Below are 72,089 nucleotides of genomic sequence, written 5' to 3'. Positions count from 1 at the left end.
CTGTTCTCATCTTTCTCCATTTGGAGGTACTCTCCTTTTTCCACACTGGACATGTTTTGATTATTTTCAAGGCTAAAGAGATAGGCCACAAAACAATGTGGCATATGAGGGTGGGTCAGAACCAGGGACCTCAAATGTACCCATTTTGCTCTCTGTCACTGAGCCACCACCACTACTGTGGCAATGTGTTCTCTGGCACATTTGGGAATGTCTTACTATGAGACTAGGAGACAGCATAATGGCTATGCAAAAAATTTAAGTACCCGGGTTCCTAGGTACAGTCCCAAGCACCACCATAAGCCTGAGTTGTGCATTGCTATTGTAACAAATCAAATCAAATAAATATATTAGCTAATTCCTTAAAAAAACGCCCGACACTTGGTTATACATATTCTTCATGAGGTTGATTCTACTTGCATCCTTTGCTCTGGTGTATTGTGCAGACTGACAGTAACATTATTTAAAGCTCTCCCACTCTCCAAGGGCTAGACAGTGGCAAGAGAAATAGCTCAGGTGGTAAATCACAGGATCTACTTCCCTGAGGCTCTATGCTCCATCCCAGCAGCCATATAGATGTTATCTTGTTGTTCTGCCGCCTCTCTGTCTGCCTCTTGGGTTAATCACTCTCTCATCTCTGAGACAGGAAAGTACCTTTTAAATAAAAGGGAGAGAGAGAGAGAGAGAGAGAGAGAGAGAGAGAGAACTTTGCTTAGGAAAAGTATTATGGATTTAACAATGGATTGAAAGTATGCACTCCTGAGGTGCATTCTACTGTGTGTCCACAAGGAGGTGACAAACAGCTGATAAAGTTTGCTTTGCTGGCCTCCTGCAAATACCAGCTCCCTTGCCTGTTGTTGCTCCTTTGGCTGGGATGTGTGGAGTCAGCTGAGAGTAAGTTTTGTAAATCCCTCCCACATCTTGGATGGGGGTGGGCATCATAATGGTTATGCAGAGAGACTTTACTGCCTGAGGCACCAAAGGTTCCATGTTCACTCCCAAACACCACCAAAAGCCAAATTTGAGCAGAGACCTAGTAAAACAAGAATAAATAAAATTAAATAACTCTCCCACATCTCAATGACTACAGAGAGTGGTAGGCATAACAGCTCAGCTGGGAGAGGGCAGGGCTTGCATGCCTGAGGTTTCTCATTTCATCTCAGTCACAAAGTAGGTGATAACTTTATGTTCACTCTCCTGTCATATCACTATTATAACTCACATTCTTGCCTCTGGATTAAGTAAAGACCTCTTTTTAAAAAAAACTATTTATCGCATAGAAACAAAAACTGAGCTTGGAAGGAGAGGGAGAGAGAAACAGACACCTGCAGTGCTGCTTCACCACTTATGAAGCTTCCTCTCCATTGCAGGTGGGGAACAGGGGTTTGAACCTGAGTCCTTGTGAAAAGGCAAATAAAGAGTTGACTAGCTGGATTCCTGTATCAAACCCAGATGTGCATAACAGCCCTGGGAACCCTGGGGAGTGTCTCTACGACCCCCATCCACATGGTGAATCTCATCCTGACAGGACAGGGAGTTTCTGTGTCCTCACCCTGGGGACAGACACCTGGCTGTAGAGATGAGAATGAAGTTGTACATTGTGATTGTACAACTCCTCCGAGCTTTGCATTTTTTGCCTTTGTAAGCCTGCCAACACAGGGGTCCAGGCTCTTAAAAGAATAAGTCACCTGGCCCCCACTAGCATAACTAAGAAATGCTGACATTCCTCATATTCTCAGTGATACTTGTGTCTCTGCTGAGGGTAACTGTTCCTGCCATTACAGGACCTACTGCCTCCAACCCAGAGGTTTGTCTTTCTGTTTTAATTTTTTCAATTATATCATATTAGATAAAGAGTTTCACACTGAGAACTCAGAGCACCACTTTGGTACATGTAATACTGGGGCTCTAATACAGAGCCTCAGGCATGAGAGTCCCTCATTCTATCAACTGAGCTCTGTCTCCAGCAGCCAGATTTGACTTCTAATGATCCCTGTTCTGGAGGGGGTGATCAGCTTATTCATTCTTAGGATGTTTCCCTGAATCATGGATATATTATTTGGACTCATGTCTAACTGTTTGCCTCTCTCTCATATTTTATTATATTTCATTTCACTTTATTTTAATTAGAGAGAAATACCACATCACTGCTCAGCTTTGGCTTATGTTTGTGCCAGGGATTGAACCTGGAACCTCAGAGTCTCAGGCATTAAAGTCTGTTGTTTGACCACTATGCTGTCTCCCCAGCCTGTGTGCTGATTCTCTATCTTTCAGGTGCCTTAGGTGAATGCATTTGTAGCATTTTGACCCTGTTAAGAGAGTGTATTCACTTCAGGTCACACTGTCGTATTATGTGTAGATAGTCTATTGTTTTATATAATTATCTAGAGGGAGGAAGGAAAGGAGGGAGATTACTCAAAGAGAGACAAGAGCAAAGTCCAGCACAGGCTGATGTATTTGCTGTGGATGGCACTCTGGATCTCTGCTCTTAAGGTTCTAGTACTGAGCAGTCCTCCTAGTCCAATTTTTCTCTTTGTGGTTTCATTTTCTATTTACACTATATATCAACATGCAAAGCTTTTTTATTAAGAGGGAGAGCTGCAGTTCAGAAAATAGATAGTAAACCACCACAGCAGAGCATGGATCCAAGGCAGAGGCTTCCACTTGCAAGTCTTTTGTCCCTGTCTCCACTCCCAGGCAGCCCTAAGTCCTCCCCTCATTCTGGAAACTCAGAAGCAGAGTTGAGTGCTGGTCCCAGTTCCCTGGAAGAGTTCCTATCTTTAAACTGGTTTTCCCAGAAACCTCCCAAGCAACCCTGGGAATTTCTTACACAACATTCTCCTCTCTTTATATTTAAGAGTTCTTTTTTCCCAGAGAAGAAAGAGTGGTAACAGAGCAAAATAGAGAAGACTGAGGTCAAAAGCACCTCTTAGGTGTCTGGATGAAGAAGTAGCCTCAAGAATGAACCCACCTGCCCAATGGCACATCCACATTCCAGGGAAACAGTCTGAGACAGCTGACCATTCCTTCCAGGCTTATACCCTTAAGAGACAGACTTCTATGCAGGAGGCAGTTGAATTCCTTAGAGAATGAATCTGTTAGCATTTACGACCAACCCCCACCCCCATACACACACTGCTCAGCTTTGGCTTCTGGTGATGCTGGGGACTGAACATGGGACTTCAGAGCCCCTTGCATTGTCATCAGGTAGAGCTGCTTAAGAAACCGAAGCTATTTCAGTCCTTGTGATAATGAACAAAGAAAGATTGACCCCCAGAAGTTGAAGCCAAGAGGTTTACTGTATTGTTCATGAGAAAGGTGACACTCATTGAATGAGGGCTCTCTACTGAGAAAGGAGATGGGCCCCGAAATATCGCAGCAAGTGTGTTTTATAGTAAATTTGAAGGAGCTTGAGATTATATCAAAGACTGACAAGGGCGTATAAAATTATTAGTAGTCTGGGCTTGTGCTTACCCATAATGCATACAGAAAAACCCATGTGGGGTGGCAGGGGGACAAACTGCAATCCTATTTTATTTTTATTTATTTTTATTTTTATATTTATTCCCTTTTGTTGTCTTTGTTGTTTTATTGTTGTGGTTATTATTGATGTTGTTGTTGTTGGTTAGGACAGAGAGAAATGGAGAGACGAGGGGAAGACAGAGAGGGGTAAAGATAGACACCTGCAGACATGCTTCACCGCCTGTGAAGCAACTCCCTTGTGGGTGGGGAGCTGGGGTCTCAAACAAGCATCCTTATGCTGGTCCTTGCACTTTGAATCATGTGCGCTTAACCCGCTGCGCTACTATCCGACTCCCTTTAATTTATTATGACCACAGTGTAATGAAGCTGGAGTCACCTTTAGCCACCTCTCTGTCCTTTCTGGGCCTGTTCCAACTGCAGTAATTGACAGGTATGCTTTTCCTCCTCAGTAAGCCAGGTGACATTTAGGGCCTGATTCTTTCCAGTGTGGCAGATGTTCTTGGCAAGACCGGGAGTTCTGCCATCTTACAATTCGTTCTTAGGTCCTTCCTGAGTGGTGGTTTTCCACCTAGCTGGTTACTGGCAGCATTTTATTTCTTGTAAGATAGATTTGGAAACCCTTAACTTCCACCAAAACAATCAGTACTTCTTTAATACCTGTTAGCCTTAACTACTTAACATCATGAAAGTGTTTTTTTTTTTTTTTTTTGCATAGCCATTGTGCTATCTCAAAGGGCCCAGCTGCTAGCACACCCCAGGTTTCAGACCCCTGAAAATACAAAAATCGGAAGAACTAGGCCATTTTAGAAATGTTTCAGTTGCTCATTGAATTCTGAAAATGAAGTCATATTGTTTTTCACCATGTGTATTCCAGGTTTCAGGTATGGTCTTTGTCACCAAGTGTAACTTTATATCCCAGATGGTGGGAACACTGCCAGAGAGAGGAGACCCACATCTGTGCATTGTTAGATGCCAGCTCAGGAACTCCTGAATCTGGAGCCCCTAGAAAAGTGACAGGTTACATGATCTTTTGCTTTCTCCCTTTCTGGATGCTCTCCATTTCCAATACACTTTTTCTTTTATTATATTTATTTGGGAGGCTGGGCGGTGGCATACTTGTTTAAGTGCACATAGTACTTTATTTTTTATTTACTAACCAGAAAAATGCTTATCTCTGGCATATGCCCATGCTGGATTTTGACCCTCGGGCATGAAAGTATTCTTACATAACCATTGTGCCCTGCCCACATTCCTTATTTTCTTTCTGTCTTTTCTTTCATTTTAGTATTAGATAAGACAGAGAGAAACTGTGAGGGGGAAAGAGAGACAGAAAAGGAGACACCTGCAGCACTGGGGAGCAGGGGCTTGAACCTGGGTTCTGTGTGTACTCAACCTGGTGTACCACTGGCCTACCCCATACCTTTGTTTCAAAAGTTATTTATGCACTGAGCAAATAAGATAGAGATAAACATCTATAGAACTCAGGCACAGAAGGATCAGAGATGGCACCTGTGAAGTCCCACAGGCTCATCTTGGTCTCCATCACAAGCCACCTTCCTGCTGCAATGTACTGTTTAGTAATGTCTGATCACATTGGATGAGATGAATACTCCTCCTTAACTGCATTCTCCTAGGGGCCACATGATGGCGCACCACTTGAGCGCAGGCTACAATGCACAAGTATCTAGGTTCAAGCCTCCGGTCTCCACCTGTAGTGGGGAAATTTCACAAGTGGTGAAGCAATGCTGCAGATGCCTGTCTCTCTCCCTCTCTATATCCCCATTTTCTCTGAATTTCTGGCTGTCTCTATGCAATAAATAAATAAAGATAATTATCTTTAAGCCCCACTTCCCCAGAGCCCCACCTCACTAGGAAAAGAGACAGGCTGTCAATACCCATATTCAGCAGGGAAGCAATTACAGAAGCCAGTCCTTCCTCCTTCTGCACCCCATAATCACCCTGGGTCCATATTCCCAGAGGGATAAAGAATAGGGAAGCTATCAGGGGAGGGGTGGGTACACAGAGTTCTGGTGGTGGGAATTGTGTGGAGTTGTACCCCTCTTGTCCTATGGTTTTTGTTAGTGTTTCCTTTTTATAAATAAATTTAAAAAATGTCTTAAATGCACATTCTACTGCATGTCCACAGATGGCAACGATGAGCTCAAGGCCTTCTTTGTAGCCCTTCCCTGCAAATGCTCTCTCCCATTGAGCCCTCAGTCAATCCTTTTTCTCTGATAGAAAGCCAGCTGACAGCAACCTTTATCCCCCTAAAGGTTTCCTACATTTCAAGGGCTGGAGCAGGGCAGGTGAGATAGCTCAACTTCAGAATGTAGTGCTTTCCTGCCTGAGGTTGTAACTCCATCAGAGGTGCTGTGCCATTGCTCTGTCTTTTGCTGGTGTAACCCACTCTCCATCGTCCAGAATAATAAAATGCCTCTTATATAAAATAGGAGAGACTTAGCTGTATAGGAAGCATCCAGCTGGTATCAGAGGGAAGGTACTAAGAAACCCACTTAAAGGTAGGAAGGAGTTCTTCCAAGGGGTGACAGGCACTAGTCTAATTCTGCTTTCAAGTTTCCAAAAGGAGGAGGGGACCTGGGGTTGCCTGGGGGCAGGGAGGACAAGGCGCCAGTAATAGCCCACACAGCAGGAAAGCTGCAAGGTCATCCCTCAGAGACAGTGGTAAAGCTGCATGCCTGCAAGAGGGGGACCCCTCTCTCTGCACTGTTAGTTGCCTGCTATCCAGGGTCTCTGAATCTGTGTCCCTGGCACAGTGAGGAGTGTCATGTTCCCTTGCTTTCTCTGTTTCGGAGTACTGTCCACTTTCCACACTGGATATGGATTCTTCTTTTCTAAAAGTCCTCATGGGAGATGAGAGACAGCATACCTAGTACATCACACAAGTCACCATTTACAAGTGCCCAGATTGCTAACAGACAAGCATGAGCAATGGAGCAAAGCTGCGTTTCTCTCTCTCCCTCTCTATTGCCACATTTCCTCTCAATTTCTATTATTTTTTTTTCAAAAAAGGAAATGATGGTCACCAAGAACAGTGATTTGTAGTGCAGGCACCCAGTCCAGAGATAACCCTTATGTCAAGGGGGAAAAAAAAGATACAAATAATATAATAGGGAAGATAGCATAATGGTTATGCAACAAGAAAAAAAAATACACACCTTTCATGCCTGAGGCTCCAAAATCCCAGGCTTAATCCTCCACACCACCATAAATCCAAGTTTGAGCAGAGCTGTGGTCTCTGTGTCTCTGTTTCTCCTCCTCCCATTAAAATGAAACATATAACTATAACAAGAAGAATAAAGCTACTTATGTGGGGACTGTAGCCAGAGATACCAAGCCTGAGAAGTCAACCTCGCAACTCTTCAAATTTGGTGAGATCTTTCCTAAACACATGGGTCTACCTATATCCATGCTAGATGGCACATCATTTAACTAACAGATACCAGATTAGGCTAGGGTTTAGGCTACTGGGTAGAGGTCTACATGTATCATAAGCAAGGGGTAACTATATAACTCCAAGTCAAAGTGCTCGATGATGGTTGAGGTGCCTAAAGAGTGCATTATAAATTCTCTAATTGACTGGACTTAGACCAAATTATCTGGGTGGCCAGGCAGAAAGGCCCAAAGAAGACAGATCCCAAAATCTAATTCTGGTTGGGTTCAACAAATTATTCTCAATGTGGAAACAACAGAGAGAAAGTCTAAGATCATCAAATAAAGAAAGGACTACAAAAGTTGCATAAGTGCAAGAGAGTGGCCCACTTAACAATGACCCTTTTGGTCAGTATCACACTACCTCATCATCTGGGGCCCTAGTTAGGGAATTCCACACACAAGATGGGCCTAGACTTCTAATGGATCCCTCTCTCCACCACCACTGGTCACTTCCATCAGGAATGTCATTTTGTGGGTCCTCCCAGGACCTTGTCCTCACCATAAAACAGCAATGATAGGGATAGCCCATCCTGCCCTGCCACTCAAGAAAGACTGGTCCCGAAATAAGTGCAGCCTGCAAGGTTCCCATCTATGACCATAAGCTGTGAGCCAGTAGCGACTTAGAGGTTACACAAGTTCTGGTCCTAAATATATATAATATATGGACCCTGGGTCAGATGACTGGGGGTAGTTAATTGTATACACAGAATTTTTTTAATAATTATTTTTATTTACTTATTGGACAGAGACAGCCAGAAATACAGAAGGAAGGAGGAGGCAGAGAGGGAGAGAGACATCTGCAGCCCTGCTTCACCACTTGTGAAACTTTCCCCCTGCAAGTGGGGACCGGGGTCTCGAATCTGGGTCCTTGCGCACTATAACATGTGCGCTCAACCAGGTGTGCTACCGCCCGGCCCCCACAGAATTTTTTTTAATATTTATTTTTATTTATTTATTCCCTTTTGTTGCCCTTGTTGCTTTATTGTTGTAGTTATTATTGTTGTTGTTGTTGTTGGACAGGACAGAGAGAAATGGAGAGAGAAGGGGAAGACAGAGAGGAGGAGAGAAAGATAGACACCTGCAGACCTGCTTCACTGCCTGTGAAGCGACTCCCCTGCAGGTGGGGAGCCGGGTTTGAACCGGGATGCTTATGCTGGTCCTTGTGCTTTGTGCCACCTGCGCTTAACCCGCTGCGCTACAGCCCGATTCCCCACAGAATTTTTTTTAAGGACAGGAGCTACTCACTTCCCTAATCCAACTTACTAACCCTTTTCTCTACTCTGACACCATCCTTTCAGACAATATTCTTATCCAGCTTCAGGCTAGCTATCAAACTCAAGCAAAACTGCCATAGGTATGTGCCCCCACAAACATGCCTAAAATGGATTTCCTGGCTGTCTTCTACCTTAAGGTCCCTAATCTCATCTGCTCTAAGCCTACTTTTTGGTTCCTGGTCATTAACCAATTTGTTTCAACTTAGGTCTTGCCATCCATCATCCAAACGCTAAATTACAGGACACCATTCTGACTTCTCTGGGCAGACAACCTCACCAAGGTGTCCTGGACCCTCCCATCTTCAGAGCTCTGGCCCACTAGGGAAAGACAGAAACAGGCTGGGGGTATGGATCAATCTACCAATGCCCATGTTCAGCGGAGAAGCAGTTACAGAAGCCAAAAAATTACCTTGATCCATACTCCCATCAGGGGAGAAGTGATAGGATGAAGATAAGAGGGCTCTGAGTTCTAGCTCCATCAGCACCCAGAGAGAGAAGGAAAAGGAGAGGAACATATGGAGGGAGTAATGTTTCCATGAGTGGTGTGGAGGGGAAGAGAGGATGGGATCAGGAAAAAGAAGGGGGGATTATATATAAATGTAGACATATAGCTGTAAAGATGATGGTTGGCCCACATCTACAAACTTAGGGGAACAGTGGTGGCTTGTGGTGAGGAGACTGAAGATTCAGAACTCTGGTGGTGGGAATGGTGTGGATTTAAACCCCTGCTGACATGTAATTTTGTAAAATAAAACAAAATTTAAAGAAAGCCTTCATGTTTACATTTTCTCCATCATGTTCTCTAATCAGTACATAAAATAAAAGACCAATTAAACATACAACCTTAAGAAGCAGAAAGAGAACAAATTGTTTATTGTGAGGATTTCCAGACAGTTGAGAATTTATTTCTAATTTTTCCTGTTTCCTGGGATTCAGTCTCATACACATCCTAAGCAGTTCTGTCACATGATTCTGGATCTTAATCCACAGTTGCCTGTGCTCTCCTAACTTTGTCCATCAGCACATTCTGATCTTCTGCCAGGTCTTCCTTCAGCATCCTAACAGGAACTTCAGACTCAGTGGTCAGCACACTGTACACATCAGGGCCCACTGCACACACCTGCCTTTTTCCCTGGTGCCAGAGAGAGATGCATGATCCTTCAAGTTCCACATCAAAGCTTCAGTGATCTCATGTCCCTGTGCTGACAAGCAAGTGATACAGGAAAAATCCTCACCGCTCCAAGGTGAGCATAGGAATCTTCCAGTCACACCTTCATTTCCAGGCCCATTTCCTTTGGTGTCCTGGCTGGGTCCTCCATTGTTGGATCATAACCCAGGTGTAATCTCAACCTGGTCTCTGCACTTGGAGGCAAGGAGACACTGAAGGGAAATGCAGACCACTCCACAGTGGCAGGAGGCAGCTTGCAGACAGGCCTTGGGTGGGTTGCTTCCATCTCAGCAGTGCAGGAGACCATCTTTACTATGTCCCAATGCTCTGTGTTCATTCCTAAGGTATACCATGGCATAGGAGCATAGGGGGGATGGAGGGCCCATGGTGCCTGTCCCAGCACCCACTCTCTTTGAATAGCCTTTCCTGGACATTCATCATGGAGCTGGCTGATGACTTCATCTATTCCATCTCACTAAACAGGGACAGCTGCATCAGACCACCACCAGAATCCACAGAGGCCTGTAGGGAGAATGGGCACTGGGAGTCTCTGAGAAATATCAGAATGGGGAAGTGACGATGATGGCTCCAGGACTGCATGAAGGTTTGGTTGCAGACCTCAGAATGAGGAAATGATCATTGTAGCCTAGTAGTTCCAGGCAAAACAAGATACAACTAAGGAACAACTACAGAACCCTATTCCTCCCTGAGTTATCAACCTGACCACCCACCTTTCCCACACGTGGTAAACCTCTACTCCCCAGGTATAAAGCCTGCAGGCCACTGAGAGACGGTACCTGTAGGATTACCTCATACACACCTGATGAGGTCCTTAGGAAGCAGTTTCTAGCAAGTTACATATTGTGCAGGTTAGGGGTGGTGGAGTAATAGAGACACCATGACTTCCTATGATACAACTGCAGTGAATGGTCTGAACTCAACTCTTCCCCAGATTTGGGTCTTGGCTCCATTCCCAGAGAGTGGGGGAGACTTTGTTGTCTATTTGTGTGCAGTTATGTTGTCAGCACCACAGAGAGGCTCTGAGCATGCCTGATGCAAGGGGCCTGAATACTAGAGTCTTGAGAAAGTGACCTCACTCCACTGGTAACTGGCATCAACAGAACTGAGAGTTCTGGCAGCCCACCACCCAAATTCTAGAGACAAGAGCCAATCCAGCTCACTTCCATGGAGACTTTTGAATGAAGAAGATGGTCACTAGATGTGTCCCAACATTGGGAAGGTTTGGCTGCACAGTTCTAAGAGTGAGCAACTTTTCTGTCAGCATTGGCATTGTCTCCATTCTCAGCTCTTATATCCTGAGTTATTTGGCATGAGGTACCCTGAGGAAACACAAGAGCTGTGTGAGGTGCATGAATCCAGGTTACACTGTGATCCCTTCTAGGGCAGTCACACTCATGGTGCACGTGCATGTGTGTGTGTGTGTGTGCGTGTGCGTGTGTGTGTGTGTGTGTGTGTGTGTGCGTGCATTGTTGGGGGCAGAGAGGTGCAGTGGATATATCGGACAAGATACTGGCCCTTTCTGAGCAGGAGCAGGTTATTATCTTCTAGAACCCGGAGGCTGCCATGTTCAATCCCAGATGGAGATGCAGGATAGAAGGTGAGTTCTGGGGCCCAAGATCTTCTGCCCCATATTAAACACAACCCTTGAGTTGGCATCTCATCCCTTCCCTAACCACAGTGCTAGACCAACATTCCTGAGCCTACTCTGGGGAGCAGAATTGTGCTGATTTCCCCAAAGCAATCCTTAAGAAGGTCTCAGGTCTTCTGGATACCGGGCACTGAATGCAGAGCTCAACACGTAAATAGCTTTATTCTTCTTGTTATATTTATAGGTTTTACTTTAATGTGAGGAAGAGAAACAGAGAGAGGACAGAGACAGAGACCAAAGCTCTGCTCAGACTTTGACATATGGTGATGTAAACTCTGTGTCATCCTGCTCTTCAGCAAGCAGTCACTGTGACCAGCATTTCTGAGCATGAAGTTGCTCTCCCTTCTTCCTCCCTTTCCTGACATCTATCCTAATTATCTGTCCCCTTTGTCCTTGTCTACCTGCCCCAGTGACAGTGATCTGTAATGTGCACTAGCAGGGAAGGGATCCCGAATACACCACACTCTCCATGTGACTGATGAATTAACAACCAGCACCTGCTCTGAGCGCCGAGCTATCTTGACCCCATTGGAGGGAAAGAGAACAAGTCCACACACCAACTGCTTGTCTCAAGCCTGGAACCATATTACTTGCTATGGGTGCAATTAACCTTAAAACGAGGTTTCCCAATGTGGTGGAAAGAATAAATGTGAGAGAAGTAACCTTGGAGCTTTTCTCTCCATAACTAGGGGCTGGGGGCATCCATTGTGTGGATGGCTGACCTTCTATATTTCAGACTTGGAGGGGAGGTACTCCCTGGAAAGGGGACAGTTGTGGTGGGGCTATACAGTGGGGAGCTCAGTACTGTGTGATTGAGGCAGTGGGCTCTATGAGGAGCACTGACCTCGTGTGAGTTCCTAGGACTATGAAAGTGCCAGAGACCAAGGCAGGGAGAGGAGACGGCGGGTGCATGGGGCAGCCAGCAGTCCCTACTCATTGGTCTTTCTGAATTCCTGCACCCAAAGAGGGGTTAGAAGAAAAGTGAATCAAGACTCCCTCAAATGTGGACAGTGACTGACTGTCCCAGCTTGCTGCACTCAAGGTCTGGGTGAGGAATGGGGTAAGAAATGGGTCCAGTCCATACTTCTCCCCATTTCAAATAGTAGGTCCTGAAAAGGGGAAAAGGGAGAGAAAGTTCCTGTCCATGGATCTGATGCAAAATTTGTTTGAAAGCATTACAAAGAAACACGTGAATGGAATGCGAATTACAAATCCTCCTTTATTAAGTTCTGAGGTAGAATCTGTGCAAAGTTGAAATTCAAAAGATATAGCTCAGGGACAGATTCTCCCAAGGGCCTTGGAATGCATACAGAAGGCCTTTCCCTGCATAGGTTCTTCTTCTCTTACACCCCACATATGTCACACCTGGGCCAGCTTCTTGTGGGCCTGCTGAGACCACCAGACAGGTATGGTAACGTTACTGAAACTCCTCCCACTACATGCAGTGCAATGCACCTTTCTTGTGTTCCCTGTCATGTAATTGTGCATTGTCCTCATATCCCAATCCTTTGCATGTTCAAACTCAGCGAAAACAGTGTCTATGCTCTCCAGGATCTCATGTATCTGTGCTGTCCCTCAACATTCTCCCCCTCTAGGAGTGTGGACCCTAAATTATTTTGGGGTGCTGAAGGAGGGAGTTTCGAGCTTCTGTAACTGCTTCACGCTGGCTAGGGGCACGTCGCCTGGTCGATCCACACTCCTAGACATGCTTGTTCTGTCCCTAACCCAACCCTATCAGGGTGAGGTCCTAGAGAGGTGATTCTTTGTAACAGGCTGAAGCATTGTCTGGGATTCTGATAAAATGGAGTCAACATGATGAAACATCATCTGGAAGATGAGGGCCACAAGGTGGGAGTGGCATGGGCTAGGAGGTTAAAAAAACAAGGGCGGAAACAGAAGAAGAGTATGATCAGTATTAATGGACAAAGTGCAACAAATTCTAGGCCCACACAGACATTAAGAAGAACAATAGCCATTCAGGTATCTGGAATTGCCTGATCACCACTCATGGCTTGTACCTGTGACAACTGGGAATTCCATAAACACTATTATAAAATGCTAACTTAAGAAATATTACTAGCAAGACATTCTATTCCTTATGCCCCCCCTCCCTTTTTCTTAAAATTATATACCCACTATAAAATACAAAAGGGAGAAATAAGTTAAGCATTTGGAAAGAGAGAGGAACAAAGTGGTGTAGCAGATGCTGGTACTACTTGAGGGGCTGCTGATGCAGGCTGTGCTGGCATTAATCCCCCAGTAAGGCAAAAGGGGTCTGGATGAGAGAGGAGGTGATCTGAGCAGTATCTCCTATGTCTCTCCCTCAGCAATCATTCAAAGGACCATTAGAGTCCGCGGTACTGTGCTGTGACCTCTGGAGCTCATGACGACAGCAGTAATCACACTTGCATTCTAGGAAACAAGACCAGAGTATTTTTTTCTCTCACCAAATATCTCCTTCATGTAAATGGGTCCAGTGGAGTCCAGGGTCTGAATCCTAGTAAGTAGTGTGTTGATCACAATGAGTGCAAATCAGATCAGCTGGGTCTGGCTGGCTACTGGGGCTCCATCTTCCAATGCAACTCATGGCTTCTGCTGGCTGGAAGCCATGCATACCCTCATCTTGTATTCCTATTGAAGGTGCAACGAAAAAGGTTAGATGACCATACCAGTGAAAGACAGACCTAGCACAGCAACAGACAATGTGTCCAGATTAGGAGGAAGTGGCAACTCCCTTCTACATCTACCTTGGACCCAGGTAAAACTTAGAGTGCACTGTCCATCCAGCCAGGTGGTAACCATGACCACGTTCATTCCACACAGCTCTCCGTTCCATTCGGTGCTGGCCCAATGCCTGGTCTGCTACACCAATCAGTAGTGAATCAATCTGATGCATTTAGCACAACAATATGCTTGCAAACATAAGGTGGTAACCACCCTAACTCTCTCATTAAATTGTCTCACTTTGGAAACCATTGGGCAGACTGCTCTTAATAGTGCACAGGCTGCTGACTAAGAATGTCTGTCAAAGGAGTCATCCAAAGGTATGGATCTCAGACTAAAGCTCCCAGCTGCATGGCAGCTCTTATGAGGCTGATTTAGGGGTCCCTTTTTTCATGGGATCATGACTAGAGTTAGCATAAATGTGTCTCATAGATAGTCTGAGATACAGAGAATGGCTTCCCATGGTCTTCAGAATCCCACGAGAACAAAATACCCAGCCACTGGGACCCATCCCAACAGAGCAGATGTGAAAAGTGAGACTAATCACCAAGATCAATAGAGATCAATGCTAGAAGACATCCCCACAGTAAAGCAAAGAAGGGAATAGAGGAGCAACCCAGGATTTAAAGCACTAGTGGCAATACAGTGTCAGTACTCATATAGTCTTTGTCTTATCTTATTTAAAGAAAAAAAAAGTCCTTCCAGGGGTTCTATAGTGTATTAAGTCATATTTGTAGGACATTGAGTGGAGACTGTCCTAGCTGATGTCTCAGGAGCAGCTTGTGTGCAAATAGGAGGCAGCTTCACTCTGGAGATGTGGATCCAGTTGTCGATCCCCAGGACATTCACTGCAGTGGAGGTAGAAAGAATCACTGTGAAAGGATCTTGCCACTTGGGAGTTCAACGATATTTTTCCTTTTAAGGATGTCCTTTAGGCCAGAACTTGATCAAAGCCTGTTGGCCAAGATGAACAATTAGAGAACCAGGATCTTTCCCTTCTTGAGGTACTTTTCCCCATTTGTGCAAGAGGCACTGGAGCTCTGTTTAGTCATTGCTACTGTTTCAGGGTCTACTATCAAATCTATATTCAAGAATGCCCTACCATAAACCATCTCAAATGGGCTACAAGTCATCCTTAGGTGAGGCAAATTATGAATCCTAAGAAGAGATACAGGTAGTCAAGCAAGCCATTTACCCTGTGTCTCCTGGCGTAACTTAGCCAGATGGGGTTTTAAAGTCCTATTCTTGCTTTCTACTTTGCCTGATGACTGTCACTGCCACCCTATATGTAAATAGTATTTAATTCCTATGGCTTTGGCTACTCCCTGAGTGACCTGGGCTGTAATGATGGACAACTGTCATCTGTAACCTCCCAGGAAATCCAGAACTAAGAACAATTCCTTTTAGGGAGTCAAGCAGTGGCACAGTGGGTTAAGCTCACATGGCGCAAAGCACAAGGACCAGCGTAAGGATCCCGGTTCTAGCCCCCAGCTCCCCACCTGCAGGGGAGTCGCTTCACAAGCTGTAAAGCCGGTCTGCAAGTGTCTTTCTCTCCCCATCTCTGTCTTCCCCTCCTCTCTCCACTTCTCTCTGTCCTATCCAACAAAAACGACATCAATAACAAGTAACAATGTTAAACAAGGGCAATGATAGGGAAATAAAAATTTTTTAAAAATTCAAAAATTTTAAAAATTAAAAAAAAGAAAAATATCTTTTAATAAAACCGTGGCAACTTTAGTTGCCCTCTCTTTCCAGGCTAGGAAAGCTTGGACCTGTTCCATGCAAGTGTCTACTAATACCAATAGAACTTTGTACCCCCTCCTCAGGGAGACATATGGACAAAGTCCAGTTGACAATCTACCTCAGGATCTGCTCCCTTTCTCTGAACTGGCTTTACTAGATTAAGTTTAAGGCCTCCAGAGGTACTATAAGAAAAAGTGGGGTATGCCTGGAAAACTTGCCGGACCAAGAGAAGTTGGTCCAGGGCCTGTGAACAAGTGCTGAGAGGCCATAAGAATGACTTTTCCCCCTAATGGAATAAATCATGCATGTGTTTGATTATCTTCCACTAATTGATTAGCTTTGGGAAGAAAATATTGATCATTTACCAAGCACCATCCAGCAACTCTGGTTCCTCCATTTTCTTGAGCCCAACCATCATTTTCTGTGAAATACTGAGGCTGAGTATCTAGATTTAGGCTAGGAATTAAATCTAGTGCCAAAGGTAGAGTCCTAGTGGCTGCCTGCTTGGTCTCTGAACCTTCTCTGTGATTTCCATTACAGACCACACTTACACCATTTTGATGGTGTCCCCAGCAGTGTGTGATAGGTACTTTCTGGGGTAAGTGGACTATATGTAGTAATTTTAAAATCTCCTCATCATATTTAATCAGAATATTTCCCTGTCAGCCTTCTAAATTCTTTCCATATAGCTGTGGAGGTATGACTAGCATAAAGGAATAGTTCGGGGTCAGTATATATGTTTAGGCAACAGTCCTCTCCTGGGCTAAGTGCCCTATTTAATGCTATAAGCTCAGCCTTCTGGGTTGAGGTTCCAAGAGGACCTGAGTATAAGTTCAGTTGAGGAAACCATAGCCTTCCTTTCACCACTGACTATGTAGCTACTGCAATCTGTGAACCATATATGTTCTGGGTCTGACAGTTAAGTCTTGCCTGCTGGCATAAGTATGAGCAATTATATGTGTACACTTATGTCCTAAAATCCGAGGAGCTGGTAGTAAAGTAGCAAGGTTTAACCCATTACAAACTTTAAGAGAGAGCTATGACAGCGGAGGGGGGAGGGAAGGTGGCATAGGAAGATAGCCTAATAGTTATGCAAGTATCAGTTATCCATAAATATCTCTGAATCTATCAAACTACAGACCTAGAATGGAGGAAAAACCTCAAGCTGTTGGCCCAGTGAGATTCTGGATGTTTCTGCTGTCAGGAGTGCTGTGGCTGCCAGAGCCCTCAGGCAGCTAGCCATCTTTGCACAGTACCATCTAACTGTCTGAAAAAAACAGGCAACAGGATGCTTCTCAGAGCCTAATATCTGAACATATATTCCTACAGCTAGGCCATTCTTATCAGCAACATATAAATAAGCTGCAAATTCCCAAGGTAGGGCCACTGAGGAGAGTTTGCTTTAACTCTGTAAAAGCCTCTGACTCAGGAGGCCCCCAAGGTGGGGATTCATTGCCTGGTCATGACTCCATAACTGGGTGTCCAGAAATGGCTGAACCCTGTGAGACCAAGGAAACTATGCTGTTCGGCCTTGATTTGGGGCTTAGGAATCCCTCTAATAGTCTGTAATCTGTCTATCCCCAACTCCTTTTTCCTATAAGAGACTTTATAATGTTATTAATGGAGTCCTCTTGAGATAAATTACAAATAAGATCATCTATAAAGGCCCCCTCTAGCCAGATCTGTGTGAGATCCATTTCTAGAGTTCTGGCAAAACAATGAGGGCTATCTCTAAACCCTGGGCAACAGGTTAATTGCTGGTGCTGTCTTGTATATCATCCTCCCAATCAAAGGCAAAAATAAATCAGCTCTCTGGATCTAAAGGCACAGTAAAAAAAAAAAAAAAAAAAAAGCATTCTTTATGTGAATCACGCAGTACCAAGTGGTGTCTCCAGATATCTGAGTTAGAATGATATAAGGGTCTGCCTCCAGAGCGTGAACAAGTATCACTTCTTCCTCGGTAGCCTTAAGATCTTGAAAAAGATAAAATATTTTCTTAGACCTAGATACACTCACCTACTTCCTATTTCACTTCCCTCAATCAACTCTAAGTCTAAGCCTGTCAGATAATGTAAGCACTACAAAAGCTGGATAAGGGCAAGAGACTGTCACTACCAGGCCACTGCATCATCTGGAGCCCTAGTCAGGGAATCCTGGGTTTCCCAGACAAATATGATAGGCCTAGACCTCTAACAGATCCCTCTCTCCACCAATTGCAGAGACCCTGGGCCTTGGCTGTTGTGAAGTAAATAGGACTGTGACCTTCTTGGAAACATCACAAATAGTTACCAAAAAAAAAAAAAAAAGGAAATATGATTTCAAATGTAGTACTCTCAATGCTCAGATGCAGAATTCTACTTTCTCTTAAATGACTACAATGGGATAAGCAGAAAAACACTTCACACATCTTCAATTTATCTCTCTAAAGTCACAGCTCCCACAATGAGTCTCTAACTAGCACATGACACTCAGTGCCCTCCCCCATGGAAATGGAACCACCCTCAATTGTTGTTCCTACCTGGAGTCTCTCAGTCATGGAGGCTTTCATCATCTGAACTCTCCAAAGCCAAACCTTTGGAAACACAAACATGAATAGGATGGTTACTGGAGTGGACTCTGTCTCTACTCTAGCTAAAACCATGTTGATTCACACAGAATCACCCCAGATTCTCAGACTGTTTCTGTAATGATGGATGAGAGCCCTTCTGTAATTCATGGATCACATCTGAGAAAGGGTAAGAAATCACCCCCTCCACTTCTTATGACCCTCCTTCCCACTGGAATATGAAGGCTCTCATCTCCAAATGTGTCACCTGGAATTCCAACTCTATGGCTACCCTTGAGTTACAGGATTTCAATGAGCAGGATATGTGTTCAATGGTGCTTTCCAAGATAACACACAATGAGGATGGAAATAATTATTTGTGTTTGTTGTCAATATGTAACATTTAGCAAGTTCGGTGCCACACATAGTACACATACATATAGAGATTTTATATGTATTACACCCTGTATTACTTGAAATGTGAATGTGTAATGGGAAATGTGATGGTTAGTTTAGGTCACTTGATACTTCAATTCAGTAATTCATTAAGAGCATGAGGAAGCAATTGCTACACTAGAAAGCAGAGATGTAGTGATCAGCTAAGCCGAAGACATAAACTCCCCTTCATGACTCTCCTGTAGAGCAGACTGATAACCTGCTATGATCATGCCACACCAGGACACATGCCAAAGACTCTATTTCTAGAAAAAAAATAGAACATCAAGGTCTATGGCCAGTGAAGAGGCTAGTAGTCTACTTATGTGCAGAGAGGGGTGGTCACAGCACACATGCTCTGGACATGGTCAGGCCACTGGTCTGAGAGCAGAGGGACACTCACATATTCAGGACATCACCCTGTCAGCCTCAGCTGGGTGATAGCTAGGGTGGGCCCAGCTCTGTGTGGGACCTGACACACTGACAAACAGAGGAGGGAACACCACACAGAAGTAGTTTTAACTCAGGGGTGTGTTCATCAAACATGTACTGGGATGTGCAGGTAAGCACAGCTGGGGAGAGATGAGGAAGATACACTGCTGCCCTTGCTGTGCTCACACATAGTATCAGTGCCTAGGAGCATCCAGATTGAGAGAACACAGGGACCAGCCACCTAATGCTCAACTTCTGCTATTCTCAGGCACAGGTAAGATAGCAAAGACCTACTTAGCTCTAAAATAATCCCCAACCAGACAGATAATACTTTTTGCCCCACCTGTAAATCAGTTGTCCTGCTTAGGCAAAAATTACTCAAGTCACTGGACCATCAGAATATAGCTAAATTGGACTTCCTGGCTTCTTCCAACATGAAGACCCCAACCTACTAAACATTTTATCCTGCTTTATATTTTAATGCTTTTCAGCCACCAAGTTGCAAATGCTACCATTTCACCAACCTGACTTTCCTAGGCAGACATCCTCACCAATGTGTCCTAGAACTCCACCTTCCCAGAGCCCTGTCCCACTAAGGAAAGATAGAAATGGGCTGGGGGTATGGACTGACCTGCCAACATCCATGTCCAGTGGAGAAGCAATTACAGAAGCCAGCCTTCCCACCTTCTGTATCCCATATAAAGGTCTTTCGCACGTACTCCCAGAGGGATAAAGAATAGGAAAGGTTCCAATGGAGGGGATGGGATATGGAACTCTGGTGGTGGGAATTGCATGGAATTGTGTAACCCTCTTATCCTACAATATTGTCAGTCATTATTAAATCGCTAATTAAAAAAAATCCCACACAGTTTGTTCGACTCACTCTCCATGCCACACTCAACTCATCTGCCACAAGAATATTCTACAAGTGCCCTAACCATGTGGATAAGACATTTCATTTATGTAACTTTATTTCTGGGACAGAAAACATGGCTCAACAGGTGTAGACAAGGACTCATTCTCAGGGCACTTCTAGGAGGAGGTGCCAAAAGAAAGTAGCACTGGAATGACACAAAGGAAAATATATTTGGGAGCCTATTTTCCTGTCTACCACCCTTCTTCATTTCTGATGTCCATGTCCTGGAGGGCTATATGGAGGAAGGGAGACATGACTATAATTCCAGCCCCTCACCTCTGCATCTTTGAGGAAAGACTTGGTTAATCATAGAGTTAATGGAGATGATGATGAGTGTAAAGGAAACTCCTGTATCCATCTTTGAGGAAGATGTCCCTGCAGTGATCTCAGGAGCCATGGAAGAAAACAGCTCCTGCCTCATCTTTACTCAGAGAGGTCATAGTGTCCATCCTAAGAGCCTCAGTGCTGGGCCCAGGGCATGAGGACATTTCTGCCACCATGACCTTTACTCATTAGGACCCATGCCACCATGGACTTGCTGTCCTTGATACCTCCTTTGTGTCTCATGAATCATTCCTTTGAATGAGATATTTAATTCTACACTTCACTCAATGTCCACACATATATGTACCCCCACAATAATGATGGAATAACTTATTAAGGAAGGTAACATTGGAATTGTAGTAATAGGCTCTAGTAGTCATTGGGGCACACATACATACAATTATTCCCACTGGAGTTGGGCAGTAGTGCAGTGGGATAAGCGCAGGTGGTGCCAAGTGCAAGGACCTGCTTAAGGATCACAGTTCAACCCCCAGCTCCCCACTTTCAGGGGAATCGCTTCACAAGCTATGAAGCAGGTCTTTAGGTATCTATCTTTCTCTCTCCTTCTCTGCCTTCCCCATCTCTCTCCATTTCTCTCTGTCCTATCCAACAATGATGACATAATCAACAACAATAATAACTACAATAATAAAACAACAAGGTCAACAAAAGGGAATAATTATTTTAAAAATTAAAAACATAAAAAAACAGTTATTCTCACCACCACACATGGACCCTCAAAGTCAAGCAGGTCAGCACACTAGTAGTGACAACACTAGTAGTGAAACCACTTTCTTAAAGTTACATAGGCTTTTTTTTTTGCAAACAGAAATGATGGATGGTTGTTTTCCTCAGATCTCTAACATGATTCAAAGATCTCAGTCAGAATGAGTCTCTAGATTAATGACACTAAGTTTACCATGAAAGGTAGTGGCTGCAGGACACTTACCATCACTGGAGGATGATGATGATGCCACCTGTAACAACAAAAAGAAGACTGTGAGCCTCAACAAAAGGAATGCAGTGTGCATAAGAATTCTGTTTTCAGGTTGGTTAGGAAACCATATAGGAGATTACTGTATAATCATAGACCAAAAGCAAACTAGAATACATGTGCACTCTGGTTATGTGTGATTCAAGGCCAGTTAGATTAGCATGAAAACATTCATAACCAAAGGAGGAAAGTCTGACATGGAAAGAGGGACCCCTCCCATAGGATGTGTCACCACAATTGGTGTTTCTGTTCTGAGAGAGTTTTCTGGAATCAGCCATCACTGACATGGAATTCTCCCACAACACTCCCACCTAGATATTGTTATCTGTCATGGACAATGTGCAGTGTTGACTAGAAAGGAAATTAACAGGAGAAAAGACTTCCCCCAGTGAAAAAGGCAACTCACCTCAGTCCGTTGAGGTCCACCCTCACCAGTCTCCAAATGTATATTCATCCTTCTGACTTGTTCATCTGGTGGAAATACGAAGACACAGAGCAACTGTCAGGACATGGCTGCTGCTGCTCAGGATTATTGGGGGCTTTGATGGCTGGAGGATTCATGTGGGAGGGGTGAAAACTTGGTGTTGACACCCTCTGTACCAACTTCTCAAAAGAGCTGTGACAAGAGTAAATATCAACCTGGCTACTGACACACCCAGACAAATTCCAGTACTGTCTATCCTAGGTTTTGTGGTTTGCCTGATTAGAAGAAGATTTTATTTAGGGGGTCAGGCAGTAACGGGTAAAGCACATGTGGTAAAAAGGACCCAGAATGGTGTAGGATCCCATTTCAACCCCCTGGGTCCCCATCTGTATGGGGTTCACTTCACAGGCAGTGAGATAGGTCTGCAGGTATCTATCTTTCATCCTACCATTCAGCCTTTCCCTCCTGTCTCCATTTCTCTCTGTCCTATCCAACAATAACTACATTAAACCCAAAAACCACAACATTAAAAAGGGCTACAAAAGGGAATATTTTTTTTTAAAAAAGACTTTAGACAAAGAAGTCACTCATATGAAGAACATACTGAACTATCTTTCTGATGCTCAGCTTCCTTCCACAGCTCTCCAATTTCTACTCAGATTACTTGACCACAGGCATGACCTTCTGATTTATAATGTATGTCTTAGGGGTCTCTGCTGGCTCCAGCACTTCATGGCTGTCACATGGAGGTTGGAACTCTGATGCACAGTGACTCAAAAGCCAGCTGAATGACAAGTGAAGGCCACTAGTCCAGAACACCAACAGTGGGAGACACAATGAGGTCACATTTTTCATGAATGGGTGGTCACATCTCACCCATGCATAACATCCTCTCAAAAAAAAGTGTAGTACAAAAGTATAGCTAGAATACCCACCCGATCCAGGCTGCTGTGTGTAGTGGGTGGAAGTATGCTGGGGACAGGAGAACAGACAGGATACTAGCAATTGTGAATCTGTGAAAGTACAAAATATCCCTCTCACTCCCTCTCCATGGTCTCTATCTATATTTCTACCTACTCAGACTCTCACACTTGTAACAACTATAAATACTAAAAATAATGTCTAAGCCTAATGTAAACAAATATAAAGAATATAGAGTTAGTAAGAAATAACACATACAGACCACATTTCTCATCAAGAAATTTGCTATTTCCTTACCTCCCCAAGATCAATTCCCCATAGAGACCTGGAGCCAAGCTGGTTCTCCAGAGTGAAGACACCAAGGGTGCACTGCATGAATAAGCACCAACTTTGTCGTCAGCAAGAGAGTCAGCCCAGAATACTTACCATTTCGGGTGGAGATGAATGGAGCCTGCAATGGCAGAACAGAAAACACTGTGAGCATTAGGGCATTTTGTGTCCTGTGTGTTTGTTCCCTAGGTGGCTGTCACAAGCCAAAGGGAACAAGGGCCCAACCAAGCAAAAGCACTCCCTAGGGAAATGCATGATCTTTCTCCAGGGGATGATGTCTCACATCTACTGAAGCTGTGAGACATTACTTTAATCCAAAGAGAGAAAAGTACTTTCAAGTCATCATATTATATCCTCGAATTCCTAATACAATAAAAATAATAAACATCTATAAACCACACAGGTTTTGGCTACCAGGGTTATCACTGGTTTGTAGTGCAAGTAAAGTCATAATGATATTCCATTCCCCCAACCTTCATTTGGTGAGATAGACTGAAACTGAGAGTAAAGGGAAAAATACAGGTTGAGACAAAGAGACACCTTGTACACTGTTTCACTGTTTGTGATATTCCCCCCATGCTTGTGGGGGATATAATTTGGAGATGCCATCAGCTGGGGCCCTAGTTGGGGAGTCCTAAGCTTCCCAGATATGATGGGCCTTGACCTCGAATAAATCCCTCTCTCCATTGTTACCAGTTATCTCGATCAGGAACAATACAATAGACCTCTCTGTGGGCCCCCATAGAACCTTGCCCTCAACTTGGATCAACAATGGCAGAGAATGGTCCATCCTCTGAAGGGTGGCTAGATGATATACTCTGTCTTCCCCCTGAGGAAGTTTTGATCCTGCATTTGGTGCAGCTTGGAACATTCCTACTCATGACCACAGAATGTGAGTTTAGGTCTATAGGAATGCAGAGGTCACAAGGCTCCTAAGTTGAATATGGGCTAAATTGATGAGATTTACATAATTGGAAGCTACTGTCTCCCTGATTCAACTTTCTGGTCCTTTTTACAACCATGACATCATCTCCCCACACAATAACTTGAATCCACCTGCATATCAGAAGTCAGGCTCAGAAAAAAAAAATTTAAAAACCTAGTATAGTCATAAGTCCTTTGGAATATAACTAAAACAGGAATAATAACTATCTACCAATCAAAACCCCACCCCTTCTTCCTGCAAAATCTTCATCTGCACTATTCCAACCTTTAGGTTCATGATAAGTCAACAATTTGTTTGACTTTATATGTTAATTATTCTTTCAGCCATGGGTTCAAGATGCTAACATGGTGCCAAATGGACTTCTTTGGGCAGATGACACTAACAATATGTCCCACCCCACTAGAGAAAGAGAAAGACAGGCAAGGAGTATGTATCCACCTGCCAATGCCCATGTTCTGTGGGGAAGCAATTATAGAAGCCAGAATTCCACCTTCTGCACCCCATGAGCCTGAGTCCATACACCCAGAGGGATGAAGAAGAGGAAATCTATCAGGGGAGGGGATGTGATTCAGAGTTCTGGTTATGGGAATTGTGTGGAGTTGTACACCTTTTATCCTATTATGTTTTCAGTATTTCATTTTTATAAGTAAAAGTTTTAAAACAATAATTGAGCAAAAATTTAAGTCTATTATAAATAAATAAAAAAGTAAAAAAAATAATTCTCCATAAAAATAATTTTGGGGATGTTCTACTCAAGACCAGTCAGTCCAGCATGGTAGCACTCTAAAACAACATGGTGAAGGACCTCTACCATAGGGTGAGTCACCACAATGAGTTCCTGTACTGAGAGAGTTTTCTGGAGTCAGCCATCACTGACATTAAATTCTGCCTCAACACTTCCCACCTAGATACTATTATCTGTCATCTACAATGTGCAGTTTCAAACTCATCTGAACTTGACTGGAAAGGAAATAATTCAGGAGAAAATGAAAAAAAAAAAGCTGCTCACCATGTCAATCTGCTGAGGTCCACCTACACCACTCTCAAGACTGGGATTCAGCCTTCTGAACTGTACATCTAGTGGCAATAAGAAGACAAAGAATAACTGTCAAGACATGGATGCTGCTGGTCAGGGTTATTGGGGGCTTTGATGGCTGGAGGAAACATATGGGAGAGGATAAAACTTGGGTGTTGACACCCTCTGTACAAACTGCTCAAAAGTGGCAAGAGTAAATATCAACCTGGCTACTGATGCACTCAAACATTAAATTCCAGTTGTGCCTATCCTGGGGGTTTGTGGTTTGCCTGATAAAAAGACTTTAGACAGAGAAGCCAATTATATGGTAAACACACTGAACTATCTCCCTGATTCTCAGCTCCCTTCACCAGCTCTTAAGTGACCAAAAATGGAGAGAGGTTGACCACCTTGTCCTATGAAGTTCCTCTACTTCCTGGAATAGGATCCAGAATATTTCATGGGTTCTAGATGCATTTCACTTGATTAATGAAAAATCTGTGAACAAATGCTATTTCTGCTCAGATTACTTGACCACAGGCATGAATGACCTTCTGATTTATAATGTATGTCTTAGGGGTCTCTGATGGCTTCAGCACTTCATGGCTGTCACAGAGAACTCTGATTCACAGTGACTCAAACACCAGCTGAATGGCAATTGAAAGCCACTAGTCCAGAACACCAGCATTGGGAGACACACTGAGGTCACAGTTTTCATTCCATTAAGTGGTAAGGCCTCACCCTCTCATAAAATTCTCTCAAAAGTGTGGCTAGAATACCCACCCCCATCAAGGTGGCAGTGTTGTGGAGGCACTGCCAGTTAGTGAGGCTGCTGTATGTAGCATGTGGAAGTATGCTAGGGACAGGGGAACAGACAGGACACTAGCAATTGTGAATCCGGGAAAGTACAACATCTCCCTCTCCATGGTCTCTATCTATATCTCTGCCCATTCAGACTCTCACAATTGTAACTATAAATACTAAAAATAATGTCTATGACTCATGTAAACAAATATAAGGAATATATAGAGTTAGTAAAAATTGACACAGACTACATTTCTCATCAAGAAATCTGCTACTTCCTTACCTCCCCAAGATCAATTCCCCACAGAGACCCAGAGCCAAGCTGGTTCTCCAGAGTGAAGACACCAAGGGTGCACTGCATGAATAAGCACCAACTTTGTCCTCAGCAAGAGAGTCATCCCAGAATACTTACCATTTCGGGTGGAGAAGAATGGAGCCTGCGATGGCAGAAGAGAAAACACTGTGAGCATTAGGGCATTTTGTGTCCTGTGTGTTTGTTCCCTAGGTGGCTGTCACAAGCCAAAGGGAACAAGGGCCCAACCAAGCAAAAGCACTCCCTAGGGAAATGCATCATCTTTCTCCAGGGGATGATGTCTCACATCTACTGAAGCAGTGAGACATTACTTTAATCCAAAGAGACAAAAATACTTTTAAGTCATCATATTATATCCTCCAATTCCAAATACAAATAAAAATAGTAAACTTATATACACCACACAGTTTTTTGGCTACCAGGGTTATCACTGGTTAGTAGTGCAAGTAAAGTCATAATGATATTCCATTCCCCCAACCTTCATTTGGTGAGATAGACTGAAACTAAGAGTAAAGGGAAAAATACAGGTTGAGACAAAGAGACACCTTGTACACTGTTTCACTGTCTGTGAAAATCCCCCCCATGCTTGTGGGGGATAAAATTTGGAGATGCCATCAACTGGGGCCCTAGTTGGGGAGTCCTAAGCTTCCCAAACAGATATGATGGGCCTTGACCTCAAATAAATCCCTCTCTCCATTGTTACCAGTTATCTCGATCAGGAATAACACAACAGACCCCTCTGTGGGCCCCCATAGAACCTTGCCCTCAACTTGGATCAACAGTGGCAGAGAATGTTCCATCCTCTGAAGGGAGGCTGGATGACATACTCTGTCTTCCCCCTGAAGAAGATGGATCATGCATTTGGGGCAGCTTGTAACATTCCTACTCATGACCACAATGTGAGCTTAGATCTATAGGAATGCAGAGGTCACAAGGCTCCTAAGTTGAATATGAGCCCCAGATCGGATAAAATTGATGAGATTTGCAGTAAAAAATATTTATACAACTTTCCCATATTTGGGAGCTACTCTCTTCCCTGATCCAGCTTTCTGGTCCTTTTTACAGCCATGACATCATCTCCCTGGACAATAACTTTAATCCACCTGCATATCAGATGTCAGGCTCAGAAGAAAAAAAGAGAAAGAAAAAAGAAAGAAATCTAGTATAGGCATAAGCCCTTTGGATTATAACTATAAAATAAAAAACAGGACTCCTAACTAATCTACCAATGGAAACACCACCCACGACCCCTGCAAAATCTTCATCTGCATTATTCCAGCCTATAGGTTCATGATAAGTCAACAATTTGTTTGGCTTTATATGTTAATTACTCTTTCAGCCACCAGATTCAAAATGCTAACATGATGCCAACTGGACTCCCCTGGGCAGATGACCGCAACAGTGTGTCCTGGAGCCCTGTTTTCCCAGAGCTCCACCCCACTAGGAAAGAGAGAGACAGGCAGCGTGTATGGATCCACCTGTTCTGTGGGGAAGCAATTATAGAAGCCAGACCTTCCACCTTCTGCACCGCATAATGAGCCTGAGTCCATACTCCCAGAGGGATACAGAATAGGAAAGCTATCCAGGGAGCTGGTGTGATTCAGAGATCTGATGATGGGAATTGTGTGGAGTTGTACCCTTTTTGTCAGTGTTTCATTTTTATAAATAAAATTTTAAAATAAAAATTAAGCACAAATTTAAGTCTATTATAAATAAATAAAAATTAAAAAATTAAATCTACATAAAAATAATGTTGGGGATGTTCTACTCAAGACCAGTCAGTCCAGTATGGTAGCACTCTAAAACAACATGGTGAAGGACCTCTACCATAGGGTGTGTCACCACAATGAGTTCCTGTACTGAGAGAGTTTTCTGGAGTCAGCCATCACTGACATTAAATTCTGCCTCAACACTTCCCACCTAGATACTATTATCTGTCATCTACAATGTGCAGTTTCAAACTCATCTGAACTTGACTGGAAAGGAAATAATTCAGGAGAAAATGAAAAAGGCAGCTCACCATGGTAGTCAACTGAGGTTCACCTTTACCAGTCTCGAAACTTGGATTCAACCGTCGCAACTCTTCAGCTAGTGGCAATAAGGAGACACAGAATAACTATCAAGACATGGATGCTGCTGGTCAGGGTTATTGGGGGGCTTTGATAGCTGGAGGATACATATGGAAGAGGATAACACTTGGATGTTGACACCCTCTGTACAAACTGCTCAAAAGTGGCAAGAGTAAATATCAACCTGGCTACTGATGCACTCAAACATTAAATTCCAGTTGTGCCTATCCTGGGGGTTTGTGGTTTGCCTGATAAAAAGACTTTAGACAGAGAAGCCAATTATATGGTCAACACACTGAACTATCTCCCTGATTCTCAGCTCCCTTCACCAGCTCTTAAGTGACCAAAAATGGAGAAAGGTTGACCACCTCGTCCTATGAAGTTCCTCTACTTCCTGGAATAGGATCCAGAATATTTCATGGGTTCTAGATGCATTTCACTTGATTAATGAAAAATCTGTGAACAAATGCTATTTCTGCTCAGATTACTTGACCACAGGCATGGATGACCTTCTGATTTATAATGTATGTCTTAGGGGTCTCTGATGGCTTCAGCACTTCATGGCTGTCACAGAGAACTCTGATTCACAGTGACTCAAACACCAGCTGAATGGCAATTGAAAGCCACTAGTCCAGAACACCAGCATTGGGAGACACACTGAGGTCACAGTTTTCATTCCATTAAGTGGTAAGGCCTCACCCTCTCATAAAATTCTCTCAAAAGTGTGGCTAGAATACCCACCCCCATCAAGGTGGCAGTGTTGTGGAGGCACTGCCAGTTAGTGAGGCTGCTGTATGTAGCATGTGGAAGTATGCTAGGGACAGGGGAACAGACAGGACACTAGCAATTGTGAATCCGGGAAAGTACAACATCTCCCTCTCCATGGTCTCTATCTATATCTCTGCCCATTCAGACTCTCACAATTGTAACTATAAATACTAAAAATAATGTCTATGACTCATGTAAACAAATATAAGGAATATATAGAGTTAGTAAGAATTGATACAGATCACATTTCTCTTCAAGAAATCTGCTATTTCCTTACCTCCCCAAGATCAATTCCCCACAGAGACCCGGAGCCAAGCTGGTTCTCCAGAGTGAAGACACGAAGGGTGCACTGCATGAATAAGCACCAACTTTGTCCTCAGCAAGAGAGTCAGCTCAAAATACTTACTGAATGTGGTGGAGGTGATTGGAGCCTACAGTGGCAGAACAGAAAACACTGTGAGCATTGCATTAGGGCATTTTGTGTCCTGTGTTGTTTGTTCCCTTGGTGGCTGTCACAAGCCAAAGAGAACAAGCACCCAACCAAGCAAGTGCACTCCCTAGGGAAATGCATGATCCTTCTCCAGGGGATGATGTCTCACATCTACTGAAGCAGAGAGGCATTATTTTTAACCCAAAGAGAGAAAAGTACTTTTAAGTCATCATCTTATATCCTCAATTCCAAATAAAAAATCATATTAAATATCTAGATACCACACTGATATATATATATATTTTTTTTGCTACCAATGTTATCACTGAGTTTTGGTTCCTGTACAATGAATACACCACACCCACAGTGATGTTCCATACCCTCCCACCCTTTATTTGGTAATACAGTGAAACTGAGAGTAAAGGGAGAGAGACAAGAAAAGACAAAGAGACACCTTCAGCACTGTTTCACTGCTTGTGATATTTCCCACATACGTGTGGGGACCAAGGGTTTGAGCATGGGCCTTGTACATAGCAACATGTGTGCTCAACCTATATGCTACCAGTCATCCTCTGCCATATTTTAAACAATTAAGTTCATTTAATACTAGAATTCAAGGAGAGAACAGTATGTCCCAGACAGGCAGGTGAGCTTACTTCCATTCCAGGTAGTGAAACATGGGATAAACTGTCACTACTGCATCCACTGCTGTCCTCATCTGAATCCAGGAAGGTAACTAAAAGCACAGAGAGTGACAATCACCTATTGGGAACTAGAAGCACAGAGTGACAGTCACCCATTGTTGCAGCTCAGAAATTATGCAGAGAGCTTGTCATGAACAGATCACTGTAGGGGTGTGGTTAGTTATAATCACGCACTTGGCCATTTCTGAGCCTCCTTCCTTCCAAGAAGGTCTGGTGAAGAGGAAACTCTGCTCTTCAGTCAATGAAGAGGTATCTCTAAGTGCACACAGCAGCCACACCAGTCACCTCCTCCTCATCCACATCAAGACTGAACCAACTACCTTCTCAAGATAGTCGATGCTGGGCCTAGTGTTCACTCTCCTGATTTTGTCACCTTGGAATCCATGGATACCATGACCTGCTGTGCATTATGTATCCCTTCTTTCCCTAAATCATTCTGCTTTAAGAATCCTATAATTTGTCCTGGACTATAGTTAATAACCTGGTCACAAAACCAAAGTTAGGGGGAAACGAGCAACTTGTCTCAAAAATACAAGCATTTTATTTTTTAATATCTTTTAACTTTTTTTAATGATTTAAAAATAATTTGCTAAATAGGATTACAGCAGACTTATTCCACACCACAACTTCTAGCAAAGCTCTATGCCTTCTTTTACCCAAAGTTCATCACCACATGCCTCAAAAAGTAGTAGGGACATAGGATATTAAAGACTTTGTTTTGCTTTTTGTTTATTTGTTTGAAAATTTATGTGTTTTCAAGTCTCAATATTCCACGTATGAACAAAACCAACCAGTAGTTTTCTTTCACGTTGTTATTTATTGTGCTAAGCATAATTAGCTCAAATTACATTTATGTTGCTGCACACCACTGACATACCAACTGCTCCAAATTGAATCCCACTGTGTATGGAAAAGGAGATGGGGAGAACATTTTGGGGGACTGCACATGTGATTTGAGATAAATGATATTTAAGGAATTTTAAAGATACCCACTTTGATATAATGAACATGAACCCTGGTGCACTATTGGTAGGAATGCATACGAGTGCAGCTTTTATCAAAAGCAGAACGCTTAAACAAATAATGGAAATACTTTATGATCCAGCAATATTGCACCTAGGCATACATCCAGAGGACATGAAACACTCACTCAAAGGGAATATGTGTTCCTGTGTTCACAGCTGCGTTACTTACAGTAGTCAAGAGAAGTAACCCACATACATATAACTGAATAATGATGAAGTCTTCTCCTTGTCCATATCTTGGATAGAACTGGAAGGAGTCATGGTAAGTCATATAAGACAGAAGGAGAAGGATGAATACTAGATGATCTTATTTAAAGGTGGTACATAAAAAAAAGTCAAGAAAGAAGTGAGAAACAAAGGAGGAAAAGTGGCTGGATTAGGTGTATTGCTGCTGAGCAAAAATCTCTGGCCTAGGTGGAGATGGTGTAGGAGGAGAGGGCGTCAGCTACCCAGGACATGATGGTGAAGAATTCTTGGGCTTGTGGTGGAAATGATGTGCAGACAGCATCCTGGGAAGATAAGAAACTGCATCCCTATAACAACAAGGACCCTGTAAGCCATTTCCCCCCCCAAATCATTTCTCATTTCAGGTTGACCACAGGGACCCTGTGACAGCAGTAATGGTGGTCAGTGACCCTTTGAGAAAACCCCAATGCATGTTCTTGATAACATTCCCTCAGGACAGATGCTAATCCTTCCCGGGAAGAGGGGATTGGAACCCTCTTAGCTCTGCCTAGAGGCTGCTCTCTGCTTAGGTTCCTCAGCACTGGCTAAGGCAGAGGCTCCCCAGCAGAGAAGGAGCCTAGCCTGACCTTCTGCTGACATGCAAAGGGTCCATCTAAAGCCCTTCAACCGACAGGACTGGGAGGGAGCAGAGCAGGAGTGAAGCAACACCAAGGGGAAAACAAGGGTTGATGCTTGATGGATGCGGTGACCACACTCAGCTTCTGCAAGGCCTCACATAAGGCTGGCGTTCATGTCAGAATTGCTGTTGGTTTCAGATTCAGACTCTCCCAGGGAGTGGAAGTGTGAAAAGTGCACAGGATGGGGATCAAAGGGCCTGACCTGCTGCCTAGACAACTCTGCCTCACTCAGGTGACTGTTCCCAGCCCCTTTTCTCCTCTCTAAATCTTATTTCAGGTGATGTTGCATTACAGTCATGTTCAACAAGCATTAAGAGAATGTCAGAAGCCACTAGGAGGGAGATTCAATATTAAATAATGTTGTACCATAGAATCAAACCCAATATTTAGAAACAGAGTTTTCTTCTCTAAATGAGTGTGTTCTCCAGTGATACTGGATGAATTCACGCTGAGGGATCACTCAATATAATGAACTGCTCATATATAAACAATGTACTTTATGAGCACAGCCCCTCCTACTAATGGCTGTAGATACCTGTAAGAAGGTATTCAAGAGGTGATGTGCCCCCACCTATAGAAATCTCATTTTTGACAATGCGGCTTCAAATACAAAATGGAGAATCTTTGCAACAAATGGTGTTGGGAAAATTTGGTTTGAAACATGTAGAAGAATGAAACTGAAACACTACATTTCACCACACAAAAAGGTAAACTCCAAATGGACCAAGGTCTTGGATATCAGACCAAAAAGTACCAAATACTTAGAGGAAAATATAGGTAGAACTCTTCTCCATCTAACATTTTTTGGCATCTTTAGCAACTCAAGTACACTTACAAAGAAGACAAAAACAAAAAAAAAAAATCAATGGGACTATATCAATTGAAAAGGTACACAGCAAAAAACCAAACAAACAAAACCAGACTCCTTCCAGAATAGCTCTCTCTTTACATACCATATATTAGACAAAGGGATGACAACAAAAATATATGAAGAGCTCTCCAAACTGAGCCACAAAAAACTAAATTAGCCTATCCAAAAAATAAAAAAGAAAAGAGGACAAAATGTGAACAGAGTATTCACCAAAGAAACAACCCAAAAGGACAACAGACATGTGAAAAAAATGCTCAGTGTCACTGTTTGTCAGAGACATACAAATAAAGACAATGAGATGATACTCCACTCCAACATAAATGACATACATCACAATGGATGGTAGAAATAAAATCTAGAGAGGTTGTGGGGCATAAAGAAACCCTCCTTGACTGCTGGTAAGAATGTGAATTGGTCCAACCTTGTGGAGAGCAGTCTGGAGAACTCTCAGAAGACTAGAAGTGGACCTAGCCTATAGTCAAGCAATTCCTCTCCTGGAGATAATGTTGTAAGAATTCAAACACACTCATCCAAAAAGATCTATGTAAACCTATATTCTCAGCAGCACAATTTATAACAGTCAACACCTGGAAGAAATCTAGCTGTCGAATAACAGCTGAAGTAGTAGGAAAGCTGTGGTATATGTACACAATGGAAAAGTACACAGCTATTAAGAATGAAAAATTCCCATTAGCCACCTCACAATGGATATTGCTTGAAGGAATCACATTAAGTGAGGAGCCAAAAAGGAAAGGATGAATATGGGATGCACTCACTCATGGATAAAGTCCAGAAATAAGAACACAAAGGGGAAACACAAAGCAGAAGCTGGATGGTGTTTGATGTATTGCACCAAAGCAAAGGAATCATTAGGGAGAAGCCTTTCAGATCCTGGGGCATGATGGTGGGACAGGATCTAGGTTAGGCATGTGTTTTGAATAAAATTGAGAAATTTTACACATGTATAAACAACTGTATGTACTGTAAATCATTAATTCTCCCAATAAGATAAAGGACATGGTGGTCCTTGTTCATCACACCTATAACATCATACAAAGGTCTCATAGTCAGAATGACCTGTTTTACTGGGATTTCCCAGTTTTCCCTGAAGGATGAGTGACTAGAACACTTACCATCTTTCGATAATTTAGATATCCGCACCACCTGCAATTACAGAAGGAAGATTATGAGCTCAGACACAAGGTGTGCAATGAGCACAAGATTGTGTGTGTGTGTGTGTGTGTGTGTGTGTGTGTGTGTGTGTGTATGTGAGTGTGTATGTGAGTGTGTGTGTGTGTGTGTGTTACCAGACTTAAGGTGATGTTGGGGATTGAACCTAGGACCTTAGGTGACTCAAGAATGAAAGATGTTTTGCATAACTATCATGCTATCCCTCCAGCCCCCTGCACAAAGTTGTTCTGTTGTTCCAGGTTTTTAGAAAATCTGTGCTCAGAGGGAACAGAGCAAGTCAGAGGATTGATGTGGAAAGGAACTAAGCAAGGAATGAATTAAAAGGCCACCTGGACAAAACTGACCACTTCTAACCCCACCAAGAAAGGCTGCCCTAGAGGAGAAGGACCCCTGCCAAGGATGCCTTCAGGATAGGTGTTCCTGGGCAAAGTGTTCTCTGGAGTCAGCCATAATTGGCAAGAAACGCTCCCACAGTACTTCCCACCTGGATACTGTACCTGTCCTCTGCAATATGTAGGGTCAGGATCATCTGAACTTGATTGGAAAAGAAACGACCCAGGAAGACCAGTCCTCTCCTGCTAATTGGAAGGGAAAGCTCACCTTCTCAGTTCCCTTCAGTCTTCCATCTCTCGCCTGGTTTCGTAGATTCACCTTTATAAACCGCTTCTTCAGTGGCTCTAAGAAGACAAAGAAGAACTGTCAGGATATAGCTAGTGCTGTTCTAACACTTGGAGGATTCAAGGAGGAGGTGAAAAGGGTTCAGGACATATTTTGCTAGCCCAGGTGCACAAGAGAGGTGCAAGAGTAGTGCTGCATCCTGGACACCGAGCAAATCATACACCAAATTCTAATTTTCTTCTCATCCTGTATGTGTGATTGCCAGATATGTGTCTACTTAGAGCAAAGCAGGACATATTATCAAGAAACTAAATTAGGGTTGGGGTAGATAGCATAATGGTTCTGCAAAGAGACTCTCATGCCTGAGGCTCCAAAGTCCCAGGTTCAATCCCCTGCTCTAGTTAAAAAATAAAATAATTGGCCTCCCTAATTCTCATTCTTCTTTGTTCAGCTTCTAAAAGGCAAAGATGTTCATGGTGCATCCAACAACTATGGTTATAACTGGGGATAAAGTGTCCAGGGACCAAGGTTCATTTCCACTCGAATGTTGTAATATTTATGGGGAAATATTTTTATTTCTACAGTGACTGAGCACTGAGGTGACCCTTACACTGAGAAATATAGGTATCTCTGCAGGCTCAGGCACTTCAAGGCTATCAGAAAGAGGCTGGGACTCCACTGCACATTGACTCAGAACCCAAATAAATGACAAGTACAGGTCAATAATCCAGGCCATGAACACTGAGAGTCACACTGAGATGACAATTTCATTCCAATAGGCAATCAGACCTTACTCATTCATGCTGCATAACAACACTCTAGAAGTTGGCTGGCTGCTAGAATACCCAGCCCTCCAGGTGGGAGTGTGTTGAGGACAACACAGTGCCAATTAGAGCAGGCAAGCTGTGTAGGGTGATCACAGTTGGGTGGGGCCTGTGATACACAAGAAACTGCAGAGAAGTAATAGAAAACTCACCTGGAGAAACATACATCTCTAGTTTTCTGTACTCTCTTTCTCAGACTCCCTTTTATGTATACAAACACTCATATGACTAGAGAAATAGTAGAGATACCCACCTCCAGTGCAAATAATTTTAGAGAATATATGTCTCCATGGACTGAGAGGTCTGAACATCACTTTCATAAGAAATGTGCTATTTCCTCACCTCCTCAACCACCATTCCTACCAGAGACCTGGGACCAGGCTGGCTCTCCAGAGTGAAGACACCACCAAGCACTGACTGCCCACCCCCCACACCCCAACCAAGACCTCACATTGTCCTCAGCAAGAGTGTAAGCCCAGAACACTTACTCTTTGAGGTAGAAGTATGTGCTACCTGCAACGAAAACAGAAAACAATGTGAGCACCTGAGCATCTTGTGTCCTGTGTATTTGATCTGTAGGTGACTGTTCCAAACCAAATAGAGGCAAATTGGCCCCTACCAAGCAAGAGCAGACCCCAGGGAAAGGCATGAGCTTTCCTTAGAGGATCCTCATCTCAAGTCCACTGATACATGCATAACACAATACTTTTAATTCCATCAGGTAAATCCTCTTGAGCAAAATTTCTCATCCCACTACTAATTTTCATCTACTATTACTAACCAAGCAGACAACATTTACCATTATAGTCTAATATGAATGCAGTCATAGTTCTATAAGTGAAACTCAATTTTAAAAGAATCCAAGTAACAATATTTGTATATCATGTGAGCTTACCTCAGTGTCAGATGAAGACACATCTCCCTCTGATCCACCACTGAAGACACCTGTATCAGAACCCTCTAATGGAGATAGAAGGACAGAGCAACAGTCAGTCCATTTTCCAACTGGAAGGTTATAATACCACTCCAGGGCACATATCCAAAGGAAACAAAAACACTACTATGTGGTATATGCAGTTGCTTATTCATAGCTACAACATACCAATAATTAAAATGTGAAATAAAACCTAAGTGACCACACCAATATGACTGGAAAATGAAGTTATAGGGTATATGCCCAATAGGATATTACTTGGCCTTTGAAAAAATATTTCACCAGTTTGGAGAAAATGGATGAACTACAGGTAGTTTTACTAAGAGAAACTAAGATAGTTTTACTAAGTGAACTTTCAAAAAATACTACTTTCATACACATGTACAGGTATGAAAGTATACAACTTAGCAAAGTGGGGGGGCTCATATTTGTGAGCAATGACAATGGTGAGGATAACATTCCCAAGTTAACTAGGCAACCTATGATGAAATATTTGATTCAGCTAGACACACAAAATGCAACTAACCCATTATTTCAAAACTGAGCATCCCTTTATCCCCTGTCAACTCATGCCCTCTTGTAGGCCTGATAAAACTAGCTTTTGGATAAGAAAGTCTAAACAAATTGTGACACACGGGTCATTCATGCATTTCCCCAGATACTTTCAATTATCTTAATCATGTAATTTTATTTAAATACAATGTTTAGGGAAAGAGTTCAACAAATAGCATAATGATAACTTTCAGAAATTTACACTATAAAACATCCTTCTCTTAATTCAAAAGAACTGTGATATATTCCATGGTTCTGTCAAGTGTCTCCTTTTTATAAATAAAATAAAATAAAATAAAATAAATGTCAGACTTCACCACACACACAAAAAAAAAGAATAAAGAATTCATTTTTTTCACCTCATCTTGGATGAAGTTTGAGGGAATCATGTTAAGTAAGACAAGACAGAAAGAATAGGATGAGGACAAGATGATCTCACTCATAGGACTTGTGTAATAAGAACAAAAGGGAAAACAGAAAACAGAACTTGAACTGTTTGGTGTATTGCAACAAAGCAAAGGGCTCTAGAAGAGGGGGATAGGTCCTGGTATGTGATGGTGGAAGAGGACTCAGCTATTGGGTTACAGCATTTTGCAGAAAACTAAGAAACTTTACACTTATATCAACAACTGTATTTATTGTTTACTCTAAATAATTAACCCCAAAAATTTTAAAAAGAGATGGTGTCTTCAGATTCTTTCTATGACAGGTGAGGAGGAAACCCAAACTAATGAGCATGTGCCTCATTTCAGGGATTTCTCACCAAATATAACCAAGATAACCAACAGATTGAAATGCTCAGGCAAAGATAGGACTCTTAGGATATTTAGTTACCTACCAAAGCAAGAAAAGATGGTTATTATATAAACTGTGCACTGACACCTAGGACGTAATTCTTCATCCTATGATATCAGGCAATATGAAAAAATATATATACCCACATTGATTCTCACTGTTATTTCCTTTCTCTATCTGACTCATTACTCACTCCTGGCCTCAGAAATGGCAGTAGAAATTCTGTATCTCCTTCCAATAGGACTAACCTCAGTGGCTGTTCCTACCTGGAAATTCTTCACTTGTGGGCAAATCCTCAAGTGACTCCAAAATGCAATCTTTAAAGACACGAATGAATGAGAAAGTTATTGCAGAGCCAGACACACTCAAAATGATGAGGTATAATTATGATTGCAAATTCAAGCAACTGAATGCTAGCATCTTAGGGGAGGCAGGCATGGGAAAATAAATAAATAAATAAAAAACTGAGACACTGAATTACAGGAAAACTTAATCTGAAACCATAGCAGAGAATCATCCACAAAGGAGATTCAGTTACATGCCATCATTACAAATAAGAGAGATGCATCAGCTCAGTGGCTTTTTGGAGGTCCAGCTCAGTGTTGTTGTTTTTTTTTTTTTGTGGGGGGGGGAAGGAGTCTTTACTATTGACTGTTAGTCCTTAGCCATATCTCCCAGAAGCCTTAAGTGCTACATCAGCTTGTCATGTTCAAGTCTTTCTGTCCCAGTGCAACCATATACTGGCAATACCTTTATCACAATTTCTATCAGATTTAACATAGAGCTAAATTCATGGGCAGGATCCAGTTACATAAAGACATTCTAGAACTGTATTTCTCAATCACTTTCCAGTTTTTAGAGAAACAATTCATTGTGGGAGGTTGTAGTACACTAAAGTAGAAAGTCATTATTGTAGATACACTATTATTCTGGCACATTCTTTGCTCTGCATGTCAGTGCAGTCAGTCACTGTGTAAAAGTCCCTCTATCCCAGCAAAGTGCATCCAGTGAAATAAGAAGAGCTTCAGGATAGTTTAGAAGTGGATGAGCAGCTACTCTATCTTCTTATGTGTAAAGCAGAGCTCTGTCTCCTACAGCTCCACAACAGCACTGAGACAATGATGCTGATGGCATCTTCATAACAAAATGTTGCTGTGAGCTCCTATTTCTGCTAACTATGTCTCTCAGGATTTGAGCCTTTCTATTGCTCACAGCTATAAGGGAAAAAAACTCACTAAATATCTCTTTATTCACTTAATGACCTGGTGTTAGGAACTGAGATATAACTTAGCATTACAAGTGAAGATATTTCTAATTGGAACTTCATAATTGTCATATCTTTGAGGTGACAAGAATCCCAGAATCTTCTGTGATCTGTCACACTACTAATATGATGAGGGCTCCCATGGGGGCTATGAACAGGAAGTCCATTTGCAATGAAGGATAGTGGGGGAGGGGGCTCATTGTGGACTCAGGTATTGTCAGAATTACATACAGACTGTGGAACAAGCTGGGCGGGTCCCCATGGTCAGGGAGAGCCTTTTAAGTGTGTTAAGTACAGCTGAGCATTTCAGAGAATCAGCCTGAGGCCACATGTCTGATTTACATTTTGGCTTCTGTACTTTATACATTATATGTTTGAGTTCCTGACTTTCCATGACTCCAGAAAATTGTCTAACATTGTGTGAACTATGTAACAATGAACATACTACAAAAATGGCCATTGAACAATTCAATGAAAACATTTCTACACACCGTTTATCAAACTGTTCTTCTCTGACAGAGGTTTCAGACAGTCCCTGACTGGAATGGCCCACTTCTGAGGATATGTGAACACAGGGCTGGATTCCTCTTCAATAAACATTCATGGAAAAATGAAAATAGAGAAAGCTATTGGCATCCCTTAGAACACAGAAAATAGTAAGCATCTCTTTGAACACAAAACCTGATCACATTGTCCCAGCACATTCATAATGCCCTTTATATCTGACTGAAGTGAACAACCAAATAAGACAGGTAGCCTGTTATAGATTGAAAAACATTTGGACATTCCCCAAATTATCAAGCAAACTGCTACTGACTAAACTATCCACTTCTAAGGAATGTCATTTGTACCTAAAAAGAGATCTATGCCTTCCACAACTCATCCCAACAATATTCACAATTGTGAAGCCATGAAACATACCAAAGTCCCACAGCAGGGATCTGACAAAGACATACTGCATTTTACAAAAAAAAAGTCTTTACAAAGATTAGTAACCTTTCATTTGTGAAACATGAATGAACACCATGCTCAGGAATAGAAGTGAGGTTCTGAAGGAAATACCACAGCCAATTTTATGGAGAATCTAAAGTTATGAAATACACACAGATGTAGTAAAGAACAGCAGTTCTCAGAGGAGGAGTGGGAGTGGAGAAGTTGTCCAAAGTCCACAGGTGTTTCCCTTATTAAAAAAAAAAATCAGGGCTGGGGAGAAGGCCTCATGACTTTCATGCTTGAAAAGCAATAAGGATCACTTGAGAACTCCACAAGACAAGGATCTCTTCAAATACCCACCAAGCCACAGGTGAGTGCAAAAATGTGTGGCTTATTGACAGAGAGGGGTTGAGAGAGAGATTCCTAGGCATATTCAGGAGTGGCTAGTACCAGTCAGAGTTTGCCAGCTGACCTATCACTTCTGGTGTGAGTTTTACCAATAGAAACACTTTTGAAGGGAGGAGAAAATCATCTAAAATTTGCTAATTTACAACTGTGAGTCCCCATTGCTTTTTCCCCTTAGAGGATGGAACAGCAGCAGGGAAACCCGATATTGGTATCAAGGTCACAGAATGGCCAGGTGATTCAAGATGAAATCTACCCTCCCAGTGGTCAAGAAGTGTGGCTAGAAAGTAGGAGCCATTTTGCAATGTTTTCCTGATCAGCTAGGAAAAATGGTGAAGAATCACCTCAAATCTCAACAAATATAACCAGAATTTATTCAGAAACTCACTGGGCCACAGAGTGCTACTTGGGTCTGGCTGGCAGTGGACAGGGGAATTGGGTCTGGGATTTTGGACCCTCAGGCATGAGTCTCTTGCATAACCATTGTGCTATCTTATCTTTCACCCTGTTTTATCTTTTGGTCTCCAGTGAGTGATTAAGCTGAAAAATCTACTTACAGTTAAAAAGCCCTCAGGATCCCATAGCCCACAGGGATAACATACAAAATTCCATCAACATCACAATGGTTTAAAATTCATTGTGCTTCACCTCATGGATTGAGGTAAAAGGAAAACAACTGCTAATATTTGCAACTGTGAACTCTTAAGTACATTACTTAGACACAAGTCAATCCAGGGAATTGTGATCAGTGGATTGAAAAGTAGTGATGGGGGACCCTTCAAGCCTGTAAAAGCTATTCTCAACATAAGGAGGTGCCATCTTGCTATTCCAATCCACTTTTCTCTTCAGTTTGAACATACCTTACCTTCCATATTGCAAAAGCAGCTGTATCAACATTAGACTAACAGCTCCACCCAGTACTGAAGCACATCAGGGGCCAGAGGCGACCAGCTTCAAGGATCCAGGAACCAACCGACCAGAAACCACCTCACACCATATATAAATATCAACACCCAGGAAATTTATGTAAATTTCTTATAAGTACTGAACACTAACCAACTGCATGCATGACTGGAGCTATTTTGTGTAAAATTCATAACACACCAAAGATAATGGTCAAATCAAAAAGAAACATTGGAGAAATGAACTAGGAAAAAAGCCCGGAAAAAAAATCCAAAAAAGCTAGAAGCAAATATGAATGAGGAAAACATCCAAACACTAATAGATGCAATAATTACAGGATTGAGGAAAGCTTCTGAAAGTAATATCAGAAATAGGGAAACAACAAATGAGACTCTCAAAGAAAACACTACATGGAGGTAATTAGAAATGAAAACTGAAGTAGCTGAGGTAAGAGCACAACTAGCTGAACAAACATATACATATCTGAACTGGGTAACAAAATATTGAGCTACAGAAAACACCAGAGGAGAAAGAGAGCAGAATAATTGAAGCAGAAATCAGAATTAGCAAGACTAAGGATCAATTAGAGGAAACTAAAAAGAAAAAAAAACAAAACTAAAAGAGATTAAGAGATACAGAAAACAACAGAAACATGGGGTGACTTGAAAACAAGTGATGTACATATAACTGGCTTGCAAGAGGAAGAAAGAGAGGAAGGGGAAAATAGCATTCTAGAGGATAGTTGTTGAGCACTTCCATACTCTATAAACGACATAAAAGTCATAAGGGTCCAAGATTCCAAGAGAGTCCCAAACAGAACTGACCCAGAACTAAAGACACCAAGACATACCATATTTAGAATGAAAAGGAATAGGGTAAAGAAAGGATCCTGAAGGCTGAAAGAGAAAAACACAGAGTCACTTACAGAGGAAAACCCACAAGATTATCTGATTTCTCCACACAAACTCTAAAGGCAAGAAGATAATGTCAAGGCCAGAAGAGAATGGCAAGGTATATATTGAGCACTCAATGAGAAAGGCTTTCAACCAAGACCACTGTATCCTTCTGCACTGTCATTCAGACTATATGGAGGCATAAAACCTTCTCACATAAGACTTTCAAATCTGAGGCTCCAAGGTCTCAATCAATCTCCAGTACCACTATGAGTCAGATTGAGCAGTGCTCTGGTATTTCACTCTGTATCTCCTCTCTCTTTATCTGTCTCTCATTAAAATAAAATAAATAAAATATTTTAAATATAAAGCTATTATAATAAATCAATCCTGAAGATGCTATGAAATATATATGCTACGAATAACAAAGTGGGAATATAGATCTATTAAATCCCCTAACCAAAAACGGTAAAACCACAAAACAATTGTACACAAATACTCTATTTGAACAAAACACCTAGAAAAGCAGAAGTGCACTTGGCTGAGCCTGGGATCTCTGCCTAAGTCCTCTGCCTGTCATGTGAAACCATTTAGAGCAATTAGTTTCAGTATGAGAAGGAAAAAAAACAACTCTGTAAATGCTAGATCTGCAGGAAATGATACCAGTGACTCTTCAATGCTATAAAATTTTTGGGTACTAGGAGATCTGGAGGAATAAGCTTGACTCTTATTAGTGGTTAAAGCAGAAAGGGGACTTGGGTGACTAGTGGACAGGGGACTAAGGACATGGACTTTGCATCTTGGCACAGGCCTGATGCTTCATCACCATGGAGAATATCTGTGAGCTACATATGATTTCCACATCAGTCATCAAGGGGCACAGGTGAGGAACGGAGCCAATCCATCCTCATTCATGGAAATGTTATTTGGAATTTTGAAGTGTCTTGTCCATTTTCCTGTACTAATTGGGAATCTAGGACAGGAATATTTTTGTTTCCTTGGGGAGTGGAAGACATCTCATTCTGAGACACCCCAGAGAAACTGAGGCCAAGCATTAGAACCTCATTTAAGATCCCTGATTACTATCTGTATCAAATGTTCTGGCTCCAACACTTCTAGGAAAGAACTTATGCCTTAGTTAAGTAATGGAACAAAGAGGAAAACATAAATGCAGGTGCAGCACTTTCTGTCCATGTCTCAACTCCTGATCCTAAACACCATACAGAGTCTGCTAAACAAAGACTCCCAGGAAGAGAAGTATGGTCCCCTGTCATCTTCCTCTGCATTATCACTCTTCACCCTCTCCCTCCTGCTTTCACATGACCAACCCAAATGACCATGAGAGGGCTTATCAGCCAAAGGAATTTAGGGCATTCTAAACCAGCTGTGCCATGAACACTGCATTGATTAGTTCCCACAAACTGCACCTGACATCTGCCCATGATCAGCAGAGCTCAGATTGTTGTGTCTAACTCTCACACCTGGCACATGAGAAAACTGTGTTTCTGGTCCAAATGCATGTGAGAGTTGTGTTTCCTATGTTTTCACTACAGGTCAATTTGAACCCACCCTAATAGTTTCCTGTTTCACTCCTAGAGATTTCTATCTAAATAAATCCAAGGACCCCATGATTTAAAGTAGCCAAGAAATATTTCTGGTCTCCATGTGTGATCACATTGAATTCCCAAAGCAGAGCAGACCATTCTAGCTCTTTGCAATGAAATTAAAGGCAGAATTCTTCCTTACATGGCACTAAAATAGGAGAGAACAAAAGGAAACTGAAATACTTTTCTTTGTCTTTCTGGTGTCACAGCTCCCATTCACACTCTCAAAAACAGAAGGTCTAACTCAATGCCCCACACCCCTGTCATCCATATTCAGGGAGTTTTCCTAACTGGTATCTCTTGGATCTCATCAACCCAAGAACCTAGTTCTTCAGGGAGCTCTACAGTATTATCTTTAAAGGCACACACATACAGAATACAACTCAGATGTGAGCTGTTAGGACATCTTGTCTGATGCCACACATGAGAGAATCTAGCAAGGATCAGTGCAATAAGCCAGAAGATGGCAAAGTGAGATGATCTCATAAGTGGATTTCCAGAAAGAAAGAAAAGAAAAATGAGGGTGAAACATTAATAAACTTGAGGCCAATTTCAGCACACTTGAAGGAGAATACACAAAAGGGAGACAGATAGGGGTGGGGTGTGTAGGGGTGTAGACAGATGGGTTGGGGCCTGTGCAAAGGGTAGAGGAAGGGAACTATACTGATGGACAATGTTTGCAGGCAGTTATTTTGAGGGATGTGAAATTAACCAGACACAAAGGGTCTGGTAAAACATTTTCATAATAAACACAAGTGACACAGTATTGTATAACCTAAGTATTGCAGAGGGACTTACCTAAATTTGGAGTATACAGGTCATTGGATCCGAAGACAAGCACTGGAGTGCTGGCAGCCTGTTCTCCTTCTTCATGGGGCAAAAAGAGGAGAGAAAAGACAGGAGACACTCAGCCCAGGCTTTGCAGTGAAAAACATCTGAAAACTACCAAGTACCTTCCACTCATGACAAGGAACTACATGCCACTGTTTAAATGACAGAGAAGCTTCACACCCAATACTAACATCTTCACCTATTCCGCCTCAGGAGACCCACACATACTGTCAGTTCATTCCTCACAAGTCTTACAGGATTTTACCACTGCGCCAATCTCATGGATGGGATTACATTATAATCCAGGTATTACATTCTAATGCATTACTGCTTATTTCATCTTTTAATTATATTTTTTCTTATTGGACAGAGACAGCCAGAAATCAACATGGATTGGTGATAGAGAGAGAGAAATAAAGAGAGACACCTGCAACACTGCTTCACCACTTGTAAAGCTTTCCTCCTGCAGGTGAGGACCAGGGCTTGAACCTGGGTCCTTGTGCATTGAAACATGTGTGCACAACAGGCGTGCCACCACCCAGCCCCCATTGCTGCTTAATTATTCCTCAGTTTTTATACAAGCACTTCATCAGGGAGATGGTAATGTACTAAAATTGTAAATGACATATGGTCATACCACCCAGAACAGGCCTAATCTCATCTGAAACTATAAACATAATCATCACTAAAGAAATCATATTGACCATCCTTTGCTTTGCATGTCTTTGTAGTCACTGGCTTGGATGCCCCCCCATGCCAACAGAGTTCATCCAATGAAGGGATAGCTCAGCACAGTGGGCTGTAAGCTCCTTCTGCTCTCTGTAACTTGAACACATACAAGACAGAACTTGTCAAACTGTCAAAGCTCTTTCAAGAGCATCAAAGATGCTGATTCCTATTTAGTAACTAAATAGTCCTTCTAGGGTGTGTCCTTCAGGATTTGAGTGCTTCCACTGCTTTTGGCAATAGTGACAAAATCTCACTAAATACCTATGGATTCCTGTTTTGATGCCAATGCTGAGGAAGACTCTAGAACTGGAAATTATGTTAACAGCTATTTCTAAATGTTACCTCACTGAAGTCACAAGTATGAGCTATTCAGAATGCCTGGGTCTTCTGTGAGTTGTCATAATAATAATATGGGGGTCAGGTGGCAGCACACCTGTTTCAGTGCACACGGTATGAAAATATATGTTGATGGTTCCTTCAGATTGTGTGAACAGGCAGGCAACGGGAAGTAATGCTAGATAGTAGGTCCCTCTAAGGGGCTCACTATAGATGCAGGCATTTCCAGAATTACACACACAGTATGGTGCAGCTTAGGAGGCTCCTACTGACTCCAAGGACAGAGGCAGCCTTGTCAGTGTGCTAAGTACAGCTGAGCATGTCACATAACTGAGGTCAAATTTTGGCTTCTCTACTTCAGACATTTATCTCTTTGAGTTCCATAATTTAATGGATCAGTTCATGAATCCTAGCAATGACTCAGCATTTGTGTCTAAAATAGTGTTAATAATGAACATATTACAACAATGGCCCTAGAGTCAAAACAGTAAGGTCATTTCTACTCATCTCTTGGGGCTGCTTGTATGTTCAGAGCTACCACCTCTGTTCCATCATTGATGACTCTGTGGACTGCAACAGATGTTCAGGGAAATTTATTACCAAAGAGTCAGTGGCTAGTATCCTTTATTCACAGTCAAAATCTGATCACATTGTGCATCAATGGCCACCAGACTGAGTGGGCTTTAGAAAGACTCAGTGTCTTATGAAGGCTTAGTGTTCCTCTTGAGGGAGAGGCTGAGGTCCTACAGTGACCATCCTCCCAGAACCTTTACCCTCCCAGGTGTCTCACATCCTTCCTCCTTCTGATTCCTCAGTAAGGGCTACTCTCCCTAGGAAACTCAGAATTCAGCTCCCAGTCAATAGCATGGCAGACTGTTTACTCTTGCTGTCACAACCACAACAAACACACTCTGAATCCCACAGATTTATGGGGAAATCATATGCTTATTCTAAGGAAAAATGTCCCAGACCCCTAAGTAGATCCCCTAAGGAGTTACCTGACTTTTAATAAAAACTTCCATTATGTTATCACAGGATAAAGAGGTTTTATTAGTTCACAGAAGACATTGATGTCTTTAAAAACAAACCACAGCTATCATGAAATAATTCAAATGAGCAATGCAAAATAGAACATAGTGAGCCAAGAACACACTACAGAAAATTAGACTTTTTTTACATGACAATCCCATGTCCTTATTTTACTATGCAACTGAGCTGGACAATCCACTGCTGTGTGTACTACAACAAAATCTGTGCAATGTATCCCATGCTGCATGTAACAGACTAGAGTCCATAAGACACAAGCCATTCCAGCCTTTACTGACTTGGATCTTAAATTACTTGAACAAGTTGAGAGAAGATGACTTTAGACATGAACTTCAACTACATATTGAGGTAGGTAATCAGTTCAGAAAACAGAACTATTTGTTGTGAACAATCAGTTCAGAGAAAGAACATTTGCCATAGAATTATAATAAAATTAAAACTAGAAAGAAAAGCTTGCTTTACTTTTCAAAATCACACAAATAAGGGTGTTGTTCTACTAATAAAACTGATCTGCTAACTGAACTGTTTTTGTTTTTTTTAACACTTTAATTTGAGGCTATCATTTTACCTGAGAGTTTGACTCAGAGTTAACATATGAATGGATCAGTATAACATTATGGTTGTGTCATGAGATATAACTCAGGAGTCAAACCTATGTAAATTTTAATGGAAAACAAAAAAGTGAATAATTAATAACAAGTTGGGTACATGGGCAAAAAATGGGACACTGAAGATGAAAGAATACTGGGGACCAGGCAGTAGCACAGAAGGTTACGTACACATGGCACAATGCATAAGGATCCTGGTTCCAGCCCCTGGCTGCCCACCTGCAGGGGGTCACTTCATAGGCGGTGAAGTAGGTCTGCAGGTGTCTGTCTTTCTCTCACCCTGTCTTCCCCTCCCCTCTCCATTTATCTCTGTCCTATCCAACAACTGCAACAACAGCAAAGATAAACAACCAGGGTAACAAAAGAAAAAAAATAGCCTCCAGGGGCAGTGGATTTATAGTTTAGGCACCAAGTCCCAGCAACAACCTTGGGAGGCAAAAGAAAAAAAAAATAAAAAGGTAAAAAAAATTTAAAAATCACACTCTAAAAAAAAAGTCAGAAATTCTATATCTCATATCTGTTGTATCCTATCTTCCCTTAAAAATGTATACCATTGCCACTGAAATTTGGGAAAATGAGACATTTATGGTGGGCAGTTAATACACACTTTCGATTACATTGCAGAAACCACAGACACACCTCCACTATTTAATAAAATTAAATAAATAAATTGCACAGATTTTGTTGTAGTGCACACAGAAGTGGATTGTCCAGCTCAGCTGCACAGTAAAAGAGGGACATGTAATTGTCATGTATAAAGTCTAATTTTCTTTTTTTAGTATTTTATTTTATTTATTTATTCCCTTTTGTTGCCCTTGTTGTTTTATTGTTGTAGTTATTATTGTTGTTGTCATCGATGTTGGATAGGACAGAGAGAAACGGAGAGAGGAGGGGAAGACAGAGAGGGGGAGAGAAAGATAGACACCTGCAGACCTGCTTCACCGCCTGTGAAGCGACTCCCCTGCAGGTGGGGAGCCGGGGTTCGAACCGGGATCCTTATGCCGGTCATTGTGCTTTGTGCCACCTGCGCTTAACCCGCTGCGCTACAGCCCGACTCCCAAAGTCTAATTTTCTATAGTGTGTCTTTGGCTCACTCTGTTCCATTTTGCATTTCTCATGTGAATTATTTCATGATAGCTGTGGTTTGTATTTAAAGACATCAAAGTATTCTGTGAAGTAATAAAACCTTTTAGTGCTATGATAACATAATGTAACACACAGACCCACTGCACCTATGACCATAACTACTCCATAGTCTGAGAAAATGGGGCCACTTTAGCTCTCTGGAAGTGAGCTTTTCCATCAGTATAGACCCTGAGCCATTCCCACCATGGAGTCAGGGCTTTGGAGAAACTAAAACTCACAGGCAAGCCCCCCAAGACTTGTCTATATTGTGTCCTCAGCTGCTGAAGGATTCAGAGTACTTACCACTGACATGTTCCACTGGGAAGTCCTGTAAAGAATACAGAAAAGACCATGAGAATCAGATATGTTGGAAGTTTGTTCTCTTGGAGTATCTCTGAAATCCTGAGGACTGAAATCAAAATCCTTGCATGCATGGAGAACTTGTGTCAAAAATGTCAAGTGTTTCCTGAGAATGCATACCTCAATCCAGTAGTATCTGTTATTAAATATTCTTAATTCAAGAGGAGAATCTGTCACTATAAATACCCCTCAATATAGTTAATACACTGATATTGCCAATTTTGAGTCAAGTATCAATTGTAGAGATTCTCCTTATCTCTCCGAGTTCAACAACACCTCATATGTACTAACTAAGGGAACAGTTTTTCAAATTTGCCCATAATTAAAAGAGAAAGCACCAAGGGAAATTCCAAAGGCATGACCATAGAGTAGCAACAACTGTATGGCTAAGCCGCCGCCCCCCCCCCCAAAAAAAAAAAAAAAACAACATTAGAAAAGACAATGAAAAAAATCACCTGATATCTCATCAAAACACAGCTGGGGCTTCTAAAGAAACTCACTTAGCCATAGGTGGGTGCAGGCACAAGTGACCAGTAGGCAGAAAAAGGGTGAGAGAGAGATTCACTCTGCTAACATTCTGAAATATAAACAGGGAAATCCAACACTGCAGCCACAAACCTAACTGGTGGCTCAACAAAAGAAACTGGACTGACAGTGAAAATTGAGATGGAACCAAGCTATCACAATGGCAGTGCTTACAGACAAGTAGATATACACACATCTGGAGAACATATCAAGGATAGGATTAAGAAAACATATTATGAGAGTGCTTGAAGAATCTAAACATATGCAGAAAAATATCCAGGAATTTAGAGATTATATTAAAGAGTTACAGAGTACAAAAGAGTAACAACAAATAGGGTTCATGAAAAAGACTAGAAAGCAAGAAAGAAAAAAACCCTAGGGTTACAGTGAGTTAAGGACAATTTGAGTGCAGTTATGGTTCAAGTATTTGATCTAGGAAATAGAATAAATCATGAGAAGCAGAGATTACCAGGGCTATAAGAGCACACACCCTCAAATACTCAGTCTTGGTCTGTGAATTCTAAGATGTTGGTAAGGAATGATTTGGGAAATAGTAAGCAATTCAACCTTAAACAGAAAGCTCCATCAGAAAGACAAATATAAGAGTGACTGGAGGGGGCAGAGCCAAGATGCCTGTGTACACCTATGTTTATAGCAGCACAATTTATAATGCCTAAAACCTGGAAGCAACCTAGGTGCCCAACAACAGATGAGTAGCTGAGAAAGCTGTGGTATATATACACAATGGAATACTATTAATGTAGCTATTAAGAACAAGAAAGGAACCTTCTCTGACCCATCTTGGACAGAGCTAGAAGGAGTTAAGTGAGCTAAGTCAGAAAGATAAAGATGAGTATGGGATGATCCCACTCATCAACAAAAGTTGAGAGAGAAGATCTGAAAGAGAAACTAAAAGCAGGATCTGACTAAATTTAAGTAGGGCACCAAAGTAAAAACCCTGTGGTGAGGGAGGGGGAGGGTGGGCATTCGGCTTCTGGGGCGGCAGGGGAGTGGGAGGGGACAGGGTCTTTTGGTGGTGGGAATGGTGTCTATGGTGGTGTACACTTCCATTAAATTGTAGTCATATAAATCACTATTTAATTAATATGAGATGGGGAAAATTGATTGCATGTCTTGAACTTTTTAAAACACAGACTGAGTCTTTTTAATACATAGGCTGAGTCATTGATATGTTGACTCAAAAGTCTAGACCAGGGAGAAGCAACCAGTGCCACAGCTATATACAAGATGTTGGGTTTTGTACAGCAAATCCTAACAGAGGGACTTATTAAAGTTAACCCAATTACCAAATATTGTGATGATAACAACGACTATCCATCATCTTCTTGAACCCTAAGACAGCAGGAACCTCACATTTCCACTATAGAGCCTATATTTCCCCTAGTCCTGGAACTCAGGGTGAGGCATGATTTCCTGCATGCTTCTCTCAAGTCATATAAAATAACATTGCATCCGCTGATCACAACCTAATCAACTCGAGTGCCACCTCAGCAGGCTTCACTTCAGACTGTGTCCAGAGACTTCAGGTGTGGAATGACAACACTTTAGCTTCATTACTCAGGTGACACCTTTCCTTTCATAGTATTCTCTAATTCCATTCCACATGGTTCACTTTCTAACAAAGTCCCAAATCCTAGATATAGACCAGGTCCCCTGAGATAGAGCATATGTTCACACATATCCATAAACTAGGTTAAAATATATACCTGAAAGCAAAAGTACACAAGGGTTAGCCGTGAGTAACCCCCCAACACTTCATCTGCACTATTCCAGCCTTTAGTTCCATAATTATTCAATAATTTGTTTGGCTTTGTATGCTCACTCTCTTTTCAGCCACCAGGTTCCAGATGCCAGCAGGATGCCGACCAAACTCCCCTAGACAGAGGACACTACCAATGAGTCCTGGAGCTCTGCTTCCCCAAAAACCCATCCTAATAAGGAAAGAGAGAGGCAGGCTGGGAGTATGGATCTACCAGTCAGTGCCCATGTAAAGTGGGGAAGCAATTATAGAGACTAGACCTTCCACCTTCTGCAACCCACGATGATCTTGGGTCCATACTCCCAGAGGGATAGAGAATGGGAAAGCTATCAGGAGAGGGGATGGGATATAGAGATCTGGTGGTGGGAATTGTGTGGAGTTGTACCTCTCCTACCCTATGGTTTTGTTAATGTCTCCTTTTAAAATAAACAAACAAAAAATAAAATAAAACATAAAAAAGAAAAAGAGTGACTAGACTACTTGAGGAGGAGGAGGGGGAGAAAGGAACAGAAATCATATTCAAAGAAATCACAATAAAAATTGATCAAACACAGACAACATTCAAAACATAGATACATATCCAGAAACCTGTGCAAATATCATGTTTCTAAGTCCAAAATGGTCTAAGACATATCATAGTAAAATTATCAAATAATGAAGACAAAGAAAAACATTATGGGGAGGAAGGTAGTGATGCACCTAGTTGAGCACTCACACTACAGTGCATAAAATCCCAGGTGCAAGCTGCTGGTGCCCACCTACGGGGGGAAGCTTCACGAGTGGTGAAGCAGGGCTGCAAGTGTCTCTCTGATTCTATCTATCTATCTATCTCCCCCTTTCCTCTCAAATTCTGTCTCCACCCAATGATAAAGATTTAAAAAAAACATAAAAGAAAAAAAAAACTTTACAGGCTGCTATGGAAAGGAAGAAAGTTACATACAAAGACTGGGCTTTCTGGCTTCCCTAGATTTCTCATAACAAACCCTAGAATTAAGTGGTATAATTTTTTATGTTTCTTATTTTGTTTGATAGGACAAAGATAAGTTTATAGGAGAGTGGAAATAGGGAAAGAACAGGAGAAACACCTGCAGCATTGCTTCACTGCTTGTAAATCTTCCCTTTTCAGGTAGCAACAATGTCACTGCACTTGATAATACATGCACACTAACAGGTGCACCACCATTAAGCGCCAAATCAAATATTCAAAATATTAAAAGAGAATAGCAGCTGAGACATCTGGGGTGTGGCCATGGAGTAACTGTGACTGAAAAATCATGCTCTGAAACAACCAGATAAAAGGACAAGAAGAAGGAGGAGGAGGAGGAGCAGGAGGAGGAGGAGAAGGAGGAGCAGGAGGAGGAGGAGGAGAAGGGAGAAGAGGAGGAGGAGGGGGAGGAGGAGAAGGAAGAGATGGAGGAGGAGGAAGAGGAGGAGGAGAAGGAGAAGGACAAGAAGAAGAAGAAGAAAGAATATTACAACATTGCATTAACAAGGGGTTTGGAGAAAATCAAGGAGACAAAAGTGTGTATACTGTACAGAATTGGGGGGGTGGCCCCGCATAAATATGTTGAGCTAGGAACTGACACTTGGAAGCTGACACTATTCTGAATCACAGGGAAGAACTCACAGAACTAGTCTAATTAGCAGAGGACAGCAGGTTACTCAACAGAATCAAAAGCTGTGGGCCAGGAGTCGGGCTGTAGCACAGCAGGTTAAGCGCAGGTGGCGCAAAGCACAAGGACTGGCATAAGGATCCCGGTTCGAACCCCGGCTCCCCACCTGCAGGGGAGTTGCTTCACAGGCGGTGTAGCAGGTGTGCAGGTGTCTATCTTTCTCTCCTCCTCTCTGTCTTCCCCTCCTCTCTCCATTTGTCTCTGTCCTATCCAACAACGACAACAACAATAATAACTACAACAATAAAACAACAAGGGCAACAAAAAGGAATAAATAAATAAAATAAATAATAAAAAAGCTGTGTACCTATTCGAATATATGGTGGAAATGGGCTATGAGAGCCCAAAATAAAGTCTGGAACAAGGGAATAAAAACTCACTGCCTAAAACAACACAAATGACTATGATAGATGCTCAACCCACAAAGACATAATGAAAAAAAAGAGAAACAGAGTCATCTGCAGGCTAAACAGCAAATACCACATTTAAGCAAAACATCAACAAAAAGATTTGGAAAAAAAATGTCTGAGTTTGATCTCAGAAAACAGTATTAAGAAAGTTCAAGATATGTGTCCAGGTGATGGTGGAGCACCCATGATATAGTGCTCAAGGACCCACGTTTATGCCCCTGGTACCCACCTGCAGGGGGAAAGCTTCAAAAATGATAAAGCAGGGCTGCAGGTGTCTCTCCATCTCTCTCCTCTATCACCCCTTTCCCTCTCAACTTCTGGCTGTCTCTGTCCAATAAATAAATGAAAGTAATCAAATTTTTAAAAATAAATAAATAGACTCCAAGCATAACATATAAACACAAATACATAATCTTAGGGAACATTTCATGAAAGAGCTATAAAATTTACAGAGAAAAGCAAAAGTACACAATAGTCTGCAGTAAGTACCCCTCAACACTTCATCTGTACTATTTCAGTCTTTACTTCCATAATTATTCAATAATTTGTTTGGCTTTGTATGCTCACTCTCTTTTCAGCCACCAGGTTCCAGATGCCAGCAGGATGCCGACCAGAATCCCCTGGACAGAGGACGCTACCAATGAGTACTGGAGCTCTGCTTCCCCAAAAACCCATCCTAATAAGGAAAGAGAGAGGCAGGCTGGGAGTATGGATCAACCAGTCAACGCCCATGTTCAGTGGGGAAGCAATTATAGGAGCCAGACCTCCCACCTTCTGCAACCCACAATGACCTTGGGTCCATACTACCAGAGGGATAAAGAATAGGAAAGCTATTAGGGGAGGGGATGGGATATAGAGATCTGGCAGTGGGAATTGTGTGGTGTTGTACCCCTCCTACCCTATGGTTTTGTTAATGTCTCCTTTAAAAATAAGTAAATAAAAAATAAAATAAAACATAAAAAAGAAAGAGTGACTAGACTACTTGAGGAGGAGGGGGCGGGAGAAAGGAACAGAAATCATATTCAAAGAAATCACAATAAAAATTGATCAAACACAGACAACATTCAAAACATAGATACATATCCAGGAACCTGTACAAATATCATGTTTCTAAGTCCAAAATGCTCTAAGACATATTATAGTAATATTATCAAAAAATTAAGACAAAGAAAAACATTATGGGGAGGAAGGTAGTGATGCACCTAGTTGAGCACTCACACTACAGTGCATAAGATCCCAGGTGCAAGCTGCTGGTGCCCACCTATGGGGGGAAGCTTCACGAGTTGTGAAGCAGGGCTGCAAGTGTCTCTGTGACACTATATATCTATATATCCCCCCTTCCTTCTCAATTTCCATCTCTACCCAATAATAAAGATTTAAAAAAAACATAAAAGAAAAAAGAAGAAAAACTTTACAGGCTGCTATGGAAAGGAAGAAAGTGACATACAGGGCTATCTGACTTTCTTAGATTTCTCATCACAAACCCTAGAATTAAGTAGGATAGTTTTTTATGTTTCTTATTTTGATTGATAGGTCAAAGATAAGTTGATAGGAGAGTGGAAATAGGGAAAGAACAGTAGAAACACCAGCAGCACTGCTTCACTGCTTGTGAATCTTCCCTTTTCAGGTAGCAACAATGTCACTGCACTTGATAATACATGCACTCTAACAGGTGCATCACCATTCAGCCCCAAATCAAATATTCAAAATACTAAAAGAGAATAGCTGAGTCATCTGGGGTGTGGCCATGGAGTAACTGTGACTGAAAAATCATGCTCTGAAACAACCAGATAAAAGGAGAAGAAGAAGACGAAGAGGAGGAGGAGGAGGAGGAGGAGGAGGAAGAAATATTACAACATTGCATTAACAAGGGGTTTGGAGAAAATCAAGGAGACAAAAGTGTGTATACTGTACAGAATTGGGGAGGGAGGCCCTGCATAAACACTTTGAGCTAGGAACTGACACTTGGAAGCTGGCACTATTCTGAGTCACAGGGAAGAACTCACTGGACTAGTCCAAGTTGCAGAGGACAGTAGGTTACTCACCAGAATAAAAAGCTGTGTACCTATTCATATGGTGGAAATGGGCTATGAGAGCCCAAGATAAAATATGGAACAAGGCAATAAAAACTCACTTTCTAAAACCACACAAGTGACTATGATAGATGCTCAACCCACAAAGACATAATCAAAAAAAGAGAAACAGCGTTATCTGCTGGGTAAACAGCAAATGCCACATTTAAGCAAAACATGGACAAAAAGATTTGAAAAAAATGTCTGAGTTTGATCTCAGAAAACACTATTAAGGCAATCCAAGACTTGGGGCTGGGTGGTGGTACACCTGGTGGAGCGCACATGATACAGTGCTCAAGGACCCAAGTTCAAGCCCCTGGTCCCTACCTGCAGGGGGAAAGCTTCACAAATGGTGAAACAGGGTTGCAGGTGTTTCTCTGTCTCTCTCCCTCTCTATCACCGCTTTCCCTCTCAATTACTGGCTGTCTCTATTCAATAAATAAATAAATAAAAGTAATAAAATTTTAAAAAATAAATAAGTGGACTCCAAGCATCATATATAAACACAAATACACAATCTTAGAGAACATTTCATGAAAGAGCTACAAAATTTACAGAGAAAACTTTGAATAGAGTTACATGACGTGAAGAATGTTCTAGAGGGCTTTAGGGATTACACAGGATACCTAGGAAATAGAATAATTTTTAGGAAGAGAATATCCAGGTTAAAAGATAAAATCACCACACTCTCTTAGTGCAAGCATTTTGTAGAGGAAAGTCTTATGAAAAATGAAGAAATTCTGTATTAAGCAGTGGACTCCATCAGAAAAAAAAAGCCAAAGTTACTAGAATATCTAAAGATGAAAAGAAGAAAGGAGCAGAGATCATGTACAAAGAAGTCAGAGCAGTAATTTTGCAAAGCTGAGAAATACTAAAAATATAAACATAAGAGGAAGCTCAGTAAACACACAGGACTTTTAATTTAAAATGACCTCACCAGGACACAACACTGAAAAATGAACCAAAAGCAAAGACTAAGAAAAGCTAATGCAGGCCACAAGAGGAAAAAAGAATTTGACATACAAAGGCAGAACCCCCATATTTCTCGCCACAAACATTAGGAATAAGAGAATGGAATGACATTCACTGTACTAAAAGATAAAGATCACCAGCCACAAATACTCTACCATGCTAAATTAGTTTTCATTATAGAGGAAAAATTAAAACTGTCCCAAACATGCAGAAACAAATCTTGACTGTAAGAATTATGAAAAAGAGTCCTACAGAAAAAAAAAAAAAAAAAAAAAAAAAAAAAAACTTCAACTCTAAATGAGTTCATCAGTGGTAGAATAGAATTGGAAACACAAACAACTGCCACAAAAGAAGCACAGGCATTGGAAAAAGGAGGAAAAAATGGACAGAGCAATATGATCAATAAAATAAATAAGTAAATAAATGGGAAAAATGGCCACCAGGAGCAGTGAATTCATAATGTAAGTGATAACCCTAGAGGTAAAAAAAAAAAGAAAGAGAAAAATAAAGAAATAAAGAGGAAAAGAAAGAAAGAGAGAGAAGAAAAAAGGGGGGAGGGATTCTGATACATTGTTGGTGGGAATGCAAACTGGTGCATCCCCTGTGGAAGACTGTATGGTTAGTCCTTAAGCAAACCCAAACATTTTAACCCAACAATACCACTCTTTTGAATGATCCAAAGGACATGCAAACACTAACTTGAAGGGACATATGCTCCCCTATGTTCATAATTGTATTATTCACAGCAGCGAAAGTGGAAACAGCCTAAATTCCATCAACAAATGACTGGATAAAGAACTTATGGGATGAGTCATGACATCATCTCTCCAGACAATAACTTGGATCCACGTGCATATCAGATGTCAAGCTCAGGGAAAAAAGAAAAAAGAAAAAAACAAATGAGTAGTCATGAACCCTTCAGAATGTAACTAAAACAGGTCTACTAGCTATCTACAAAATGGAGAGCCCCCAATCTTCATCTGTACTATTACAGCCTTAAGGTTTATGATTGGTCAACAATTTGTTCTGCTTTATAGCTTAACTCTTTTTCAGCAACCAGGTTCCAGATGTTATCATGATGCCAATTGGAATTCCTTTGGCAGACGACTCTACTGATGTGTCCTGGAGACCTCTTTCCCCAGAATCGTCCTATCAACACCCAAACCCATGTTCTGTGGGGAAGCAATTACAGAAGTCAGACCTTCCACCTTCTGCATCCCATAATGACCCTGGGTCCATACTCCCAGAGGGATAAAGAATAGGAAAGCCATCAGGGGAGGGGATGGGATACAGAGTTCTGATGGTGGGAATTGTGTGGAGTTGCACCTCTCTTATCTTATTGTTTTGTCAGTGTTTCCTTTTTATAAATAAAAATTTTTAAAAAGAAGTTATGGGGTAAGGTAGGTGTAGGGTGGACAGCATAATGGTTATGCAAACATAATTCTCATGCCTGAGGGTCCAAAGTCACAGGTTCAATCTCCTGTACCACCATAAGCCAGAGCTGAGCTAGTAAAAAAGGGGAAAAATCTAGTAAAAAAGAAAAAAAAAAAGAAAGGAAAAGAACAAACGTGGGGGCCAGGAGGTGGTGCACATAGTACAAAAAAAAGGACTCACACAAGGATCCAGTTCAAGTGCCTGACTAGCCACCTGCTGGGGGTGGGGGGGTCAGTTCACAAGCAAGTGAAGTAAGTCTTCAGGTGTCTCTGTGTCTCTCTCCCTCTCTATCCCTCTCTCTCCCTCTCTATTTCGTATCCAATAAAATTTTTTAAAAAGGCCTCCAGGAGCAGTGGATTTGAGCTCCAACAACAAACCTGGACACAAAAGTAAAGATGCATAAAAGAAAAGAGGATGAGGAGGAAGAGAAGTAGTAGCAGCAGCAGTAGTCGTAGCTGTTGTTGTTCTCATACAATATATACTTCATGGAATACCGCCCTAAAATCAACAATATGATATTGTGTCCCTTGGGACAAAATTGATGGAACTGGATGTCACTATGCTTAGCAATATGAGCAGAGATGAAAGATAATTACTGGATGGCTTCACATGTGCAATCTAGAGAACAAATACATATCAACTCACAAATAAAATCCAGAAGTAAGCAAAAGTGTCTCTAAGACTCTGAGAACTATGATGACTATCTGACTCTCCTGGGGAGACCGGGTCACAGAACTTTGGTGGTGGGTGCAATATGAAACTATATCCTGTAATGTTATAATCCTGTAACCATTATTCATCATAATTAAAATTGGTTGCCTCAGTTAAAAAACCCAGACCTTTCACCTTCTGTACCCTATAAAAATTTTTGGTCCATACATAACCCCAGAGGTATAAATGGTAAGAAAATATAACCAAAGGTCTCTGAACTCCAATTCCATTAGGTGCTGGAGAGAGAGAGAAAGAGAGAGAGAGAGGGAGAGAAGGAAAGACACTTGGAAGTAGTAGGTGTGACATAGAAAGATAAAGCTGGATCATATTAAAAATAGGAAAAAATATATAAATATAAATAGACAGAAATAACAGCCCATTGACATGGAACTCTTGTGGTGGGAAAGGTGTATAATTTAACACCTATTATCTTGGAATTTTGTAAATCAATATCAAATCATTAATATTCTTAAAAGAATATAGACATAATACACATTTGTATTCACATATATAGTATAATATAAACGGACGAATAGTCCCTAAAGGAATAATGGGATGTCAAAAATAAATAAATAAATAAATAAATAAATAAATAAATAAATAAATAAAAGGTAAAGAACCCATCACCTAAATTTTCATTATCATGCACTGAGTATCTAATACCCTCTCTACCCCCCTCATTTCTTCCTTTCCCAGAGAACTGTGCTTTTGTGTAATACTCCACACCCAGTTCAAGCTGCATCGTGAATTTTCCCTATTTGTACTTGGTTCTGAAATTAAATCTATAAGTTTAGGGAGTGGTGTGCAGACACCTATTACAAGGTCATATGAACTGTACTTATATTTCAACAACTGTCCTGTAAACCATAATCTTCCCAGTAAAATAATTTATGAAGGAAGGACAGGATATTGTGAGGCAGGGAGGTTCAAGCCAACTGCCAGATGGTCTCAGCTATTTGTGAGATATGACATTGAAAAACATGAACTAAATTATAGAAGCCAGACCTTCCACTTTCAGCACCCCAGAATGTCCTTTGGTCCATGCTACCAGTGGGATAAAGAATAGTAAAGCTACCAGCGGAAGGGAATTCTAGTGGTGGGAATTGTGTGGGGTTGCACCCCTCTTTCCTATGGCTTTTGTCAGTGTTTCCTTTTTATAAATAAAAACTATTAAAAAATAGGGAAGCTTCTAATGGAGGGGATGGGATACAGAAATCTGGTGGTGGGAAGTGTATGGAATTGTGCCCCTGTTATTATACAGTCTTGTTAATCATTACTAAACCAATAATAAAAATTTTAAAAATCCCCCAGAAAGGCAGTATACACATGAAAAAAAGAAATAAAAACATGAACTTATAAAGGTGGAGTGTTCATACTGCCTCTCTTATCCTATGGCTTTTGTCAGTGTTTCCTTTTTATAAATAAAAATTATAAAAAGAAAAAATCTTTATGGGTTTCCTGCTAAAATAAAATTTAAAATACTCAAAAAATGAAAGAATGATATAAGTTATCTGGGTAGGGAGAACACAAAACTTTGGTGATGGGTGCAGTGTGACATTACACTCCTATATTCTATAATCTTATAACAGTCTAAATCATTAAATCACTAATTTTTTGACGTGAGGAATTTTTATGAATAGTTTCCATGCCACTAAGTGAAAAAGTATGCAACCAAACAGCATGTTCAGTATAATCACATTTTTGAATTAAATAGGTATGTGAAAGAATTGGAGATATATATATATATATATATAGGTTATCTATGTTGAAGATCGAGGTAGATTTTATTTTAATTTGCTTAATACTGTTTTTCAATTGCATTATCTTTTTTTTGTCTTTTATTTTTTCTTTCTACATCATCTTTTCAGACTGTGTCCAGAGACTTCACGTGTGGGATGACAACCCTTCAGCTTCATTACTTGGGTGAGACCTTTCCTTTCATAGTATACTCTAATTTCATCTCAGGTGGTTCACTTTCTAACAAAGTCCCAAAAGCTAGATATACACCAGTTTCTGTGAGAGAGAGCATATGTTCACACGTATCCATAAACTACTGCAAAATATATACCTGAGTAATGAAGCTGAAGGGTTGTCATTCCACACGTGAAGTCACTGGACACAGTCTGAGGTGAAGCATGTTGAGGTGGCAATCGTTGCATTGGTTAGGTTGTGACTGGTGGATGCAATATTATTTGGTATGGATTGGGAGAGGCATATGGGAAAGTGGGCCCTATCCAAGGGTTCCAGGACTGGGGGAAGTAGGGGCTCTATAGTGGAGATGTGAGGTTCCTGCTGTCTTAGTGTTCAAAAAGACAATCGATAGTTAATGTTATCATCACATTATTTGGTAATTGGGTTAACTTTGAAAAGTCCTTTTGTTATGGTTTGCTGTTCATTATCCAGTATCTTGTATATAGCTGTGCTATTGGATGCTTCTAATCTACTTGGTCTAGGCTTTTGAGAGAGTCCGCATATCAAATACACTTTCTAACAATGTCCCATAACCTAGATATACACCAGTTTCTGTGAGAGAGAGCTTATGTTCACACGTATCCATAAACTATTGCAAAATATATACCTGAAAGCAGAAGTACACTAGCGTTTGCAGTGAGTACCTCCCTAACACTTCCTCTCCACTATTCCAAGCTTTGGGTCCATGATTGCTCAACAATTTGTTTGGCTTCGTATGTTAACTCTCTTTTCATTCACCAGGTTCCAGATGCCATCAGGATGCTGGCAAGGCTTCCCTGGATTGAAGACCCCACCAATTTGTCCTGGAGCTCCGCTTCCCCAGAGACACACCCTACTAGGGAAAGAGAGAGGAAGACTGGGAGTATGGACCGACCAGTCAACGCCCATGTTCAGCGGGGAAGCAATTACAGAAGCCAGACCTTCTACCTTCTGCAACCCACAATGACCCTGGGTTCATGCTCCCAGAAGGATAGAGAATGGGAACGCTATCAGGGGAGGGGGTGGGATATAGAGATTGGGTGGTGGGAATTGTGTGGAGTTGTACCCCTCCTACCCTGTGGTTTTGTTAATTAATCCTTTCTTTAAAAAAAAAAACATGAATTTATAAAGAGAGTACATTCATACTGCCTCTCTTATCCTATGGTTTTTGTCAGTGTTTCCTTCTTATAAATAAAAATTATAGAAAGAAAAATCTTTCTTGCTTTCCTCTTAAAAATAAAATTTCTGCTTGCAAGAATCCCACCTGACCCAACAAGACAAACAGACAAATTGAAAGGATGGAAAACTATCATGCAGGATAATGGACCATAAAAAAAGGCAGGAACAGCTATACTCATATCTGACACCATAGACTTTAAATTAAATAAAGTAATAAAAGATAGGCAAGGACATTACATAATTATTAGAGGATCAGTCAACCAAGAAGATTTAACAATTATTAATATCTATCTACCCAATGAGGAACCATCTAAGTATATCAAACATTACTGAAAGAACTACAAACATACATCAATACAATAATAGTGGGATACTTTAAAACGCCACTCTGACACTTAGATCAACAAAGCAAAGAATCAACAAAGAAACAAGAAAATTCAATGAAGAGATAGACGGACTAGACCTCTGGACATTTTCAGAGTTCTTCACCCCCCAAAAGAGGAATATACCTTCTTTTAAAATCTGCACAGCACATCCTCAAGGATAGACCACAAGTCAGGCCACAAAAATAGTATCAACAAATTCAAGAGCATTGAAATCATCCCAATTATCTTCTCAGACCACAGTGGAGTAAAACTAACATTCAACAACAAACTGAAAATTACTAAAAGTCACAGATTTTGAAAACTCAACAACATGCTGCTTAAGAACCACTGGGTCAGAGAGGCACTCAAGCAAGAAATTCAAATGTTCCTGGAAACAAATGAAAATAAAGACACAAGCTATGAAAATCTTTGGGGCACAGCTAAAGCAGTATTGAAAGAGAAACTCATAGCCATACAATCACATATTAAAGAATAAGAAAAAGCTCAAATAAATGACCTTACTGCACACCTTAAGGTGCAGTAAGCGGGAGAGGAACAAAAGAACCCTAAAGCAACCAGCAGAACGGAAATAACTAAAATTAGAGCAGAAATAAACAACATCGAAAATAAGAGAATTGTACAAAAGATCAATGAAGCCAAATATTGGTTCTTTGAAAAAATTAACAAGATTGAAAACCCCAAGACAGACCACAAATAAATAAATAGAATTGTAAACAATAGAGGAGATATCACAAATAACATCACAGAAATTCAGAAAATTATGTGAAACTTCAATGAAGAACTATATGCCACCAAGCTAGAGAATCTGGATGAAATGGGAGAATTCCTAGAAACATATGTCCTTTCAAATCTTATAACCTTCTAAATCATTAAATCACTAATTTAAAAAAATACATAGATGAAAGAAAAAAAAACAGTTTTTCTCAAATAAACCTGAACTTACCACAATGGGTGAATATGCAGTATACACATGAAAAAAAAAAAAAGAAAGAAGAAATGAATTTATAAAGAGGGAGTATTCAAACTGTCTCTTTTATCCTATGGTTTTTGTCAGTGTTTCCTTTTTATAAATAAAAATTATAAAAAGAAAAAAACTTTATTGGTTTCCTGTTAAAATAAAATTTCAATTACTCAGAAAGAAAGAATTATGCAGGTTGTCTGGGTGGGAAGAACACAAAGCTTTGGTGATAGGAGCAGTGTGACATTACACTCCTATTTCCTATAATCTTATAACCTTCTAAATCATTAAATAACTAATTATTTAATAAAATACAAAGAGGAAAGAAAAAAACACCATTTCTCTCTGAAATAAAAGGGACCTTAGCACAATGGATGAAAAGGCAGTATACACATGAAAAAAAAAAAAAAAACATGAACTGATAAAGAGGGAGTGTTCAAACTGCCTCTCTTATCCTATGGCTTTTGTCAGTGTTTCCTTTTTATATATAAAAATTAATTACACCTAATTCCTATAATCTTATAATCTAAAAAATACATAGATGAAAGAAAAAAACACCATTTCTCTGAACTAAAGCTAAATTTACCACAATGTGTGAATATGCATGAAAAAAAGAAAAGAAAAACATGAACTGATAAAGAGGGAGTGTTCAAACTGCCTCTCTTTACCTATGGTGTTTGTGAGTGTTTCCTTTTTATAAATAAAAATTATTAAAAGAAAAAATATGTATTTGTTTTTTACTAAAATAAAATTTCAAGTACTCAAAAAAAAAGAATTATGCAGGTTATCTGGGTGGGCAGAGCACAAAACTTTGGTGATGGGTGCAGTGTGAAATTACACTCTTATATCCTATCTATATAACCTTCTAAATCTTATAACCTTCTAAATCATTAAATAACTATTTTTCAAAAAAATACATAGACAAAAGAAAAAACATCATTTCTCTCTGAAATAAAGTTGAAATTTCTGCAATGAGTGAATATGCAGTATTCATACTAATCATTAAATAACTATTTTAACAAAATCATTAAATAACTACTTTTTTAAAGAAAACACATAGATAAATTTAAAAAAAACAACTATTCTCTCTGACATAAAGCTGAACTGAACACAATGGGTGAATATGCAGTATACACATGAAAGAAAAAAAAAGAAAAAGAAAAGAAAAACATGAATTTATAAAGAGGGAGTGATCAGACTGTCTCTTATCCTATGGCTTTTGTCAGTGTTTCCTTTTTATAAATAAAAATTATAAAAAGAAAAATTTTTATTGCTTTCCTGTTAAAATAAAATTTCAAATATCCATAAAAAAAATTTATGCAGTTTATCTGGGTTGGGAGAGCACAAAGCTTTGGTGATGGGAGCAGTGTGGCATTACACTAATTTCTATAATCTTTATAATCTTCTAAATCATTAATAATTATTTAAAATATATAGAGATGAAAGAGAAAAACAACATTTCTCTCTGATATAAAGCTAAATTTACCACAGTGGTGAATAGGCAGTATACACATAAAAAAAGAAAGAAAAACATGAACTGATAAAGAGGGAGTGTTCAAACTGCCTCTCTTATCCTATGGTTTTTGTCAGTATTTTCTTTTTATAAATAAAAAATTATAAAAAGGAAAATCTTTATTGGTTTTATGTTTAAATAAAATTTCAAATATTCAAAAAAAAGAATTATGCAGGTTATCTGGTTGGGGAGAACACAAAGCTTTGGTGTTGGGAGCAGTTGCACTCCTATTTACTATAATCATATAACCTTCTAAATCATTAACTAATTCTTTTAAAAAATACATAGATGAGGAAGTGTTACCTTCTGCAACCCACAATGACCCTGGGTCCATGCTCCCAGAGGGATAGAGAATGGGAAAGCTATCAGGGGAGGGGGTGGGATATGGAGAATGGGTGGTGGGAATTGTGTGGAATTGTACCCCTCCTACCCTATGGTTTTGTTAATTAATACTTTCTTAAATAAAAAAAAATACATAGATGAAAGAAAAAAACACAAATTTCTCTCTGAAATAAAGCTAAATTTATCACAATGGGTGAATGTGCAGTATATATATGAAAAAAAGTAAATAAAACCATGAACTGAGAAAGAGGGAGTGTTCAAATTGCCTCTCTTAGCCTATGGCTTTTGTCAGTGTCTCCTTTATGTAAATAAAAAATACCAAAAGGAAAAAATCTTGATAAAACAATGATGCAGGCTATTTGAGTAGGCAGAACACAAAACTTTGGTGATGGGTGCAGTGTGACATTACACTCCTATATCCTATAATCATATCATTCTAAATCATTAAATAACTATTTTCTTTAAAAATATGTAGACAAAAGAAAAAACATCATTTCTCTCTGAAATAAAACTGAACTTACTACAATAGGTGAATATGCAGTACTCATACTTACTTATCATGAAATAACTATTTTTAATAAAATCATTAAGTAACTATTTTTTAGAAAATACATATATGAATGAAAAAAGACCATATGTCTCTGAAATAAAGTTGTACACCACAATGTGTGAATATGCAGTACAAATATGAAAACAGAAAAAGAAAAGAAAAACATAAACTTATAAAAGGCGTGTTAAAACTGCCTCTTTTACCTTATGATTTCTGTCACTCTTTCCTTTTTATAAATAAAAATTATAAAAAGAAAAAAAATATTGCTTTCCTGTTAAAATAAAATTTCAAATATTCAAAAAAAAGAATCATGCAGGTTATATGAGTGGGGAGGACACAAAACTTTGGTGATGGGTGCAGTGTGACATTATACTCCTATATTCTATAATCTTATAACTTTCTAAATCACTAAATAACTATTTTTTAAAACAAATACATATGCAAATGAAAAAAAAAACACCATTTCTCTCTGAAATAAAGCTGAACTTACCACAATGGATGAATATGCAGTATTCATGTAAATTATTAGATAACTATATTTTAACTAAATCATTAAACAACTAATATTTTAGAAAATATACAGGTGAATGAAACAAATACCATATCTCTCTGAAATAAAGTTGAACTTACTACAGTGAGTAAAAAGGCAGTATTCACATAAAAAAAAGTAAGAAAGATAAGGAAAACATGAACTTATAAAGAGAGATGGTTCAAACTCCCTCTCTTACGCTGTGATTTTTGTCAGTTAAATAAAATAAAAATTACAAAAACAAAAAATCTTTATTGCTTTTCTGTTAAAATAAAATTTAAAATATCAAAAAAAAAGAATTGTGCAGGTTCTCTGGGTGGGGAGAACACCAATCTTTGGTCATGAGTGCAGTGTGGCATTACACTCCTGTATCCTATAATCTTATTACTTGCTAAATCATTAAATAACTATTTTTTAAAAAATTACATAAATGAAAGAAAAAACACAATTTCTCTCTGAAATAAAGTTGAACTTACCACAATAGGTGAATATTTAGTACACACATTTAAAAAAAAAGAAAATCTTGAACTTATAAAGAGGGAGTGTTCAAAGTCTTTTATCCTATGCCGTTTGTCAGTGATTCCTTTTTATAAATAATTATTAAAAAATAACATTTATTGTTTTCTGTTAAAATAAATTTCAAATATTCAAAAACAAGAATTATGCAGGTAATGGATGGGGAGAATATAAAACTTTGGTGATGGGTGCCATGTGACAGTACAATTTTATATCCTATAATCTTATAACCTTCTAAATCATTAAATAACTATTTAAAAAAAATACATAGATGAGGGAGTCGGACTGTATCTCAGTGGGTTAAGCGCAGGTGGCTCAAAGCATAAGGTCGGCATAAGGATCCTGGTTCGAGCCCCCGGCTCCCTACCTGCAGGGGAGTCCCTTCACAAGCGGTGAAGCAGGTCTGCAGGTGTCTATCTTTCTCTGCCCCTCTCTTTCTTCCTCTCCTCTCTCCATTTCTCTCTGTCCTATCTAACAATGACAACATCAATAACAATAATAACTACATCAACAATGAAAAACAACAAGGACAACAAAAGAGAAAATAAATAAAAAATACATAGATGAAAGAAAAAAAAACACCATTTATCTCTGAAATAAATCTGAACTTAACCACAATCGGTGAAAAGGCAGTATACACATGAAAAAAAAAAAAAAAAAAGAAAAACAAGAACTTATAAAGAGGGAGTGTTCAAACTGCCTCTCTTATCCTACGTATTTTGTCAGTGTTTACTTTTTATAAATAAAAATTATAAAAAGAAAAATCTTTATTGGTTTTCTGTAAAAATAAATTTCAAATACTCACAAAAAAGAATTATGCAGGTTATCTGGGTGGGGAGAACCCAAAACTTTGGTGATAGGTGCAGTGTGACATTACACTCTTGTATCCTATTATCTTTCAACCTTCTAAATCATTATATAACTAATTTTTAAAAAAATACATAGATGAAAGAAAAATAACACTACTTTGAAAGAAAGCTGAACTTACCAGAACTGGTGATGACTGCTGTGGCAGGACCCTGCACGCACCTAGGAGGACACAGAAGAACTATGAGGGAACTGGCAGTTCTGAACCTGTCAGTTGCTGGGGACACTGCTCAAGAACCCCTTAGTGAGCTTTCCCTGACTTGACACAAGTTAAGTGGAGGTCCTTGATTGGTTAACAGTGTGAACTCAGGTGCTGGTGGAGAAGGATCCATCCTCTCCTCTTGGTTGGAAAGAGGTTGGGCATAGTCTGTGGCTTTCTTGGAAAAACCAACCTACAACACCATCTAAGTCAAACTTCGATGAGTAAATACTGAAAACTGTGCTACACTTTATAGCAGTTGACCATGACTGTAGCCTTTTATTACAGACTGAATCCAACTACAGACCCATCTGATACTGATAGTCATCTCTTACAGAAACCACCATATTATCTTACACACACCCAGAGCAGAAAGAGTATAACAAAGATATTTTGACTGCAGTGATAGGTATCCACCTTGTTTGGAGGGCCTCCCATGAACCTTTCTAAAACCTTTCTAACCATTCTTGATTCAGTATCAGTTTATGACATTAGTAACTGAATCAAGTATGAATTAGCCAGGCTAAAAATACACAAAGGTAAAATGTCACCACACTTCTACTTAATTAACAGTCCTGATGTGATATGAGGGAGTGGGCCACATGAGTTATAATTTTTTTCTTAAAGTAGGAAACTGTTAAGGAAATGAGCTTGAGAGATGGAACCAAAGTACAGTGGAAAAAACACAACCTCAAGTCCCATGTGTGAACTGTGTGATCACCCGGAGCAGCTGAGTTAACAGTGGCTGGAAAGTACTTTGAAGAAAAGCTAACTGGCACCTTAGTAGCAACAGTGTTCAGAGAATCTGATGAACATACCTTTAGAGCAACAAATGTTTCCCATTGTCTGACACGATCAATCCTCTGCTCAGGTACCACCTCTCTCACCTGTCCCCAGTCGAAGCTCAGGATGACAGTTGGGATAGAAGGCTCGATGACATCATCACATTCCAGCCCTCCTGGAACTCCCAGAAGGCCTTCTCCACATCTCCTCCCAAGCCATCCCCCCACCTCTATCCTGACACTGTTTCCCTGCTCAGTGTGAAATCTTGTCTTAAACATTATTACTTTTTCTGACATATTACTTATTATTTATTTTTTGAAAACATGGCTTGATGCTGGTATGCTCGGTAAAGTGCACATATTGTCATTTGCAAGGATACAAGGTCAAGTCTCCAGTCCACATGTGAAGTAGAGGAGACTCACAAGTGGTAAAGTGCTGCAAGTGACTCTCTTTTCCTGGGGCATGGCCGTAGACTGAAAGATCATGCTCAGAAACAATCGAGTAACCAACCAAAACTCAACCATAATATTACAACATTGCAATCACAAGGTTTGAAGAAAATCATAAAGCTAAAGGAGTGTGTACTTCCTGAAAATGGGGAGTACAGATACAGTCTGAACCAGGCTGAAAGCTAATAATACTGTCAGCTCCACCCCAGTCAGCCATCAGAGACACTGCTGAGTTGCACAGTGAAGACTCTTAAGTCAGGCTCTGCAAAGCCCACTGTCTGACCTCCCCTCAAGGCACTGACAGCCTCAGCTACATCAGGTGCAGCTCCACAATCACACTCACATGGCAGGATGCTCAGGCCAAGGTCTCCTCCCATTGCTGCCCCTGCTCCAGAGACATTGGCAAGGCAAGGGGCACACCCCACCCCGGCAGAACTTTCCTCTCCTTCAGGCTGCCACTGCCTATTCCAGGTGTCTCTCTTTTTCCCCAACTATATCTACCCCCACCATGTCTCTTTTCTATATTAAATAAAAAAGAAAATGAAAAAAATGGCTACAGGAGTAGTCGGTTCACCATACAGGCACCAAGTCACTGATAACACTGTTGAGGAAGAAGGAGGAGGAGAGAAGGAGAAGCAAAAGGAGAAGACTGAGAAATAAAAATTTGGAGAACGGGCTGGGTGGTGGCGCACCTGGATGAGCAAACATATTACAATATGCAAGGACCCCGGTTCGAGCCCCCGGTCTCCACCTACAGGGGGAAAGCTCTGTTAGTAGTGAAGCAGTACTGCAGCTGTCTCTCTGTCCCTCTCCTTCTTCTATCCTCCCTCTGGATTTCTGGCTATCTCTATCCAATAAATAAAGATTTAAAAAATTGGAGAACAATGGTACATATGGAAATGACCTGCCCACAAAGTCTATGACCATACTTTCTTTTCTTTTTTTAAGTTATTTTTTATTTAATAAAGAATAAATTAACAAATCCACAGGTTAGGAGGGGTACAACTCCACACAATTCCCACCACCCAATCTCCATATCCCACCCCCTCCCCTGTTAGCTTTCCCATTCTCTATCCCTCTGGGAGCATGGACCCAGGGAATGACCATATTTCCATGTGTAAAGAATGAATGAAAGGAAACTTTTTAGATAAAATAGAGTTCCTTTATGTGTCTATAATATCCCTGCCATTTCTACTATCCTGAATCATCAGACATTTGTAGGCCAATTTAAAATTCATTCCAGGTGACATGGAAGGCAGCACTCATACAAATTTGGCTGCCAAGGCACCTAGTGTGGTTTATCCCAACAGATCACACATTTTTCCATGATGAGCACCTGAGTACAAAAATAGGCACACAGTCCAGTGGAACAGAATTGAAGGCCCAGAAATAAACCCCCATACTTATGGAACTTGAATCTTTAATAAGGGGGCCCAAAGTATAAAATGGAGAAAGAAAGTCCTCTTCAATAAATGGTGCTGGGAAAACTGGGCTGAAACATGCAGAAGAATGAAACAGAGACACTTTATCTCACAAAAAAAAAAAAAAAAAAAAAACTCCAGATGGATCAAGGACATGGATGTTAGACCAGAAACTATCAAATACTTAGAGGAAAACATTGGTGGAACACTTCCCCACCTAAACCTCAAGGACACCTTTGATGAAACAAACCAAATTGCAAGGAAGACTAAAGCAGAAACAAACTAATGGGACTATATCAAATTGAAAAGCTTCTGCACAGCCAAAGAAACTATCACACAAAGAGATACCTCACAGAATGGGAAAAAATCTTCACATGCCATACATCAAGAGACTAAAAATCAAAATATACAAAGAGGTCAGCAAATGTAGCAACAAAAAGCAAATGACCCCATCCAAAATTGGGCAGAAGATATGAACAGAACATTCACTACAGAAGAGATTCAAAAGGCTAACAAACACAAGAAAAATTGTTCCAGGTCAGTGACTGTCAGAGAAATGCAAATAAAGACAACAATGAGATATCCCCTTCTCATATTAGGGAGCTACTCTCTACCCTGACCCAGCTTTCTGGTCCTTTTCCCAGCCATGACATCATCTCCCCAGACAATAACTTGGATCCACTGGTGTATCAGATTTCAGGCTCAGGGGCAAAACGAAATAGGAAAAAAAAAAAACTATCAACCAACAAACAAAAAAACTAGCATTACTGGGAGTCAGGCTATAGTGCAGTGGGCTAAGCGCAGGTGGCACAAAGCACAAAGATTGGCATAAGGATCCCGGTTCGAACCCCGGCTCCCCACCTGCATGGGAGTCGCTTCACAGGCAGTGAAGCAGGTCTGCAGGTGTCTATCTTTCTCTCCTCCTCTCTGCCTTCCCCTCCCTCTCTCCATTTCTATCTATCCTATCCAACAAAGACAACAACAATAATAGCTACAACAATAAAAAAAACAACAAGGGCAACAAAAGGGAATAAATAAAATAAATATTAAAAAAATTTTTAAAAACCTAGCATAACCACAGGCCCTTTAAAATTTAACTAAAATATGCCTACTAGCGATCTAAAAAAATGGAGGACCAGATACAACTCTTCATCTGCATTATTCTAGCCCTTAGGTCCATGATTGGACAACAATTTGTTTGGCTTTGTATGTTAACTCTCTATTCAGCCACCATGTTCCAGATGTTAGCATGCCAATCAGACTTCCCTGAACAGACAACCCCACCAATATGAGCTGGAGCTCCACTTGCCCAGAGACATTCACCACTAGAGAATGAAAGAGACAGACTGGGCGTATGGATCCAACTGTCATGCCCATGTTCAATGGAGAAGCAATTACAGAAGCCAGACCTTCATGCTTCTGCATCCCACGATGATCTTGAGTCCATACTCCCAGAGGGTTAAAGAATAGGAAAACTATCAGAGGAGGGGATAGGATACACAGTTCCGGTGGTGGGAATTGTAGAAAGCTGCACCCCTCTTATCCTATGGTTTTGTCAATGTTTCCTTTTTACAAATAAAAAGCATTTTTTAAAGAAAAATAATAACAGAAAGGAAAACTCAAAGCAGGATTTGACTAAATTTGGAATAGGGCAGCAAAACAAAAACCCTGGGTTGAGGGTGAGAGTGGATGTTTGGCTTCATGGGGACACAGTCTTTTGGTGGTGGGCATGGCATTTATGTACACTCCCAATAATTTATAGTCATATAAATCACTATTTAAGTAATATGGGGGGAAACCTGATTGAATGTCTCAAACTTTTTAAAGCACAGACTGAGTATTTTTAATACATAGGCTGAGTCTTTGATATGTTGACTCTCTTAAAAGCTTAGACCAGTGAGAACAGAAGCAACCAGTGGCATGGTTATACAAAAATAATGTCAAACGACATAAATTATGCTATGTTGTGTATGGTACATTATATACTAACAAAGGGATTTTTTCAAAGTTAACTCAATTGCTAAGCATTGTGATTATAGCAGTAACTATGTATTGTCTTCTTAAACCCTAAGACAGCAGGAACCTCCCATTTCCTCTACAGAGCATATATTTCCCCAGTCCTGGAACCTCTAGGGTGGAGTTCACTTTCCTGCATGCTTCTATCAACTAAGACCAAATGATATTGAATCTGTGGATCCCAACCTAATCAATGCAACAAGTACCACCTTAGCATGCTTCACTTCAGACTGTTTCCAGAGACATCAGGTATGGAATGCCA

The 72,089-nt window shown here is 40.7% G+C and overlaps 1 protein-coding gene across 5 annotated transcripts; it reads right to left on the bottom strand.

Moving 5' to 3' along the window:
* Window positions 1-14,430: 14,430 nt before the first annotated feature.
* On the bottom strand, window positions 14,431-68,041 carry LOC132540450 (uncharacterized). Of its 5 annotated transcripts, none has more exons than XM_060198179.1 (20): window positions 67,977-68,041; window positions 67,081-67,121; window positions 48,536-48,560; window positions 44,355-44,423; window positions 39,310-39,405; window positions 37,821-37,871; window positions 36,169-36,233; window positions 35,762-35,786; window positions 34,437-34,508; window positions 33,774-33,806; window positions 29,834-29,913; window positions 29,154-29,178; window positions 27,931-27,998; window positions 26,010-26,034; window positions 24,788-24,855; window positions 22,929-22,953; window positions 21,564-21,628; window positions 21,113-21,140; window positions 18,030-18,083; window positions 14,431-14,722 (listed from the first exon to the last, which is right to left on the bottom strand). In XM_060198179.1, the coding sequence occupies exons 1-19, from the start codon at window positions 67,999-68,001 to the stop codon at window positions 18,040-18,042; spliced, it is 930 nt and encodes a 309-aa protein (XP_060054162.1). In that variant the 5' UTR covers window positions 68,002-68,041; the 3' UTR covers window positions 14,431-14,722; window positions 18,030-18,039. The 5 variants fall into 5 exon arrangements, 4 of the variants coding, with proteins under 4 accessions (XP_060054162.1, XP_060054163.1, XP_060054161.1 ...); XM_060198180.1 differs by lacking the exon at window positions 14,431-14,722 and adding an exon at window positions 15,249-16,774; XR_009551630.1 differs by lacking the exon at window positions 14,431-14,722 and having other exon boundaries at window positions 21,113-21,628.
* Between the last annotated feature and the right edge of the window lie 4,048 nt (window positions 68,042-72,089).

Source organism: Erinaceus europaeus, chromosome 9, assembly GCF_950295315.1.
Source record: "Erinaceus europaeus chromosome 9, mEriEur2.1, whole genome shotgun sequence".
Taxonomy (NCBI): domain Eukaryota; kingdom Metazoa; phylum Chordata; class Mammalia; order Eulipotyphla; family Erinaceidae; genus Erinaceus; species Erinaceus europaeus.
The sequence above is the reverse complement of the archived record's forward strand: the minus strand, read 5'-3'. Positions and strand labels throughout refer to the sequence as shown.

Bases quoted from the DNA above. Each gene is read 5' to 3' on its own strand.
- LOC132540450 (XM_060198178.1), bottom strand. From the start codon at position 68,001: ATGGGAAACATTTGTTGCTCTAAAG. The intron at 36,234-37,820 runs GTAGGAACAGCC...TATCTCCATTAG, and splicing joins CACAAGTGAAGAATTTCCAG to AGGGTTCTGATACAGGTGTC. The intron at 29,914-33,773 runs GTAAGTGTTCTA...CTGTGCTTTTAG, and splicing joins ATCTAAATTATCGAAAGATG to TTACCTTCCTGGATTCAGAT.